This window comes from Nuphar pumila, chromosome 8 (assembly GCF_984573655.1).
Source record: "Nuphar pumila chromosome 8, dmNupPumi1.hap1.1, whole genome shotgun sequence".
In the NCBI taxonomy this organism is placed as follows: domain Eukaryota; kingdom Viridiplantae; phylum Streptophyta; class Magnoliopsida; order Nymphaeales; family Nymphaeaceae; genus Nuphar; species Nuphar pumila.
In genome coordinates, this window is record NC_143256.1 from 660,979 (window position 1) to 733,067 (window position 72,089).

Below are 72,089 nucleotides of genomic sequence, written 5' to 3' on the forward strand. Positions count from 1 at the left end.
ATAAGTCTTAAAAGATAATTATACCCCTACAATGTGCCCCAAGTCCCTTTGTATTTTCGAGACGAATCAAGTGTCAAGTGTGCATCATGTGTCAAGTGTAAATGCACACAAATCCATTCAAGCATTCATTACATGCTAAGAAACATCGTTAAATATAAGACACTTGATTTATAAACATGCTCAATTCAACATATTTTAGTTCAGTGACATGATGTGCCAAGGTGCATGTGAAACTATCAACATCATCCATCATGCTGTCATACATTTTTATGATTCAAATGCACATACTATATTATTTTTGATCAAGTCATCTCCATTTCACGCATGCCTCTATAGTTAATGCGCATCCGTACCATGCTTGTGTGAGAAGTACATATGTCATAGTGTAATTCATAAGACATTGTGAAAATTTATTAAACTTGAGCATCATGCTCATAAGAAAAAATTTGCAACCATAGCAAGTAGTGTGTGTGATACATCATATTCAAACATGCCACAATATAATTTATTTGGATTCGAATTATGCCACTTTGATAAAAGCGTAAGTGCGGACAATTGAGCATCATGTGTGCAGGAAAAAGATGGCAGCTATATGCTGTCCAAAACACTCTCCTACTACCGCAATTGCAGCAACCAAAGTGCTTAGAAAACACAACAAACTATTCATTGTTAAAAATTCAAGGCGTGCCGGGAAAACACAACCCATAAAGTGCTGCCAACAAGCACACTTCTACAGGGAATTGTTTTGCATGAGGTGCTGCCAGCAAGTGTCGATGTTGCAGAAAAATTGCAACAAGACTGTCGTTGTAAAAGAGCCTTCACTATGGACAAAGATGCAACAGTGAAGTGCTGCTTAAAGTATGTCGACCAGCGGGGATTTTGCAGCAAGACAAGGTGCTGCAAAAAAAAAAAACATTTATGCCGAATGTAAACAACACACATGCTGCTGTCAAATGTGTTAACATGCAGGGATTTACAACGAATGAGTATGCTACAGTGAAAGTGTTAGGCATTCAGAAAATTGCAGCATGTTCATGCTGCCAAGAGCGTGGAAATTTTGCAGTCGGAGTCTCAGTAAAAGTTTCAGGATAACAACCCACTTAGGGTACCAACTCGAATGAGGTACGGGGCTGCAAACACGCTGCCGCACCCACATTCGTTACGAACATAACCCATGTAGTACGTTTCCATTAGGGAAGTGTGATTATATATATATATATATAATGAGTTTACAACCGACGAGAGGCACTTGAGTCCGGGTCTCGACTTGGGTCAAGCATAGCATGACAGCAAGTGTCCAGCCATGCTTCCAGTTGAGGCTAACACATGGACTGGGTTTGAGTCCGGGCCGTTTGGTCAGACCCAACCCGAGCCAAGCATGAACAACAAATAGTTAGGCCCGCCCGCACAATAAAATGAATTTGTATTATTATTTGCTCATTATATATATATATATATAATCACTCAGTTTCTTTTTGTTCACACAAGCAGATTTGAAATCTAAGAAAAACCCCTGGGTGCTGGGTCGCTCTAGGGTTGGCATGGGCTCTACCCAACTCGGCCCAACCGAGTGGGTGTGCCTGCCATGTGACAGCAGCCCAAAGGCCATAAGGCACACCCAGGTTTGATCCGAATGGAACCAGACCAGAGATATGTCAGTCTGGATAGACTGACCAAGTCTGAACCATGTGGTTCAGACCTTGGTCTGGGTCTCCCAGGCCGACGCCCAAAACCCTAAAACAAATGGGCAAACCGATTGTGCGTTATATTTTTTTTTTTAAGGTGGGGTGCCAGAAATGGCAACCCTTGCTCTCAAGGCTGCAAGAGTGTGTTCCAGCCACCCCCATCTGGTTTGCTTCATTTGCTTGGGGTCCACACAACCACAAAGAGGTCGTGGGACACCCAGCCGTGGTGTGTGAACATGATAAAGAATAAGGAAATATGATTCCCGTGCATACGTGCAAGAATAAAACAACAAATTGAATATGCATTGCGCGGCAAGTGAAGAATACAGAAAAAGGAAATACCCTTCACCATTTCTAATCTGTCAAACTCCCATATGTTGCGTAGCACACCATGGGAGAGTGGACTTCATGCTAAGAAATGTCGGCTTTTCATAAGTTGGAAGCCATGAAATAAAAATTCTTCTCACCTTGAAGCTGTGTGGAGATTCTCTTGAAAGGTAAAAGCGACGATGACTCCCCTTTGCTTAGAGTGTAGAAGGGAGTCACAAACGTGGTATCCACCCCTACACAAAAGCACGAAAGGAAGGGATGGAGTTGGAGTTCACAGTTTTAGGAGAGAGGGAGAGAGAGAGAGAGCAGACCACAAAAATCACCCCTTTCTCTCCTTTCTAAGATGCATTTAAACCTAGGGTTCCTACAACGAATGATTAGGATTAAAAGTTGAAGATCAAGGGCTTAGAAGGGTTTTCACACCCTTCTAGGCAGTGGCATAGTTGAAATTCTCATGCATTGCCGCTCATTCACGCCCCTCTTTTTGAATCTTTTTAACATGCTGTCAAATATGCCAATGGTCATTGAGCCTTTTGCCTTTTTTGAAAACCCAACAAAAATTACAACTGGGCCATCGCCCAGCTGGTCACTAGGGTTTGTAAATATTTCCAAACTACCCCACATGCCTCCTATGAGTGAAAACATTTTATTTAATTCATTTTATTAAAAATTATACTTAGAGCTTTTGGAAATAATCTTTCTGAACTCCGGTAAAAACCTAAAAATTTTCTTAAACCTCGATTCTTGTCTAAATTTCTTAAAATATATTGAGTTTAGGCATTTAAAACTTTTGGTGATTCAATTCAAATGTTTTTATGCATTTTTAATAAAAACTTAAGAGTTCAACATAATATCATTACGATGTGTGTGTGTGTGTGTATATATATATATATATATACATATATATGTTCATACATATACATAGATCCACATAAATATCTTTTGAAATTTCATCAGGTATTGAATTTTTCTCAGAAAATTTGTGGGTCTTACAATGCCTAGATATACGTAGTCACTGTCTCAGTCAGACTGTTAGGGCATTCATCAAGAAGTCTCTCTGATCTTGTCAGTTCACGGGAGTGCTAGAATGACCACGAGTATACATCTATATAAAAAAAACCCTGAATTAATCAATAAATTATATATAATAACTGTAAAATTTTGCTAATTACTTAAAGATGATCTATTATCTTAAATATGGCTTTTATTTATTTAAATATGCTTGAGAATTATAGTTTATGTGGTATATTGATTCAAAATGAAATTCTAGCTAAATTGGAATTTTATTGAACGTTAAAATAAAATTTGAAATTTTTTCAGGGTTAATTTTATGTAAATTAGGACTTAAATGAAATTTGAATGAAATGTAGGTGAATTTGAATTTTAAATTTTGGTTTGATTTGCATTTAGGCTTAATTTGAAATTTTAAAACCCTATAGAGACGATTTAGGATTTTTTGGAAATCAATTAGTAATTAATTAATTGAGAAGTAAAGGGTGGGACATCACCTAGGTGGGCCACATCCTTGCTGAACATGCTTTTCATAAAGCTAGTCTAAGTCAAAATAAGAAAAGAAAAAAATTTAAAAGAAATTTTGAAAAAAAGAACAGTTGTCAAAACTTACCAAAACACATGGTAGGCCTTGACTTGGCTTGAGCCAAGAGTCAAGGGACTCTAGCCAGACAAGCTAGGGCTGGGAAGGAACCATATGGGGCATCCCCACTCCTGTCCCAAGCTAGAAAGAAAATATAAAGGAACGAAAAAAATGAAAGCAAGAAAAAGAAGAAGAAGAAAAAGCAAACAAGCAAGTATTTTTTGTCTTATTTTTGGAAAGAGTAAGGAAAAAAGGGGGGTCATGACCCACCCTCCTTCCTCCCTATTTTCCAGAACTAAGCAAGGGTTTTAGAAACCCTTGCTCAGCCCGTTGTTGAGAAAGAGAGAGTTTTGAAAAAATAAGAAAGAGTTTAAGGAAAAACAAAAAGAGATTTTGAGAGAAAGAGATAGAGAACCAGGAAACCATCCAACCCTCTGCATCTCCTTCTTCTTCTTGGTGGAGGTTGGTCCAGCAGCCATTGGAGTTGCAGCCAAGCTTGAAGACATTGGTTGGCAAATCCAAGATGAGAGATGAAGGTTTTTATCGATTTGAAAACCCGAACAAGGTAGGTTCACCTATTATATAGGTGTAAATTGATCCCAACACATGGAATATACATAAGACTAATTTTCAAATCTGATCTAAGGTGGATCAGACCTTAGAGTGATTAAAAATTTGGTTTTACATAAATTTTAGAAAATGTTTTTGGTGAAAATACATCACCAAGGTATATTTTGTATAAAATCGGTTTTTGAAAAGGGATTTTAGTGAAATCAGTTTGTGTGGTTGAATATGTAGTTTTGATCCATGAAAAAAACACATATGTAGGTTGTTTAGATCTGTAATTTCATTATTTCAAACCATGTTAGTATGTGAATGGTGATTGATTGATTGTATGATTGGTTTGATTAGGATTTTGTTAAGAAGCATGCCTAAATCGATTTTTTTTACTATTTCCATGAATCATGAATAAGTAGTGTTCAAATTCATGTAGTTTAGCATAGGAAATTTATGATTAATTATTATATAATATTGTTATCATGTTAGTTTAATTAACGAGCATGTTAGATTAATTTTTGTGCTATGCTTAACATTGATTATTGAAGGATTTGTATATTTAAATTTTTGTCATGTTGTTCACATTTTAGATCTGACATATTTTAGAAAAAAATCATAGTGAATACGAGTCCAATAAATACAAATAAGACCATTGTCGTATTCTATACATCTAGGGCTTGAATTTAGAGCCCTTATTTATTTTATTTGAGTAAGTGTTGATGCCAAAACGACCTCTAGAACAGGGCATAAATTTTCTACCCTAACAACATGACTGACTATGAAACTGTCTCATTTTTAATCTGACAAGTTTTAGAAAAAGAACTATATCTCCTAAGATACAAATCAGAAAAAGAAACTAAAAATATTGGGATGTTCTACACATTCGGGGCTTGACTTTAGTCTCTTGAATTGCCCTGATTGAGTATGTTTTTAGGGAATTATCCCTCAGAGCACTATTTTTTAGCTCGGGTTACATGGTTGTTCTGACCAATTATTTTGATAATCATAAAAACCCATTAAAAACTACTTATTTAATTCTGTAAAAAATATGGGTGAGAGTCCTCACACAAAGAAAGCCTTGGTGAAAAGGATTTTACAAAAAGAGTTAATAGTAGATAAATTTCCAAAGTTGGAGGATTTTCTGTAGAATACAAAAACTCATTTAGAAATTTTTTTGAATAGGATTCAGTCTAATTTTTTTTTATTTTATTATAACTGATTTTAATGTTTTGTTTCTTGGGTTGTGTCCCTCAAATGTTAGAACAACCCTAGTTAAATTGTGAGAGTTAAATCAGATCTCTCTAAGTCATGGTGGACTTTCTAAAATTAAGTTAACAATGACCCAAATTACATAATTATCATATGTTAATTCCTAGTCATTTTCTATATGATTACAACTTGATTATTGATGTTTAAACTTGATTATGGGCTGATAAGCATGTTAACTGAATGCATTCCATATTCAATCATGATTGATAACCATGTATATATTATATACATTAGTAAGCACCATGCATCATAAGGCATGAATGGTGAAAAACAAATGGATGCACGTGTTGTTTGTTTAATTGGGGCATGATCAAGATGGAATAGTGTATGCAACCTTTGTATAGGCATGTGAGCATATGATATGATGTGCACTTGATAGTAAAGAACGTGTGGTATGAGCATGAACATGACTCATGAGTGAGCGTGAGTTCGATGGAACCCATGAGTGCCTGTGAAGCACCAAAGAAATAAAAGACTGGACAACCATGCACATAATCACATAATTGCCTCAAGGAGGTTGTGCTAAAAGTCACACAGAGATGGAGTTTGAACTTCAAGCTGTTTGAATGGGTTAAAACAACTTTGTGTTATAGAGTCTATCCGAGTGGATATTGGGCTAGCAAGCCCGTGTGTTTTGAGCACTTGAAATTAATGCATGAGTCTAAGAAGTAAATAACACACATAACTCATTCAAACCTGAGACTACTTTGGAGAGGGTGGTGGTACACACGACCGGTTGACCATTGTTTCTTTGGAGAGCTAGGCATCTTCATTGGTCCCCAGTCTCTAGTCGTAAGGGGGCAGACTACCGTGTAGCCTAGGTAGTATGTTTTGAATCTCTGTAGAGTAGGAATCGATTCCATATGTATTGATCATGCATAATATTTGCATTTTATTAATCATTATTTATGCATAATCTATGTTAAAATCGCTCTAAAAACTCATTTTTATCGTTAGTTTTGAGAAGCTGCGTTGAATTGAATTTTATCAGAAAATCGGGTTTTTTAAAGCTTTCCTTGCAGTTTTAGTGTTTTTATCAGATTTAGTTTTTCTTAATTGTAGTTCAATTAGCTTAGGATTGTATTAGCTAAATTTTAATTAGTTTAGTAAGTTTTGATTTTTAGAAAAACATGTTTTTATAAGAGACCTTGTTTTGGAAATTAGCAAAAATCTTCGAACTCTTTTTGAAAAAACCCGTTTTAACCTAATTAGATCTTTATAAATACATCTTTTCCAGCCATGGAGGTTGTTTTTCTATCAACCTCTTGCCTCCCTGTTCTCTCTCTCCCTTGCTTCTCCTCTCTCTTTTGCCGATTTCTTTCTCTTCTTGTTCTCCTCTTTTTCTTTATCTTCCTCTTTTTCTTCAAGCTTCAAACCCTTTCGTCATCAGCAACCTCTTCCTCTTCATCAGGGCAGCGTGGATGCAGCTGGATCAACCATCTTCTCTTCTCAACCCTTCTATCGAAGGCAATCCGTGACACGCCATTTCTTTATCGCTCTTTTTCATTGTAGTTTTAGTTTTCGCATCGCATAAATCATATTATTGCATTCATCGGATCTTATTCCAGCACCATCATCGCATGTAGGATAGTTTTCACTCTCGTATATGTGTTCCATTTAATTTAGAGTGTTTGTTTTTCCATCATTGAAAAAAAGAAAGAAACATGCATATACAAGATCTTGTATATCGTTGATCAGGTCACCTTCCCATTCAGAATATTTTATGACTGGACTGATTCGCTGAGTGCATCAAACCCATCCTGATCAGGTCTGACCGATTGATTGTATAACCTGTTGAGCAGCATTTTGCACACCGATCTGCATTAATCGTTGATTGATCCTTCACAACTGCTGATCAACTTAGCGTGGGTTGGTTTGTCAACATTGACGCTGTGATATTCATAAAAAAAATTACATCTTTGTGATCATAGCCAAAGTGTCGACAAGCCAGCGTGATCAGCAGGATACGCTGCTGAACCTGGCTATACATGCAAGACACACTTGTTATTCAGTCGATTTATTCTAATCAAATTAAGCAACCGACGATTGCTAGAACCATTTGTGTGCTTTATTTCAGCAAAGTCGTTTAGGCTTTATTTCAGATCATTAAGTCACTTAGGTAGCTTAAAGAGTTAGTATTAGTTATAAAGTTTATTTGGTTCAGCCGTTTGTGTTCCTTTGTTTAGTGTTTTATATTAGGTCATGTTAGATAGTTATAATGTTTAGTAATTTTAGGTAAATTATTTACCACAACATGCATATTGATATGTTTTATTGATTCTTGTTTTTTTTTTTTTATTATTGTTTGACTTAAAAGTCATTTAGCTTGGTAATTGGTCTTTGTTATTGTGATTTAGTTAACGTCTTGTATATAGGTTAGCATAAATTATGCTGTAGGTAGTAATGTTAATTTATTCTATATACTAGGTATTCATGTTGTGAATTGACTTTAGAAATTAAGTTTTGACGTTGTGTGTTTTAGTTAAGTAATGTTGGATGTCGAGTAGCTTAGGTTAGTATAATATATCATTTATTTGCTAGGTTAGACACTATATTAGGTTAGCTATTATTCTTGTTTCATTTTGTCTATACCGTCCAGCTAACTTAGTATAGGTTATTTGTTAATCGATAATCTTGTAGTTAGTCGCTTCTTATTTGTTAATAGATAGTTTGGTTAATTATTGTTATTTGGTTAGTCTAAATTACTTAAATGGTTCTTGATTGTTTAGATTAGATTAGATTAGTTTTTTTGTTTTAAAATTCATATAGCATCTTGCATTATGTGTCATTCGGTTGTAGTTAATTTTCCTTCTCGCATTTAGTTTTAATTGATTTAAGTTAGCCGATTAGCATAGGACATCATTAGCCGATTTTTTTTTAGTTCGTGTTCATGTGATTTACTTATTAATATTAGTGTAATCAATTAGTTATCATGTTCAGCTGATTATATTCTTGATTGCTTTAGTTCTCTTTGTTTCTTGAGTTCTTAAATTAGTTAAGTTTAGTTTGTTACATTTGCTTTGTTGAAGTCTTGTTAGTTAGGTAGTTTTGCTATTTTGTCTTTTAGTGTAGTTTATTATTAGTTAGTCCATAGTTTAGTTCATGTTTATTTAATTCAAATCATGTTTTAGCTGAATTCTTTTTATCATTAGTTAGTAAATTCTTGTTAGTTGTCCCTCGTACTGCTTTGTTTTGTGTCTCGTGTCTTGCAGGGAAGCATTGGAACGTGCGATATAGCCATTTTCGTACCCCGAAAGAGCTCTCTAAGGTCCCCTCAGGCACTCAGAAGTGTCCCTCAGAGAGCCCTCAAGGCAAAACTCTCCCTCTGATTTATCAAACCAAACATATAGGGAAGGGTAAAGGGAATCAAATCAATCAAGAATGGACAAGAAGACTCGAGCACTGAAGACCTTTTCTTTTACTTTTAGATTAGGCTTTTATTTTATTTTTATTTCAATTATTTGGGTTTGTAATAAGGTCGTTAATTATTGTTTAAAGTCCTCCGTAGAGGGCTGCACTCTCTTTCCTTATTAATTCAATTAATTGTTTTTTATTTTTTGGCAATAAAGAGTAGTTAGATTGTGTGTTGAATACAAAGTATTTTCCGTTCCCTGATATTGACCAGGACTCCACCACTCGTGCGAGCCGATTTTTATTAATTTTGGTGTCCGACTTTCACACTTGTTTTCATAAAAAATATTGTTTTAAAAATTATTTTTCAAAACTTACACCATGTATCATTGGGAGATTCTCTTGGTCAGGGACCACTCCAATTAAAACTCTAAAGGCAGTTCACAAATTCTTCTAATCGATGAGGCTAATAAAATACATGGCATAATAGACACCTCATTGGAACCCAAGAGTGTACCTTCGGGGCTAGAAAAGATAAATAAATCATTAAGTATAGAATCACTAGTTTTGAGACAGTCTATGCATAAATTTGTTGGTTTACTTAGGATTTGTGCACTATAGCATAATTATTCTAAAATTAACTTCAAGTTTGATTGATTATGATAATGTATTTATGCATGTCCTGATATGTTGTGTTGCATGCTTTAGTTGATATCTGCAATTGTGCCAATGCCTATTTCTTGCTTTGAGAGATATTTGTGTTTTATGTGATTGTTGCAACCTATTGGGGATGTAGTTTGACACCCTTACTTTATCATTTTACAGGTAACACTTAGGCTAAGGTGATGAAGGGTTGCTTGGCGGTATTAGGTAGATGATCATGTTCTTCTTTCTCAAAAAATCCAGTATAAATTTTAGATTGCTTTATCTTTTTATTATTGAAATATAAACTCTAAATTATTTAAGCATGGAATGATATTAAATTTGAAAGTTATTGCTTAGTGTTAATGTTTATGGAGTTGAGTTATTGTAACCCGCCCAAAGTTGCATTGGATTTCCAAAGATTTTATTTCGCTGTGTTATTGGTGTTTAAAAAAAATCATAAAAATTTTGATATAATTTTGGGGCGTTACATTATACCCTTAGATCAAACCTACCCCCTTAGGGGTGATCTACAATCATATCAAGCATTCAATTTAAATCATCACACATTTATTTAAATATAACTATCCATATAGTTAGAAATACATTTTTTTTTAAATTTCAAGACATTAAGGAAACAAATTTCACAAGATACCTCTTACCAGTGATGTAGAGACTGCTTCTAGAGTACCAACTTGTGATCTTTATGGTGGTGGTTTTGACTAGCTCTGATACCAAATTTGTCTTACCCAAAAATAGATTGGTATCCCCAAATAATCTTATCTCAAGGCTCTGATATTAACTCTGTAACAACCCCAAACTGACCCTCAAAAAATATAATTTTTTTTAAGCAATTGCAGAAAACCTCCCAAAGACCAGGGGCACATTACAAATTTAATATTCTCAATCCATTAAACATTTCAAACATCGAGTCAATTTAAACTATGAATTGAACTTCATTTATTTAATCAAATAAGTTAAAAGAGTTCATAAATTCAAAATCAACTCTATTCCATCTTGTGCACATCAGAACCCGGACCACCAGATCACAAGCCTCTAGTCCTCCAACCAATTAGTCGCTCTCATCACGGAGCCTCAATGCCTGAAAAATATTTTTGAAAATGGGTAAGAACCAAAGTCTTTGTACGAAATCCTCTAACTTTCTAATAATAAGGAAAATAGCATAAAATAAATCAAACACAAGTTTAAGAGAAATCACAGGTAGCATATCACGAGAACAACTTACCATCTAAGCAGTTTAAATAAGTATTCAATAATTTTATGCTAGATCAAACATTCAGGAATGCATGAAATTAATGCTAAATATTTAAGGATGCATGAACCAATGCAACATTCACGAATAACTTTTTAAGTTAATTTATCATAATTATTTTTGCATGCATGTCCCTATCTCATGCACACAAATTTAATTTTTACTTTCTTACCAACCCACGAATACTCAAAACGGGTAAAGTCTTTAGGTTTAAGGCAATTCTTAGTCATAGCTTAACATATAATTTGTATTTTACTTACTGGGTTTCACACTTGTTCTTCGACCAATATCAAAAATCTTCACATTCCATCAGAACATTAAAAATCATCACCTCATGCTGAGACATCAATGGAAATTCACAACCATTGATGCCATTTTTTTGGTATACCAATAACTACAGTTAAGTCAACAATATCACTCTCAGACAAAGTGGTTATAAGTTCTCTACAAACATGGTCGGGAATATGAACCACACATCGGGATCTTGGGGATAATAATTACACACGGTGTTTAGAATCCTCATGGTACTCATGATCGCCATCCAAGGTTCTCACCCTTTTAGAGGGACACCAGGGAAGAAAATTATTACACTGTTTGATTCCTTTTACCATCTTAATTAATTAAGAGTTTTTTACACAAGAATAGTTATGCAAATCCACATGCAATAACAAATTTGAGACTTTGCGCTAACAATTCAATAGTGTAATAAATTTTAGAAACAAATTTTCAGAAATTATTTTGTAATGCATTTACAATTTTAATATCTCATGTGCAACACATGCTCCTGGCCTCCAAAGGCCCATATATGGCTCACACATAACCACTATTCAATTGTATGGCAATTTAACTAACATTGCAAATTTCAATAAACATGATTCACACAAATACATTCAAATTGGAGTTTATAATACCACGTCAATGCGTATCCACAACACATAAGAGAATGCACAATGAACCAAGCATATTAGAGTTTCAAGTAAATAAAAAATTTCAGATTCCAACTTGAATTTCAACCAGATTCCTTTTACATGCATGAACATTAGATTTTTGTGACATGCTAGGGAAATCCATTTTTTTTTTAAAACATGCCCAACTTTCATTAGAATCAGGTTTAGTTAAACATCCACATAAACTAAATGACAACAATCATTCGGTTCAGATATATCTAATTATCCATGGCCAACTGATTTTGTGATTCCAAAAAGGAATTGAACATTCAAAACAACATGAATAATAGAATCAGTTTTGTGCTTGTTCAATGCTCTAAAAATCAGTTTTGTGTGTTTATGCAAACTCAAGATTAGTTCGTAAATGAGTGATTGTATACCTCTGAAATTCAAATCTATGAGCGTAAATGTGCATGTCTGAAAATTAGATCTAGGTGTGTCAATGTACATGTCTAAAAATAAGACCTATTTATATTAACATGTACTTCTAAAAAATCAAATTTATATGTGTCATTATGCACTTATGAAAATCAGATTTATATATGTTAACGTGTACTTCTAAAAAATAGATTTATATGTGCCATTGTGTACTCTTGAAAATCAGATTTTATTAGCTAAATATGACCCAAATCTTTATTTAGTTAAAGAAATCAAATTTCTAGTTTAAACAGAAACTTAGATTTGAATAAAAACTCAAACGTCTATCTTAATTAAATTCTTGCTATAACGACTGTTAAAAACCAGCACATAACAGTAAATCTAAAAACTCAATTACATATTGTACATACATACTTTAGAGCAAAGTATGTACAAGGATTTAAAGTTTGATAATTTAGGTTGCAAACTACCTGGTCATGCACAAAATAATGCATCGGTTTTATGATAACTAGAATCGACATAGCACATTTGATTAAAAATACATACGCCCACATAGCCACATTCTTTTCTATGATTCAAAAATTCAGGAAAATATCGAATGTAGGGACAAACCTAACAACCTTCATGCATGAGCAAACCTAAAGCAAATCTAACAACATATCATGCATGAACAAGATTATCAATTTCATACATGAACAACACTACTAACACACAAGTACAACGCACATCGAGTTGCTGACATGCCCATTAAGCATCAACACAACCACACACAAGTTCTAAACTTATTCATGATCAAAACTGAAAAAAAAGAATAGTCCATATAATGAGATACATCTAAATTTTCCTCAGTCCTAATACTATATTCAGAACTATAAACCATTCGAGGTTCTTGTTCTTAAACTGAAAAAGAAATCAATTCTTTTGAAAATAGTTAGGTCGATTTATAGGTAACAATTTGAACATCAAAAGGAAATTCAGTTTTATGAACAGAAGCAACATGAACCCAGTCCAAAAACACGTAGACAAAAATCGTGTCTATGCTAAAAAAAATTTTACAGCTAGACTAAGAGCATATATATATATATATAGGCTGAAAAGAAAATTGACTCCATGCATGTAGTTCTAGATTTGATAACGTTGATAAATCTGTATAGAAATATACATATTTAATTCCTCTTCAAACCTATACTTAATTCAGTCCACACAAATCTTTCCACAAATTGGAATAGAGAGAAAAACATGTACCTTGTCTTGAAGATTTGCAAAAAAAGAAGTTAAAAGATGAAGAAGTTGATGGTGGTGATCTTGAGGAGGTACATGATACACCTTCTCTATCTTTCACTCTTCTTTCCTCTTACTTTCTCTCTTTTCTTTTTTTCCTCTCTCTCCCTTTTTACAACTCACGATTTTTTAGAGAGGTCTAATCTCTCTATTTTTATAATGAGAGGTTCTCTCTCATAAGGGAGGTGATGCCACCTTCTAGATAGTTAGGGGTAGAGTTCTATCCAAAGTAGAACTCTACTTCTACCTTCTTTTCTCATTTTATTTTATTTTATTTTTATATCTAGTGGAGGAAGTTTCCACATTAGGGGGGACACCCCCTTTTAGATAGGTATTAAGTGGGGTAAAGTTCTACCAAAGGTAGAACTCTACCCTATCATAACCTCTCTTATTATATATATATATATATATATATATATATATATATATATATATATATATATATATTCTTTTTAAAAATTTAAATTCATTTATTTTTAAAGGTATGGATGGATTATGGGTCTGGATTGGGCTTATGATCCAAATTCATATCCATTTAGATTTCAGCCCATATATGGCACTAGTCAATATAGATCCTGGACTAGGTCCAAATCTATATTTACGTCAACATAAATGTAAATAGAGTGGGTCGACTCCGATCCAAATAAAAAAAGACCCAAAATAGAGGCCAGTCAAATTAGAAAAATGAATTTTCTAAACCAACCCATGTCCAAATTCGATAAATTAGATCTCCTACAAGATCTATGTTCCATAATGGATCTAACTATGGTCAGATATCCATTTTACTCTTGAATTTTGCTTCAATTTAACTTGATTTTATCCTAAATTTTGCTCAAATTTAATGGTTAAAAATAAATAAAATTCACATGTGTTACTTATCATTTTAGATATCTTCAATGGGCCTTGGACCAGGTTCAAACCCTCACTGACATCAGCCATAATTAATTATTTTCAACAATTTTGACTTATTAAATATAACTATTTAATAAAATTTATATTTTTGAGCTTAAAAATATAGGCAAAATTATAAGATATTACAGTATTGTGTGCACCTGTGTGATTGCCCCAAAACTGAGCTTATGGTCGAAACTGACCTCCAGGGTACCATGCGTACACCCAAGATATCTAAATTGATAAGTTATATGTACACAAACTTAATAAAATGTTTAGCTTGTTTAAATGTATCAGGGCTTGTTTCTGGCACTCATTGGTTTAAATGCACCATGAGTTCACTGGATGGATAAGATAAATGTATTAAAGAGAAATTAATGTTTTTTACTACCCTTTTCATATAGTTTGTATTCTTGCCTTACAGACAGGTATGTTGTGTACCCTAGAGTGGTATTTGGGTTTATGAAACCTTGGTTTGCCCAAAAGAGGTAGGTACAAATAACCTAAATGAATTAAATTAAAAAAAATGAAATGGATATTCATCCACTCTTAGGCTACCTTAGAGAAGATAGGTGGTACAAACTTTGTTGGGTTGTTGTTGAAACATACAATGTTTAAAATCATGCTGCGAGCGACAATAGCTCAATGGTTCTCCACTCACATAGTTAGGGGATTTAGACTACCAAAATTTGTGCTAGGTGCGTAGGTCCTAAACCTTCTACAGAAATTGGATCATCATGTTTATCCCAGCCTTTAGGGGTTATCTCTCAGTCATTATGATGCCACTTTTGGAATCTGATTCAGATAGTCAATTGAGATATTAAAATATCCAAGAATAATAGACTCCTGGTTTATCTCATTTGTCTCAACGCATTCGAACTACGCATACCCGCAATGGATAAACAAGTAAAATATAATTATTCTCGTACAACTTCACTTTTTTGCACTTAGATATATATCCATGCTTGAATATGGTTTTTAAAATGCTTGTGCTAATTATCAACTGTCTTGAATAAATATGTCTGTTTTTAATTTTCGGTATACTCTTATATGCTTTGTACTTTACTTGCATGCCTTGATTTTCTACTGAGACTTATGAAGTCTGACCCTCGATATTAACATTTTTCAAGTCAGGATGATTGAGCGAAAGTTGTTGCGAGATGCTTCGACTAGCATTGTGAAGAACACAATTTGCTTGTCGATCTGGGATTGACTTCAAATTGTTCAAACATTATTATTTAATTTTGATTAACTCTATGTAATAATTCTTTAAAAACTCAATTGATTGGTATTTATTTTAGTATCTTTGTCGAATTTTGAATACCTTAATTGCACAAGTTTTTTTTCTAATTTACTTTGATTATTTCTGTTGTGCATCTTAAAAAAAATTGCCTAAAAAATTTTTAGGACATTACAATTCTCCTAGTGTCTCGGACCGTGCATTTTGCTATTCTCATGAGCCGAGTGACGTCTCTTTATTGCAAATCATGTGTTCGAGTTTCAGAATGTGGAAAACTTCATCCAAAACTGCTACAGACCTCCAAAGTACCTCTACAACCCTTCCTTAGCCTTATAATAACTTTCATTGATTTTCTAGACCCGAATCTCAAAACTGCATCTTACCAGATAGCCAAAATATTTGAATTTCTTAATCTGATAACCCTTGACCATCAACAACCTTTCCCTCTATAGAACATATTTCAAAACCTTATATGTGTTGCTAGGTGACCCTAAAACATTTGGACTAGGTCCTTTCGCACTAAAACCGTACCTAAAACTTATAGAGTTTAAACCACACCTATCTGATTTAGCTGTTTAACATTGTTTTCATTGTTTTGCCGAATCCGCAACCACGAGAAATCTAAGATCTTTTTTCTACCGTGTCCAGCAGGATTCTACACGCATAAGACATGTAACATAGGTCACATGGATCAAAGAATCTCATATTCAATCATCTTAAATCTTGGACTCAAATTGAAATACCTGTCCGTTGAAAATTCCAAGCTACCTTCCGAGCTTTCCTTCCAACCACAAGTTTCGAAAATTATGAAGCGTCTAACAGCCTCTTCCCACAGTTACAACTCAACTGTGACTAAGGCCCAACTTCTCTTTTTCGTCGTCGTGAGCGGGGGTGCGGCCAAGAGGTTAAAAGTGACAGTTTCGGCGCTTGTGCATGTACCCTTGAAAGCGTGTGGGCTCACCTGTCAAAGGATGTTTTTTTTTGCGTATTGCGGCCGCTAACCAGATGGTACGGCCCCAGCTAATGTAGTTGACTTCCTGTGTAAATAAGAGAAGGCGTAGAGAGAGAGATAGAGAGGCTCATCATCCCACCGAACACCACTAGCCAAGGAACCAGGATCAAGAAATGTTAAGGTCTGTAGCAGCAGCACGCCTGCTTCTTTTAGGCGCAGCACTGATCCAAAATCTTGCCCGAGTGTGCGTGGCTGATGTCGGAACCGCTGCATTCTACAACAGCCCCTATCTTCGTAAGCACCAGCACAAAGCGATCCTCTCTTTTTCTCTCTATATATCCGCGCTTAATTCTTGCAGTTGTCAATCTTGTCTCAAACCAATGATTGCTAAAAACTCTCCTCCTAGCTAAATCCCTTAGGAAATTCACCAAACACTTTGTGGGCATAAACACATAGATATATAGATTGTTTTGCACTTGCTTTGCTTAGTTGTGGGAGAGATGCATTGACGGATTGTTTTTGTGCAGCGACAGCATGTTACGGAACGAGCGTGATGCAGATTCCGGCCAATAACATGTTCGCGGCCGCGAGCGATAGGATCTGGGACAATGGGGCTGCCTGCGGGAGGGATTATACAGTGAGGTGCCTCAGCGGCGCCGCTCCTCCCAATCCGTGCAACCCTGAGCGCACCATCAAGGTCAGGATCGTTGACCGCGCGCCACCCGTCTCGACGCCTTCGAGCCCAGGAACCACCATGGTGCTCACCAGCGACGCCTTCTCCGCCATCGCTGACTCCAACGCTACCACTCAGATCAATATCGAGTTCTTACAGTAATCTCTCTCTCTCTCTCTCTCTGGCATTGCATCCACGAGTCAATGCGCTTGTTACTTAGCCGACTCTTCGGCCCGAAGTATCTATCTTTGAATAAACGGGTCGGATTCAGTTCTAACATTGGTTTCAAAATTCGGATCCAACTGGCCGGCTTAAATAGCTTAAAAGGAATCCAGATTCAACTCGCTTCAATAGCTAAAACCGAGATCAGATTCAACTAGCTTAAAAAGCTAATGGCATCTTATATCTGAATTCAGTTTAGCTTAGATTCGGATTCAGATATAGTACTCTATACAAAATTCAGATCTATTTATTAATCGGATCTGATTTCTGCCACAGAAACTGACTAAAGGGCTTCGGATTTAGTCGGATATCTTAACCTGAATCTGATCAGTTTACATACCTCTTCAGCTGGCCTAGCCCATCCCCTCTTCGTGAAGACTCAAAAGTTCTTAACGATATATTTTGTTCGGTTTCATTGGTCCAAAGATCACCACTTAACCACCGATAAAAAAGCTATCCAAAGCACCGTAGAATCTGTTATGCACAATACCCAAAATCCATAAAAAGAATGGTTTCCACAAAGATGGCCCCCCACAAGAAGATGCCGTTTTATTTTTAACTAAACAGCATCAATGGCTGAAAATAGACGGCTAAGATTTGGCAGGTTTTGGGCATCGTTCATTTTCATGTGATGAGGTGTCTTAGACCTGATCCATTCTCCAACTCCGCAACCACCAAAAATAAAAAGTTTTATTTTTTTAGAGAAGATAAGTAGAAATAATTAATGAGGCGTTGCATCCACGAGTCAACTGAAATAGCTGGATGGTTAGGTCGTATTATCACAATTGAGGCGTTTTGAGTTCGAATCTTCAGTTTGCCCATTAAAATGAAAAAAAAAAGAACAATAAAAAAGAGAATGGGCTGTCTTCTTCCACTGTATTATACTTTTAAAATGGTTTGATGGTTGGGGGTTCCGGGGCAGCGCCCCAGAAATTTTTTTTTTGAGATAAAATAAAAAATGGCTACAATTATTAATAAAATCTATTTCATATAGACAAATCAAACTATTTGCTGCAGTCAGGACTGGGCTTTTAAAATTTTTTTTTTTAACTGTTTCGGGAGGCAGGACTGGGCTGTAGCCTATGCATGTGCATCCTTGATCTAAGTCAAAAAGTGATGAAACATTACGACCCACTTTTCCTGTGGTACTGTGGCAAACTTTATTTGGAAAATAACTGTATTTTACGACAAAATTGATGCCTTACAAAATTTTGAAATATGCCTGATGTTCAAATTCAAAAAAAAATTGCTATAAAATAATATTTTTACTCTTTATACAAGCAAATTGACTTTATATATGCGAACTTTCTCACAAGATATTCAAATACACGAATTTTCTCTCGCATATTTGCGGATGTTCTCCTGCATGTGCCCCCTTATATGATTTTATTAAAAAGTGACTCACATTTTGGGGATATTTGCAACTGTGGTTGCTAATGTTAGGACATGTTAGGCAAAGGGTCTTCTGCCTAATATTTGCAAAAGTACCATTAAAGGTAAAAAAAAAAGAGAGCCTTTAACGACACTCATAAAGCACGCTAAAGCTTTTAGTGATGCTCGTAAAATGTCTCTAAAGCCTTTAGCACACTTTAAAAATGATGCGCTTTAAAAGTGCCACTAAAGCTTTTAGTGATACTTCAAAAGTTTCGTTGAAGCCTTTAACCATGCTTCAAAAGTACCGCTAAAGTCTTTAGGAAGAAAATCGCATATTTAAAAGAAAATTCACATATTTAAGAGAAAATTAATATATTTGAGAGGAAATTAGCATATTCTCGTATTTTGAAAGAACATCACATATTTTGAAGAAAATTCACATATTTTGAAGAAAATTTGCTTGTGCAAAAGTTAAAAAGGTCCTTTTACAATCAGAAATTTGTGAATTTGAACATCGGGTGGATTTCAAAAAATTGTATGGCATTTCAAAAAACATGTCATTTTTGGTGTACACTTCGGCCATTTTCCGAACTATATTTGCACTTTACTACTCTCAATTAGACATCAATGTCATGAATAGTGGTATTAGGATTTTCTTGGAGAGTGAAAGTCTCAAATAAATTTAAAACTTGTTTTAGGAAAATATCAGGATATATACAATTTTAAAAATGTAAAAGTATAAAAGTATTAAAATAGTAAAATATTTAAAAAACAAGAAACCATTAATATTGTACTAAATCACATAATTTCGAAATATCATTAATTTTTTGTGAATGTTTCGACTTTATTTTTTAAGATAGATTAAATATTTAAATTGATAGATCCAACCAAAGTAAAAGAAGGGAAATCTCGTGATAAATTTTTTTTTTCAAAAAAAGAAATATCAAGAAGATCAAGAGTAATATAGGCAAATTTAAAACTTTAAAGTTAAAATATCACACCAAGTTCGCGTTTTGTAAATTACTAAGGTCAATTTCTTGCAATTGTATGCTATTTGTGATTGTAGACACATCCACATCTAAAACACTGCCTAGGCTTTCATGGCAGACCATGGTGTGTGAAAGGAATCTAACCATCCCTATCAGTATCACGCCGTGACAAACACGTTAAGAAGACAATAATATAGTCCCTAGGACTGAGTCATATATATACCGTTTATCCAAAAATGTGAAATTGCAAAACCAAGGGCTGAGGGAAGTAAGCAAGTAGAATCCACTGATCTCTTTAACTCCTATCTATCCAGTCACTAAAAGCAGATGTAACCTTTATGTTTGTATCTTCTAAAAAAAAAAAGTTTACATGTTGTTTAGATCAATGTTGTCAGTATCATTGCCAATTGGGTGATTTGTATCAAATTGGCAAAAAAAAACAATACAAAATAAGTTGAATAAGCTTATTTTTAAATTAAATATTAAAAAAAAATATTTTTTAAATATTTTTCTGACGTGTCAACGATTCAGCTCGATTGGGTTCAGAAGCAGAAACGGGTGATTCCTTTAATAGTTTCAAGGAGTTGAAAGACGTGTTTCCCATTAACGTGAGCCTTAGCATAAATACAAGGGGCATGTATATCCCACCGTTTGTGGGATTGATTACAAGGAAGATGGGTGTGTATCCCACCATTCTATTCGTGGGATTGGATACAGGCAAAGAAAAAATGAGAAAAGAGAAGTAAATCTACAGTTGTATAAATGAGTCAACCGACATCCGTGGATCCCACTATATTCGGTGATCTTGGATAGACTCGTGATACTCCCCCTCAAGTTGGGGCGTGAAAGTTCATAACACTCAACTTAGATATGATGGAATGAAATTGATTTCTGCCCAAAGCCTTGGTGAATACATTCGCTAGTTGCAGGTGGGTAGATATATGCTCAACAATGATTATAGTTGATACTTGCTTGAACCTTTTTTTTTGAGCAAGATGACAGTCTAATTAGATGTATTTTGTTCATTCATGGAACACATGATTGGATGCAATAGGTCACTATATATATATTGCACTGTGTTGATTTAATTGCAGGTAAAAAAAATAAAATAATAAATGATACTTATTGCTAAATATCGCGTGTGCCTAGAAAAGCCATGCACATTGAAAACAATGCAAATCGCAAATCGGGTGTTTACCCGTGGTAGGTATGTGGTGCGAATGCATAACATAATGAATTTATTTTTATTGTATGCAACACTTTCCTTCTCACACACACCACTTAGTTGTGAATATCTAAGACTGTTGTGACTATAGTTTAGAGATCATGCTGAGCATGATTTGAATGTATGAAAATAGAAGTGCTTGAATGTCACACTGTTATATGCACACATGCCACCTAGTTGTGGATATTTAAGACTATTGTGACTGTAGTTTAGAGATTATGCTGAGCATGATTTAAATGTATGTGAATAAAATTGCTTTTCTTGTTGTGGTTCAGAAGATCATGCTCATCATGATTTTAAATAGCATAATATAGAGTGTGTTTGTTACTGATACATGTTTGAATATGCATTGTGTGAAATGAGTGTTGCATGATTGATTATGATTGATATGTCTATCGTGAATGCTTGTATGAAATGATAATTTGATAAAAAATGTATGAATTCTGAATGTATGCTTTAAAATAAATGAATCATGCATGTGAACATGAATACGTGTTAATGTATGTCATGTTTGTGTGCTAATTTTGATGAGACATGTATTATGTGTGAGAAATTGAATCATCTGTGACATATTTCATGCATAAAAATACATGTGAAAGAATCATGCATAAGGCGTATAGTAATTGAATCATACATGAAATCATGTTAAAAATGAATCATGCATGAGTGCATGTGTAGAATAAATCATGACATTATAAGATCATGCATGAAAGTAAATATGATTATGTCATGTACATACATCAGGGCATGTAAGATTGAGTCATGCATATGGCATATACTATTTAGTCATGCAAGAGGGTATGAATTGTTGATATCATGCATGAGGGCATGAGAGAGTTATCCTATGAGATAATGATACTTGGTTGTGACCTATGACTTAATAATAAAGATAATCCTGGAACATGGGTCTATTTGGGGTACTGGTGAAGCCGAGCTCTCTGAGATGGTGGGGTTTGTCCCGATCTCTTGTCCTCTCGAGAGAGAGAAGGGTGGTACAAGCCTCATGGAGGGTTAAACTTGTCCCCGTCCCATGAAGGTTAGGGGACAGGTCTACCAATGAGTCCTAGGTGGTAGTACTAAAACTCTGCAGAGTTAGGTATGCATGCCTAATTTTTTGCCAACGATTTTGGTTTGGCGTAGGCAAAGACCTGGGACCTTGGATTCGTTCTCCCAAACACTGCATTACAGGGTTGAATCACTCGAAAAAGAACCAGTTAAGTCATTGGAGGGCAAATAAAATATATAGAATAATAAATATTCTTATGGTTGTTTCTAGATGTCTATACCCTCTTTTATACCAAATGGGTCTGAATAAACAAGAGAAACAATGAATTAGGTTTTTTAGAATCATTGCTATCATATATATGAACATATAAATCTGATTATGTAGAGACTACTAAGCTTTGCAGGGCCATTGCTTATAAATTTCACATGTGAATGAAAAAGACATGTTTATGATCATATGATTGACCTGTTGGCATAAGTCACGAGCTTGTGTGTGAGACACACATGAAAGATCAAATCAGGGTCTGTTCTATATATAACTGAATGCAAAGGTGCATTAATGTTATGAGAATGGACATGAGAATTAATAATTTAGATAATGCATATCATAGTCATAAGTTGTACATGAGTATGCCCTTTTTGAGGATAAAGAAAGTGAAAGTTTACATTTTCATGGACTGTTATGTTTTATTTCACTTTGAAACATGTTTTGAATTGTGTATTCTCATTCATTTATGTGAATACATGTCATGGATATGAATGAATGTAATGTTTAATGCCATGAATGAGAATGAATGTGAGTTTGAGTTTCATGCATAAAATTTACTTAATTATGAATGCCATGGAATTGATGATGATAAATATGATTGAATGCTATTTGCATGTTTTGATATGGATTCCCTTGACTCTCATTTTTTTAAATGATGGGAATCACACTTTGAATGTATCATTATAAACTTGATATGTATTCTCCAAGTTTAGTTTTGGGTGTCCTATGGGCAAGTAGTTGATATCCTATAACATTACAGATGACTTCGTGGAGGATTGAAGCGAAGTGCGGGTTGCTGCATGGTTGAAGGCTCCACTCTTACCTATTACGATCCTTTATTACGATCCTTGGAGGATCCAAACATTTTTTTATGGTTATAAATCTGTAACACTTTAACTCTTTTATGTCAAGATCTTTATGTTCGAATAATTATAATATTTGTAATGAAAATATTTCTAAATTTTATCTTTTCACTTATGCAATAGTTGTGCTTATGATTTGGAGATTTTAAATCTTTACGTAACTACTTAATTGTCTTAAATCTTAAATTTTTGTCTTTCACATTTTTCTACATGTGAGGATCCTTGAACTAATAACCTCAATCGAGTTGCGTTTATGGATGATTTCATACTGAATCTAATATTGGGAGGCTAATACATACTTGCGCTTATGCTCTGGTGGGCCGTCTAGTATTTAAAATAGTCAGAATGTGGCTATAGATGAACTCATTGACATATTACTTTCAAGAATCATACAAAATTTTGTAACGAATAAAAGAAAGTTTTAATTTTTTCTCAAGATTTTGAGCTTGGGAAAGTTTTAAAAATATTGGATTTTTGAGAGACATTACAGTTAGTATCAGAACAAGGGTAAGAGTGACTTCATGTCGCGAGCAAGACCGCCTTCGCAGGTATGATATATGTTATGTAGATATTGTTGATATGTACATATGAGATATATTGTTATAAATTGGGAAAACATGGTTTGATGTTTGCTGAAAACCCTAAAAATATGTTAGGGCTCACTATTGTTGTGTGTGTGGTTGCTTGCCTATCCAGATGGCATGGGCAGAGCGAGTAAACAACCTCCTGGACACTCTGGCCACCATAGTTGGGAGAGTGTAGAGACAGTCGACAACCATGGATGCCATGGGGGCCAATTTATAGAATCTGGAAGATCATTAACAAAATACAGAGGGAGAGGTCGGATATAAAAAATTTATAGATATGGACCCTCTAGTATTCAAGGGAAAGGTGGACCCTATTGCAGCCGAGAACTGGATAAAGAAAATATAAAGAATTTTTCATGTTCTTTGAGTTTCCGAGGATCAAAAGGTGAATTTTGCCACCTATCAATTGAAGGAGCAAGCTCTGCAGTGGTGGGATACAGTCTACCAAGTTAAGTTCGAGAGCGGAGCAGTCACTTGGGTGCAGTTCACAAACGTGTTTTTTGAAGCCTACTTTTCAAAGCATGAGAAGGCCAAGAAAATACAAGAATTTCTGGAGCTCCAGTAGAGAGCTATGTCCTTGCCATACTACATCTCTAAGTTTTGAGAATTAGAGCATTTCTGCCCTCACGTGTACATCACTAACAAGGAGAGAGCAACAAAGTTTACACAAGGTTTGAAGTTTGCACTTTGACTACTGTGCTTGAGGAGGATTGGCCGTCCAATTCGAAGGTCCATGGTAGGATAGTGGGGCAACAGTTTGGGGGAGGACAATATCATCAGAAGAGAAAGTTTCATGATAATCCAAGATTCACACTACCTACAAAGAAACCATTTGTGAGAGCTAGAGGTAAGCAACAACAAAATCAACAACAGACTCAGAGCCAACCTGTTAGTGACAAGAGGTGTAGTAGGTGCTCTCATATTCATGATGACAAGTTGTGCCCCGCAGCTTCATCCTGACATTACTACGACAAGGGTGAGCATTTCATTTAGAACTGCTTTAAGAAGCAAAACGATGAGAGGAGAGCAGTTGGGCAAGTAACAAAAGGCAAGCAACCTTATCATCAGTGAGACCAGAAGAAAGTAGCTGGCTGTGTTTATGCAGCTTTTAAGAGTGCCCAACAGAACAATGATTTGATCCAAGGTAGTATTCTGGTTGCGGGTCGAGCCGCTCTAGTATTATTTGATATTAGGGCTACACATTCCTTTATTTTTGCTCATTTTGCTAGTCAGTTATAGCTGCCTATAGAATCTTTGAAGCATGTGATAGATGTTAGCAATCTTGTAGGCGATAACTGTATTTGTGCTTATTATTTACTAAATTTGTCAGTTGGGTTGGGTGGGAAAGTTTTGCCTGCCAATCTTGTTGTACTTGACATGACAATGTTTGATGTTATCCTTGGCATGGATTGGATTTATGAGCACTCTGCCATTATCCATTGTCGTTAGGGCACAATGGTCCTATCACGACTTGATTGTCTCAATATTGCTTATCATGTGTTTAGACCTTCTTTGGGACATCATGTTGTTTCATCTCTAAAAGCTCAAAAGTATGTGAGCAAAGGAGATATTGCTTTTCTTATGAGTTTGACTTTTGTGGAGCCTAAGGTCTCATCTTTGGAGGAGTTAGAGGTAGTGCGTGACTACCCGAATATTTTTAAAGATGAATTACCAGGACTTTCTCCACTTTGTGTTGTAGAGTTTGGCATCAAGCTTTTGTCGAGGACTGCTCCAGTCTCTAAAGCCCCGTATCATATGGTGCTAACTAAGTTGGAGGAGCTGAAGAAGCAACTCTAAGAGCTTTTAGAGCATGGATTCATTCAATCAAGCGTATCACCATGGAGAGCGCCTGTTCTCTTCGTAAAGAAGAAGGATGGATCTATGAGGTTATGTATCGATTATCGAATGCTTAGCCTGGTCACTATTAAGAATAAATATTCATTACCTCATATCGAAGACCTCTTCGATCAGTTGTAGAGGGCTAAGGTAAAGTTTCACTTTAGATCTCCGTATGTATAATTTTATAAGTGATGTTTGCTTGTGTGACTTTATTGTGATCTATGTTTTTTTTGTGATCTTTTAAGGTCTTCTTGAAGATTGATTTGAGATCTGGGTATCATTAGCTGTGAATTAAGGCAGAGGAATTATCCAAGACTATGTTTTGCACTCATTATGGCTATTATGAGTTTGTAGTGATGCGATTTGGACTCACGAATGATCCAGCTGTATTTATTGATACGATGAATTGTATTTTTCAATCATTCTTGTACTCTTTTGTGATTATGTTTATCAATGATATCTTGATCTATTCAGAGAATGAGTTTCAGCATCAAGAGCATCTGCGTGTTGTTTTGGAGATTCTTAGGGAGCACCAACTCTATGCTAAATTCTCCAAATACAAGTTTTATCTCAGGCAAGTTTCTTTCTTTGGCCATGTGATTTTAGCAGATGGCGTGACCATGGATCCTACCAAAGTTGAGACAGTGTTAGATTGACAACAACCATAAAATATTTATGATATTAGGAGTTTTCTCGGTTCAACCAGTTATTATCGATGATTTATTTAGGACTTCTCTTGTATTGCTTTGCCTATGACGAAGCTTTTGATGAAAGAAGTCAAGTTTCAGTGGTCAGATAAATGCAAAGAGAGCTTCCAGATGCATAAGCAGAAGCTCACATCAGCCTCAGTGTTATCTTTGCCATCAGGCAACAATGGTTTTATGGTCTATTTGGACACTTCAGGCACAAGCTTAGGTTGTGTTCTAATATAGAATGGTAAGGTTATAGCTTATGCATCGCATCAGTTGAAGGTTCACGAGTGCAATTACCCAACACACAGTCTTGAGTTGGCAATTGTAGTCTTCACATTGAAGATATGGTGATATTATTTGTATGGTGAGCAGTTCAAAGTATTCATAGATCATAAAAGCTTGAAGTATTTATTTTCTCAGAAAGAGTTGAATATGCGATAACGTAGATGGTTGAAAATCATTAAGGATTACAACTTTTCTCTGTCATACTATCTGGGTAAGGCAAATATGGTAGTCAATGCGCTTAGCAAAAAGACTAGCAGTGTTCTATCCAGTTGCCTTAGTGGAGGATGAAAATTGGTAAAGGATTTCATTGCATTGAGGCCCTTTGCTATGGGCCAAGGCATAATCAAGCTAGCTAGCCTAGTCGTGCAACCCGATATTTTCAACAGGATCATTTGTTATCATTGCAAAATTTTACTTTTGCAAATCAAACTGACCTTTGAAAAAGATTTTGAAAATAACTTGCCTCTGTTTTAAAATTCGGGAAAATTCTGAGGAATGAGACTCGCCTGTCGATATGAGGTTCAACCATTTCTAGTGCCATAACCAGAGGTAATCAAACCAAGGATCAATCATGTGCTTTGCTTTGCTTTGCTTAACTTGTCTAAATCGATGTTCTATTCCTAAATGCACAAAGAATCAGGCATGTGCTATGACTTAAATTTTTTTTGACTGAAAACATGATGTTTGCTTGGAAAACTTGGAAAATGGGATACTTTAAAAATCATGAATTGCATTGGAAAAGTATTTTTGAAAAAAAAAAATCAATTTCTGAAGAAAATGATATCTTTTTGAGAAAATCGAATTCTGAAGAAACTTTGGAGATTTTTGAGAAAATCGATTTTTCTAAGTTTTGAACTCTTGAATTGATCAAAAGGATGGGTGTGTAACCCTGTAAAAAACTATTCATGATGCAATCTAACCTAGATGATGCATGAATGCAATTTAAGAAAATATTTTTTGAAGAATTTATAGAAAATTATTGATAAAAAGAATTTATGTGCCTTATAGAATTTAGATGAAATATATTTGTCACATATCCCTGACTATGGCCACAAATATGTATTGAATATAGTTCATTTGATTCTAAAAAAGAAAAATATTTGAAAAAACTTTAAAAAATGCAATGATTTTTGAAGATAGCCTAAGAGTGTAAGTTGTTTGTGGCTTAAAAGAATATGATAAATATGAGTTTTGTTCGTATTTTGACTATGGCCACAAATACTAAACCCACCGAGTTTATCAACTCCTTAGAAGTTAGTGCACGTGTCATTCATTTAGACCATTGTAAATTTGAAATATGCATGAATCATCATTCATCATACATTAACATTATTACAAAATAAACTACATGCAATGCAGCCCTATTCTGAGCAGAAAATTAAATTCTTATTCCAAATTGTTTACAATTTACATCAATAATAAATTAAAATAAAAAAAGAAAATAAAAAAAATACAGTCTTGAATGTTTCTGCAAAACTAGAAAACTTGTTAGTGAAGATATGTCGACTTTTTGAGATTTATCCAGCAATATCTGGAAATTACTGGATTTATCTGGATATAAGCTCTTTTCCATGTTTTATTGAGATAAACATAATAAAATATTATACAAAAATGAAAAAATATTAAAAATAAAAAACTTTGAAATTCAGACTTTTGGAGAAAATGACCCAAATGCCCCTGAAAACAAGACTATGGCCTTGAAATCAAGGTTTTCAAAAACGTTTTTTGTAAAACTTTTAATTCAGGGATCAAACAGATTCAAATCAACACCAAATCGGGTGCAGAGAACCTTAGAATTATTATGAACATGATAAAACCTTAAAAATATAAATTTTTTTATAAAAAATATGAAATATCATAAAAATATCAATTTTTGCTCGTGTTTCAATTGAATCAGGACTCTGCGTGCATCCTGTTTTCACAATTTAACCAAATAATGCATCAAATGAATTCTAAAATTCACAAAAATCAACATGAACACTTATGATAACCCTAAAATTAAAGTATAATTGAAAAAATATAGTTTTGGTATTATTTTGATATGAAAAATAAATAAAAAAACTTAAAAATATGCAATTTTGCTCGTAGGCACATACCTGTCACAGTGTCAGACCTGAATTAGGCATCAAACAGTAATGAAAAACTAAAAAATTTTACATGGAGAAACTAGACATTTGAAAGAAATATTCCTTTTTACAGATCAGAAAAAGCATATCTGGTTAGGGAGATATTGTTCTGGAAATATACGCGTGATTCTGGCGAATACGTAACGGCTCCAGAAAAGATAGTTCTGATTTAGGCTCAATTAAAAGTATCAAATAGTGTTAAAAAGTTACAAAAATCATATTGATAAAACTAGACATGCTGATGAGTCTGTTACTTTTTATGGATCATCAATCAGATCTACGGTTAGGAAAATACGATCTACGTAAGTTAAACTAGGGTTTAAATGATACATAATGGTTGTTGTGAAACAGATTCTGATTTATGATAGAGGAAAAATAGAAAACGACCATATAACAATCTAAAAATTTCACAGAATATACTAAACATCATAACAAACACACTTCGACTTACGAATTGTCGACTGGATATCTGATGAGGGAGATATCACCTCTACAAGTCGTTCCCGAATCCATATACATGGTTCAAGAATTAAGGTTCGATTTCTGATTTTTTTAGCAGGGTTATAGAACTCAAAATAATTCAAATTATTTATGGGGAGTCACTGACACATGCATGGTTTAACCTTAAAAAATTCAGAATTTAATAATAGAAAAATGCACATGAAATAACGTTGTTCCCGCATGCCCGGATTAGAGATTTACAGGTTATCGATAAAGCATGAATAACCCTAATCTAAACATGAAAAATAATAAAGAAAAACTTATAAATAACCTAACAAATTTGAATTTGATGCTTGAATAAGTAAAACAAGCATAAGCATGATGAAATGATAAAAAAAAATTTGGGAAAATACGGTTGGGATTTGATTTAGCCTCTAAAAGAGGGATTCAACCATTGAACGGTCGAATCTCGATCTTTTTCGAGCATTTAGCATAATGAACATTATACCAATGATTTCAATGGATAAAAAATGTGTAGATAATCATGGGTGATCTGTAGATTGCTTTTTTGAATCGTTTACATGGTTATTTGAACAAAAAAATGCATGCATAAGGGGGGGGGGTATGGTGAAAATGCATAAAACAAAAAAAAATGAAAGAAAAAGAAAAACTTACCTTGGAGAAGCTGCAAAGGAAGAGCTTGAGGGTGAGAGGTTGCTGGAGGAGAGAGAGGGAGCAAGAAAAGGAGAGAGAGCTAATGAGGGGGTCGACCCCTATGGTCCTCTTTAAATAGGAAACTTTTAGGTTTAGTTAGAGAGAGTTCTAAATTAATTAGAACTTCTCTTAATTAATTAAGATTAACCATATGGGGGGTGATTTCTTCTAATTGGGTTTGACTTTTCAAACTTTCCTAATTAGTCTTAATTGAGTCCTAATTGACCTAAACAAATCCAAATGTGGTGTCAGCTACTATAGGCCCACATTTGATTTTAAAACTTTAAATAAAAACTAAAAACAAGGTTTTAAAAATATTAAAATGAAAGTGCAGTTTTAAAATCGATTTTGACTCTAACCTAACTAGGACACTAGCTAATTCTAAGCTAACCAAAATGCTTTCAAATATGGCACCACCTATTGTGGGCCCCACTTGTTTTCAGAAAACGATTTTTTAAATAAAGGTTTTCAATAGAAATTTTTCAAAATGATGAATGAGTTTGAAATTGAAAGTTTTGAATCAACTGGAGTTCTAAATGAGTTGAAACTCTCTTAAATGTGGCGCCAATTGTGCGAGCCCCACCTAGGGTTTTGAAAAAGTTAAAGTGAGGACTGAAAAGGGTTTCAAAAAGGGTTTTTAACACAGATAAAAATAAAGGCAAAAGATAAAATCGAAAAATTTTAGAGTCCTAAACTGACTAAAACTCTAAAATAGAGTCCTAAAATTTCGAGACTCTTACATTTTGGTTTTTTGAAAGACAAATGATGAGGTTTTGAAAGATCTTCTCAGAGATTAGTAAAAATGAACACAATACGAAACCAGGGTCAGAGTTCTAATCAACTGGGACTCTAAGATAGAGTCCCAGAATTTTTAAACTCTTAGAATTGGATTTGTTTTTGAAAAATAAGTGAAATAAAAGTAAAAAGAGGAAACCAGAGTAGAGTTCTGGACCGACTGATGACTCATTATCATCCATTTTCACTGCTAAAACCTTTTATAAGTTCTGTTGCAAACCAAAAAAAAAAATCCATGTATTTTTTAACTTAGTATTGTTTTGAAAATCTGGGGTGTTACATATATAGTTAGTTTATTTCTTTCTTAGCTAATAGTTAGTTTTTAATTAATTAGCATAATTGATTATTTTTATTTGATAATTATAGTTCATAATTTAGATAATTAGTTGATTAATCTTATTTGTCCCTTTTTAAGTTAATCCCTCTTTATTTCGTAGTTTAGTTAAAATAATTTTTATTGTCTCTCAATGTTAGGTCTCTTTATTTATTTAGTTAACTCTAATTTGCTTATTTAATATTTCTATGCTTGTTGTTTAGAAGAGGGAAGGTCCCTTTTTATTTTCTTTTTATATTACAGGTCAATTTAAGGATGCATACATTGCAATGCCTCATATGATTACCAATCATACACACTTGTATTTTTTTAATTATAAGCAATTACATATAAACATTTAAATATGCATGAAGAATTAAGGATACATGCACTTACCATTGCAGAATGGGTGAACATGTATGCTCAAGTGGCTTAATTATCTTTAATTAGATTTTTTTTTAAATGATCCATGCCATGACTAACTAAATACACAATCAATTTAAGTTCTTACTTTTTAGCCCTATGGGTACGAACACGAGCAGACACTTGGATCATGACTATGGCATAGGTAGTGTATTCATACAATTGTGGCTTTGACCTAGTTGGGCATATTTCACTAGTCTCGTGTGAGGGACGATTGTATTAGGATAGCGCTCCCAAAACCATCATCCTGATATATTAAATTTTCAGTCATGAGTTTCTTACCTTCCACCCTGCAATTCAGTGTGGAGGCTTTCCCCATCTTTTTGGTTGGGGAGGAGTAACCTTTCGTGCTAAAAAATAGTATCTACGAAGTCAGATGTACCACTTACCCTCTTCTTGTAAGCATCAGACTTTAGTGTCACATGGTTAACCTGTTTAATTCACTAAGTCCATGCATTTCACACTATGAATCTACTTTAAAGATTTGACTCCTTTTGGGCTCATGGATGCACATACTTCAAATGCAAATTTAACAGCCATGTATCATTGCAATTTTTTATATTTTTAACTTTAGCATTCATTCATCAATAGACAATGATCATACACAAATAGATGCATCTATATGCAATCACATTTCGTGCATAATTCGTTCAATTCTATAGCAATTGGCAATGAAAGCCCTTTTGTGCAATAAGCACCTTGTTCAAACGGTGCCCCTATTTGGGCACTCAGCATTTGCATAAAATCAATACTATAATCATAATTGTAGTACCATCCATTTTAGCATAAAATCATATTCGAATACTGGCAAGGTGTCACATTCATTGCTCTCCCTATCCTTGGTTGGTTCAAGACCCGTTAGACTCTCAAATTGTCTTACTGTTACAATTGTCAAGTATCCCTATCTTATCTAACCCAATACAAAAAAAGTCTTAGGGTGGATAATCTCATTGGCATAAATTATCTTTTTAGGAATGTGTCAATCTTTTGAGAAGAGAAAAAAATCTCTCACCTTATATGATCAATCATTCATAGTTGTCATAGGCCACCTACTCTGCTACAAATGCATGAGTCTCACTGCATATCATAAAAGTTTATTGCATGCATCATAATGCACTAAAGAGTCTAGCTATAGGGATCCTGAGTCTGAGAAGTACATAGAAAGATCTAACTTTTTTCCTCGGTGCCACCTTACTGAAGTATGCTTGACTCCTCTTATTGGGGCATGAAATCTTATGTCTAAATTGATCATCCAAGGAAGGGTACCTCTGCTCTAAGGCCTTAATGGGGCAACTCTACCCTGTCCACGAACCCACAAGAGGTGTAGGACTCTTGGTATTTGTTCCCACGTGGTCTCTACAAAAGTTTTGAAAAAAGATCATTACAAAGGCATACAAAATCAAAACGAGCCTAAAAGGCATGAAAGGGAGATACATTCTTCATGTGCTACCCCTGCTTAAAGCCCAATATTTTTTCTCTCTACTACAAATAAAGTGGTTCCTTAACTGGGCCGACCTCATTCAGCAAGACCCATAACATTCTTCATATCCTAGTTCTTCTCCTTTTTTACACTGGCACTTACGTCATTTGATGAGACCACCAAATGGTCTTGACAATCCACTTATCCTTGCATTGGCACCGACCTCGCTCAAAAAGACTACCAAATAGTCTTGGCAATCCAATTGTCCTCAGAGTGATCCGACCTCGCACAATGAGACCCATAAGAGTCTCGACAGTCTAACTCCTCCCTTTTGATGTTGGCACTGACCTCACTTTATGGGACCACTCAAATGGTCTCAACAATCCAGTTGTCAAGAAATTGGCCCGGCATCGCTTAGTGAGACCACAAACGGTATTGACAACCCAGTTATCTCAACACTGGTCTACCTCATTCGACAAGGCCCAAAAAGGTTTCGACAACCCAGTAGTATAAAAAATTAACCAATCTCTATAGGTGTCTACTTCTTTGTCATAAATCGAACCACATTAGATTAATGCCAAAGAGATGTATATGTAGACACCTCACATTTGACCAGGTCATTTTAAAGTTTTGCTAGCTTAAGCTTTTAGACTCTAAACTGGTATTCTCCCAAATTTTGTCCAAAATATCAATTATACTAGAGGATCTTATCTTTCCAACAAGCTAAAAATTAGGTCAATACGATATCAAAGTAGATAGTTATGACGAAAACAATGTATTTTATTAAATGAAAATTATGTTTTTCAAGTAAGGACTACATTGAGTGCATTTTTTACTATCAAAACCATTTGATTTGATTTTTTACTTAAAAGATAAATTAAAGCTTAGATTTTCAATGCACCAAATGGTGCCTCAATCTGACATCTGGAAAGAAAGTTATGGCCAAAACAAGTTACATTGTCATAATAGATCTGAAGTATGACCCGATTTAAGGGTGAAGATCTAAAATTCTATTATCCAATCCATAGGAAACCTCTAGAAACTCCATCTATGTATGTCATTTGGATAGAAACCAATCAAAAGTGTATTCTTTTCCTCTTAGAGCCCAAAAAATAGAATATTCTTAAATTCTATCCTACCTAAAGTCCTATCCTAAGCAGAACTCTTATTGGATAAGTCTTATCTTCTATAAGGATAAGAACAAATCTTTTTGGGTTAGATTCAAACCTAAAAATTCTTAGATCCATATCTCATGCAGAATTCTATGAATAGGGGCTCACTCCTATAGTCGAGTCATCTAAAAATCACATACCTGAGTATTGGTCTTGGAAAAAACCCCTACTCAAATCTCTACCTGTACTATGTCCTGAAGCCATGTCCTGAAGCCATTGAAGAACCCTCGTACCTATGCAGAAGTGTTGTAAGACCAAAAGAAGCTTAAAAGAAAAGGTATTTTCCATATCCCTAATCTGCTTATTTTAATTTTATTTAATCTTTTGATTGGTGCTTATACACATTGATTTTTATTTGCGTACTTGAATCCACAACAGTGTGATTCAAGCTACGGACATAACAAAACTTGTTTGGACTTTCCCTTTCCTTCAGGCAAAGGGTGGTTAAGACTCGTATACGGCATCCCCACATATTTTAAAACACATTTTGTGATTTTCGATAAATCAAATCTTTCTCAACATTACAATTTTTTTATCAACACTTGCACACACTATTTTTTTTTTGCCTTGGGTGGATCCATTACCCTAGGCTTGCTGCACAGGTGTTCAAAGGAGACTTTTGAATGTCATGTTGTTAAATGCAATGTTGTCAATATCAGTATCGGCCCTGAATCATTTAGCCAACAATTCATGTGAATCAATCAATAATGATTCGCAAGTGAATCATTCTTAATGAGCTAAAAAATAATTAAATATATTTCTTGTCAATCAGAACATGACACATGTTAAAACCATTAATATAATATTAAAATAACATAAAATAATTAATTTTAAGCATTTTTTATATTTATAAAAAATAATTGATTCAGGTTAGTATTATATCGATTTTCTATCAATACGATATGTATCGGTCGATACGCATTGATACTGACAACATTGGTTAAATGTGATAAATTCATGAAATAAAGTGTCTACAAAATGATCTAGAAAAGGCGCAAATAAACAATATTCCTTGTGTCTGCAATTATAAGCTTGATGTATACATATGCAGAAGACCACATTTGCTTTATTCTCATAATATTGAGTAGATACCAAAGCAATCTAGGCTATGTTCATTGGGTTGCAATAAAGAAGGTCATGCGATATCCATAAGGCACTAAGGACTATATGCATAAACGATTTGATCATTTAGAAATGATTGGATATTTGAACTTGGATTATGTTGAAAGCAAGGAAGATAGAAAATCAACATCTAGGTTCATTTTCCCACTTGCTGGTGGTGTTATTTCTTGGGAAAGTATAAAGCAAACTATTGTTACATCATCCTAGCATTATAGAAGTTGAGTTCATTGCTTGTGAAGCTACTACACAAGCTCTTTGGTTGAGAAATTTTATTGATGGACTTAAGATAGTTGATTCCATATCTCGACCACTAAAGATTTATTGTGATAATTTTGTAGTAGTTTTTTTCTCCAATAATAACAAGTATATTAGAGCTGCTATGCGTATCGACATTAAGTATCTTGTGGTTAGGAAGAAGGTTCAAGATCATTAAGTGTCAATAGAGCACATAGGTACAAAATTCATGATCGACATACCCTATGACAAAGGGATTGGTGCCTAAAGTATTTAAGGATCATGTATTTGATATGGAACTTGTTGGTACCTTGTGATCACATGTACGATTAGCATATTCAACTTATGATTTCATTTCAATTTGATTATGATGATGTTCTAATGATTCTATGATACATGGAAGGTTGTATTCTCTATAAGGGTATTTGCCACCATGATCCATAACATTGGGACATTGTGACCAATAGCTTAAAATCCTGGTTTAAAGGAGCGAGTGTTACGACAACGAAGCCGAATATGACATTTCCAGAACTAGATTTTGATGATGAACAAGTGAATCAACTGCATTTCAGCTAAGGCAATGAAGAAAGATGACAAGAATTGAAGAATTCAATGAAGAATATTTGAAGACAAATATGCAAATGTAAATTTCATTAAATATCTTAGATTCTTGTAAGAGCCTTACTTAGAGTGCATATTTCAATTGTGTTTCACCTGAAAAGTCTTTAGAAAAACTTTTCTAAAAGAACTTTTCATGAAAATCATTTTAGAAATCTCTTTACTTAATTTTTCATGTTTATTAGTCGACCAACAGACTCACCAGTCGACCAAATTTTTCGTGCCAATTTTTCAAAGCAAAAACGTCAACTTTCTGAATTAGTCGACTAATCGACCCTTAGTCGAACAGACAAAATGTTTGATTTATGAAAATTTTAGCAGCAGTCGACTAAAGGTTTTTTTAGTCGACTGGACAGAATGTTTGTTTTCAGAAAAATTTAACAGGAGTCGACTAAAAGGGTTTTCAGTCTACTGATGATTTTCATCAGTCGACTGACTTTTCTTTAGTCGACTAAGTTTCAAACTTCAGATTTTAAAATGATTCTGTTAAATACAGTAGTCTGACGATAACTGTCAGTCTGCTAATATTTGATTTCAGTCGACTAACTACTATTTCAGTCGACTAATATAGTCATTTTCTGTAACTTTTAAAAGGTGTGTCTTTTTATTTTTCAAACTAATTGACCATTCAAAAGTGACTGTTTTGACACCCCTTCATACCCTCAACGTATGAAATCTTTCAACTATAAATATGAGTGCATTCCACACTAAAAAATATCGAATCCAATTGAATTACATTGAATTACAAATATCGAATTCTTTGCTTTTCACTCCTATTCATTCAAGTATCCGTTTTCTCGCTCACTTGATATTTTCACTCCAGTTTTTTACTCAAATTCCTTTGAGAGATAGTGAATTCATGAGTTGAGTATTTCAACAACCTCAGAAGTCAATTGCATTTCATCTGCATTTATAAGAAAGACTCGTAGGTTCATTGTAAGTGTGCTGACTTATATTTTTTCTGTAAAAGGAAATGACTCCTTAGTTTAAAGAAGTTGTTGACTTTCAGTAGGCTTGTTACTGAAAGTGAGACCAAATTTGGTTTGTATGTTTTTGTGGTTACACAAGGTTGATAGTGAAAATCTCAAGCGGGTTTTGCTTGGGGACTGGATGTAGGTCTGGAAGACCGAACCAGGATAAATTCTTGTGTTCTTTATGTGAATGCTTTGCGAATCTCAAAATCCTTTAAAATTTCAAAGACGTTATTTAAAAGCACTATTCAACCCCCCTCTAGTGCTTGTTGCCACGATCCTACAACACTTTCATTTGGTATCAGAGCAAAGTTTGCTATATCATGATTTTACCATCATCTAGCATGACAACAACATCGCCTTCTCAACACAAAGAAGGATGCTCCTTAGTTCGTCCTCCTCTCTTTGATGAAACAAAGTATGGCTATTGGAAAGTAAGAATGACAATATTCTTATAATTTATAAATCCTGAAATTTGGAGAGTTGTTTCAGAAAAGTACCAAGCACCATCAACTGATTTCAGCTAATGGACTGATGAAGCAAAGAAGACTGCTTCACTCAACGCCAAAGCTATGAATGCGCTATATTGTGCCGTTGACAAGGTAAAGTTCAATCACATCTCTCAATGTTCTACAACAAATGAAATTTGGCATACTCTTCTCGTTACTCATGAAGGTACGTCAAAGGTAAATGAATCTAAGATTGCTTCTTTAGTTCATAAATTTGAAGTGTTTAAAATGAAGCAAAATAAGTCTATATCGAACATGGTAACAAGAATGACCGATATTACTAACACTCTAAAATCCCTTAGAAAAGAATATTCGCAAGTGGATTTAGTTAGAAAATTCCTAAGGTGTTTAACTCATGAATGAAAGAGAAAAACCACAACAATAGAGGAAGCAAATGATTTAAACACCCTTTCTCTTAAATATTTGGTTGGCAACTTAATGACATATGAAGTCCAACTTTATGATAGACAAAAAAAAGAACCCAAGAAGAAATCTCTTGCTTTCAAGGTCATTTCTGACTCTAAAGATTCAGAAGAAGATGAAGATATTGCCCTTATCACAAGGCAATTCAAAAGATTCATCAAAAAAGGAAGATTTCAAAGGAAGGTAAAGAAAATTGATTCTTCTAATCCTAATGAAGTCAAGTGCTTTAACTGCAAAAAGGCATGACATATCAAGAAAGATTGTCCTCTTCTCAAAATCAAACACAAGGACTAATTCAAAAAGAAAAAGGCATTTCAAGCAAGTTGGGATGAAAGTGACTCTTCTTCCAATGAATAATCAAATGAAGAAGTTGCTAACATGTGTTTTGTAGCATAAGAAGACTCGATAAGTCAATTTGAGTATGATGATTTATTAGAAGCATTTAATGATTTATATGCTAAATTTAAGAGTCTAAGTTCTAAAAACAAAGAGTTAAAAACTGAAAATTCAACTATTGACTCAAAACAAAGTGTTACTTAAAGAGATAAAAGATCTCAAGAAGGAAAACTTCTGTCAAGCATCTGAGATAAAAGAAATTGGAATTAGAACCAAAATCTTACAAGAAGAAATATCAAGTCTGAAAGTAAAATCAAATGACCATCTTTCTATAGTGACCAAGTTCACTAATGGATAAGAAAATCTAGAAAGACTTATTGGTTCTCAGAGATACTCAGTTAATAAAACCGGATTGGGATACAGTTTCTTTAATACTCAAAATAGACCAAATTATGTAGTAAAGAATCAAAGTCAAAATTCTCAATCATTGGTTCAAAGAACTCAATTTTCTAGTCATAATAGAAATGCATCTAATCATGGTACTTATAAAGCTTATAAACCTAGACATGATTATTCTAGACATGCTAAATCTTTTTATAAAAAGAATATTTATTCTCAAAGGAAACCAAAATCCAAATGGATATAGGTTTCTAAGGCTAACGCTCATAGACCCGAAAATAAAAAAGGGTCAAATGCTTTGTCTTCCAATTTTTTTGTACGTACAAAAAATAAGAAACAAATGGATCTTGGACAACGGTTGTTCGAAACATATGACTGGAAGGCAGAAGTTATTTTCCACCCTCAAAAATAAGGATGGAGAAATTGTCACCTTTGGTGACAATAACAAGGGAAAAGTAATCGGTATTGGTAACATTGGTAATCCAAAATTTCTCTTGATAGAAAATATTCTTTTAGTAGATGGTTTGATGCATAATTTATTATCCATTAGTCAATTATGTGATAAATGTTTTCGTGTTTCTTTTGAACATGATTTATGCTTAATTTTTAATTTTTATTCTAAAAAGATCATTTTTAAAGGTAAAAGAAGGAATAATGTATATGAACTTTATCTAGATGAGTTACCCACTTTTAATGAAAAATGTCTTATTGTTTAAAGTGAAACTCAATGGTTATGGCACAAGAGACTTGGACATGTTAACTTTAAATTAATTTCTAAGTTATCCAAGAATGATCTTGTTAGAGGTCTACCTAAAATACCATATAAGAAAGATCACTTATGTGATGCTTGCCAAATGAGTAAACAAATCAAGAGTTCTTTCAAAGCAAAAGATATAATTTCAACAAAGCGTTCTCTTGAACTTTTACATTTAGATCTATTTGGACCATCTAGAATTCAAAGTTTGAATGATAGTAAATATGCTTTTGTTATAGTAGATGATTATTCTCGATTTACTTGGATAATTTTTCTAAAAAGCAAAAATGATGTTTTTTCTGAAATTTTTAAACTTTTTAGAAGAATTACAAATAAAAAATCTACATCTATTATTACCATTCGTAGTGATCATGGTGGTGAATTTGAAAATAAATCTTTTCTAAAGTTTTGTGATTTACTTGGTATATCTCACAACTTTGCTTTTCCTAGAGCGGCTCCATAAAATGAAGTTGTTGAAAGAAAGAATAGAACTTTGCAAGAATGTGCTAGAACCATGCTTCAAGATAAAAATTTACCAAAATCTTTTTGAGCTGAAGCAGTAAATACAATATGTTATGTTTTAAATTGTGTTCTTATTCAAACATACTTACATAAAACATGTTTTGAATTGTATTATGATCGTATACCAAAGATCTCATATTTCAAAATTTTTGGTAGTAAATGCTTCTTGTTAAATACTAAAGATAATCTTGATAAGTTTGATTCAAAATCAGATGAAGCAATATTTCTTGGATATTCTTCTAGAAGTAAAGCTTATTGTGTTTTTAATAAAAGAACATCTTGCATTGAAGAATCTTTACATGTTGCATTTGATGAGAATTGTGAGCAGGTTATACCTCTAAGCGAAGGAGAAGAAGTCATACTTCAAGGAGAACCTTTGATAGAGAACACTTCTCAAGAAAATATTTCTCTTCCATTGGTTTGGAAAGAAGTTTCCAATCATTCACATGAGCATATTATTGGAGAAATAAAGAGTGGTGTCCAAACTAGAAGGCAATTGGAAAAATATATTGCAAATATCGCTTTCATATAAAAAATAGAACCAAAGAATATCAATGAGGCTTGTGATGATAAATTTTGGCTTTTGGCCATGTCTGAAGAACTTAACCAATTTACTAGGAATGATGTATGTGATCTAGTTGATAGGCCAAAGGATCATCCAGTAATTGAAAAAGATGGGTCTTCCAAAATAAGCTGGACGAAAATGGTGAAGTCATTTGAAATAAGGCAAGGATAGTAGCACAAGGCTATAATCAAGAAGAAGGCATAGATTTTGATAAAAGTGATGCACTAGTGGCTTGATTAGAGTCAATTCGAATGATGCTTGCTTTTGCTAGTTACATGAATTTTAAGTTATATCAAATTGATGTTAAAAGTGCATTCTTAAATGGATACATCAATGAAGAAGTTTATGTAGAGCAACCTCCAGGCTTTGAAAATGAGAAATATCCAGAAAAAGTTTACAAATTAAAAAGAGCTTTGTACGGACTCAATCAAGCACCAAGAGCGTGGTATGAAAGACTACAAAATTTTTTAGAATAGTCTGGTTTTTTCATTGGTCGGGTAGACTCTACTTTATTTATTAAAAATCTAGATTCAGATATTCTTATTATGCAAATTTATGTTGATGACATAATATTTGGTTCTACTAATGACTCTCTTTGTAAAGAATTTGCTAAAGCTATGCAAGAAGAGTTTGAAATAAGCTTAATTGGCGAATTGAACTATTTTCTTGGACTTCAAATAAAGCAAATTGAAGAAGGAATCTTCATCAACCAAGCCAAGTAAACAAAAAAACTTCTTAAAAGATTTGGCATGGACTTATCGAAATCAAGAAAAAATCCTATGAGCACAACTACCTCTCTTGAGAAAGATGAAAATGGCAAAACTATAGATACTAAGCTCTACAGAGGTATGATTGGATCTCTATTATACTTAACTGCTAGGTGACCTGATATAATGCTTAGTGTTTGTATGTGTGCTAGCTTTCAAGCTAATTCGAAAGAATCACACTTAATTGTTGTAAAATAAATTCTTCGATACTTGAAAGGTACTTTAGACTTTGGTTTGTTTTACCCGAAATCATCTTCCTTCGATTTAGTTTCATATAGTGATGCAGATTTGTTGGAAGCAAATCTGATCGCAAGAGTACTAGTGAAACTTGTCACTTCTTAGGACATTCCTTAGTTTCTTGGTTTAGTAAAAAGCAAAATTCAGTGTCACTCTTGACAACTGAAGTGAAATATATAGCGGCTAGTTTAGCATGTTCACAAGTGTTATGGATGAAACAAACCATAAGAGATTTTGGTTTGAATTACTCCACAACAACAATTTATTGTGATAACACTAGTGTTATAAATCTTTCAAAAAAATTCTGTTTAGCACTCAAGAACTAAGCATATTGAAGTGAGACATCATTTCTTACGAGATCATATGTTTAAAGGAGATATCTCTTTGAATTTTATACCCATAAATGCATAACATGTCGATATCTTTACTAAACCACTTAAAAATGAAGAGTTTATGTGAATTAGGAGAGAGCTAGGCATTTGCTTATTATTAGATTTATAAATTTATTTTAGAATGTTTTTTTTTAAATCTTCAAAATCAAACTTTTTAGTCGACCGATGAAAATCGATTAGTCGACTGATGGTTGTTTTTAAATTTTTAAAAAGGAAGGGACCCAATACCCCTTGGTCTTTGTTTAAAAGGGCAATTGTTATTTTTTTAAAATCACGCCCGTGTGTTTTCCTCTATTCAGAAGTTGAACACACTCCTTTCTCTCTGTCGTTCCTTTCCCTCTTCCACAAACCCTAAGAGACTAAAATCTCTTGTTGGTCGAACTCCTCCTCCTCGTCGGAACCTTATTGACCGTGACAAAGTGCTTCTACAGCAGCTCATATCTGTGACGCTTCAGTATACCTTTGCAGCACCGGTTATCCTCCACGACGTCGGACAACATCATCTTCTCACCAGACGTCATTCTTGAAGCGTTGGAGAGCCGACATCCACAATGTCTCTGCTTGTTCCTCCCTTCGGCACTGCTTCTAATATTTTGAACTTGAATTTGCATTTTGCTTATGCTATGACTGCACTTACTCTTTTTTTATTATGACAAAGGGGGAGAAAAAGACAAACATGGAAATTGCATGAGAAAGCATTGAAAATTGCATAAGAACTTGATACCAATTTTATGAAAAAAATAGAAATACATGAAATAATGATGGAAATGCAAAACAATCAATATGTGATATATATATATATATGCTTTGATTGTGCTAACTTCATATGTTTTGCAGCATATTGATAGGGGGAGTAAAATCCCCATCTATGCATCTAAATGCTCCATCTTTGACTAGTTTGTCATCATAAAAAAGGGGGAGATTGTTATGACAAAGAAGTCGTATATGACATTTCCAGAACTAAATTTTCATGATGAACAAGTGAATCAACTGCATTTCAGCTAAGGCAATGAAGAAAGATGATAAGAATTGAAGAATTCAATGAAGAATCTTTGAAGACAAATATGTAAATGTAAATTTCATTAAATGTCTTAGATTCTTCTAAGAGTCTTACTTAGAGTGCATATTTCAATTGCATTTCACCTGAAAAGTCTTTAAAAAAACTTTTCTAAAAGAACTCTTCATGAAAATCATTTTAGAAATCTCTTTACTTAATTTTTCATGTTTATTAGTCGACCAACAGACTCACCAGTCGGCCAACTTTTTCGCGCCAATTTTTCAAAGCAAAAATGTCAACTTTCTGAATTAGTCGACTAATCGACTCTTAGTCGACCAGATAGAATGTTTAATTTCTGGAAAATTTAGCAGCATTTGACTGAAGGTTTTCTTAATCGACCGGACAAAATGTTTGTTTTCAGAAAAATTTAGCAGGAGTCGACTGAAAGGTTTTTCAGTCTACTGATGATTTTCATCAGTCGACTAACTTTTCTTTAGTCGGCTAAGTTTCAAACTTTAGATTTTAAAATGGTTCTGTTAAACACAGTAGTCGACTGACGATAACTGTCAGTCTGCTAATATTTGATTTCAGTCGACTAACTATTATTCCAGTCGATTAATATAGCTATTTTTCTGTAACTTTTAAAAGGTGTGTCTTTTCATTTTTCAAATGAATTGACCATTCAAAAGTGTCTGTTTTGACACCCCTTCATACTCTCAACGTATGAAATCTTTCAACTATAAATATGAGTGCATTACACACTCAAAAACATCGAATCCAATCGAATTACATTGAGTTACAAAGATCGAATTCTTTGCTTTTCACTCCTATTCATTCAAGTATTCGTTTTCTCACTCACTTGATATTTTCACTCCAGTTTTTCACTCAAATTCCTTTGAGAGATAGTGAATTCACGAGTTGAGTATTTCAACAACCTCAGAAGCCAATTGCATTTCATCTGCATTTATAAGAAAGGCTCGTAGGTTGATTGCAAGTGTGCTTATATTTTTCTATAAAAGGAAAGGACTCTTTGGTTTAAAGGAGTTGTTGGCTTTCAGTAGGTTTGTTACTGAAAGTGGGACTGGATTTGGTCTGTATGTTCTTGTGGTTACACAAGGTTGATAGTGAAAATCTTAAGCGGATTTTGCTTAGGGACTGGATGTAAGTCTGAAAGACCGAACCAGGATAAATTCTTGTGTTCTTTGTGTGAGTGCATATTTCAATTGCATTTCACCTGAAAAGTCTTTAAAAAAACTTTTCTAAAAGAACTCTTCATGAAAATCATTTTAGAGATCTCTTTACTTAATTTTTCATGTTTATTAGTCGACCAACAGACTCACCAGTCGGCCAACTTTTTCGCGCCAATTTTTCAAAGCAAAAATGTCAACTTTCTGAATTAGTCGACTAATCGACTCTTAGTCGACCAGATAGAATGTTTAATTTCTGGAAAATTTAGCAGCATTTGACTGAAGGTTTTCTTAATCGATCGGACAAAATGTTTGTTTTCAGAAAAATTTAGCAGGAGTCAACTGAAAGGTTTTTCAGTCTACTGATGATTTTCATCAGTCGACTAACTTTTCTTTAGTCGGCTAAGTTTCAAACTTTAGATTTTAAAACGGTTCTGTTAAACACAGTAGTCGACTGACGATAACTGTCAGTCTGCTAATATTTGATTTCAGTCGACTAACTATTATTCCAGTCGATTAATATAGCTATTTTTCTGTAACTTTTAAAAGGTGTGTCTTTTCATTTTTCAAATGAATTGACCATTCAAAAGTGTCTGTTTTGACACCCCTTCATACTCTCAACGTATGAAATCTTTCAACTATAAATATGAGTGCATTACACACTCAAAAACATCGAATCCAATCGAATTACATTGAGTTACAAAGATCGAATTCTTTGCTTTTCACTCCTATTCATTCAAGTATTCGTTTTCTCACTCACTTGATATTTTCACTCCAGTTTTTCACTCAAATTCCTTTGAGAGATAGTGAATTCGCAAGTTGAGTATTTCAACAACCTCAGAAGCCAATTGCATTTCATCTGCATTTATAAGAAAGGCTCGTAGGTTGATTGCAAGTGTGCTTATATTTTTCTATAAAAGGAAAGGACTCTTTGGTTTAAAGGAGTTGTTGGCTTTCAGTAGGTTTGTTACTGAAAGTGGGACTGAATTTGGTCTGTATGTTTTTGTGGTTACACAAGGTTGATAGTGAAAATCTTAAGCGGATTTTGCTTAGGGACTGGATGTAAGTCTGAAAGACCGAACCAGGATAAATTCTTGTGTTCTTTGTGTGATTGCTTTGCGAATCTGAAAATCCTTCAAAATTAGAAAGACATTATTTAAAAACACTATTCACCCCCCCTCTAGTGCTCGTTGCCTCAATACTACAACACTTTCAGAAAGGCTTATCAATATGGGCCAAGTGGGAGACTATTGGGCCTATGATGTAGCTTGGCCCATATTATATAAATCCTAAAGGTTACATTCATTGGCATGGGTTGTGTCGTTTGGCATCTTGCCAAGAGGTAGTAATGCCAAGAGTTACATCTTCTTAATAAAAGGGTGTTGGAGCTGAACAGTTACAACTCTTAGAGTGTTAGTGTCTTTACATGGTGGTTAAGTGCCTCTTCACACTGAAGAGGTGTATCCTTTCACATCCAAGGAGTGTTTTCTATGATTAGAAGAGACACCTTTGGAATTATAAATAGGAGGGTCCTCATACTCACTGAGCAATTTAAATCACAAGTGTGAGGATCTATCTTTTAAACACATAAAGAGCCTAGTAGTATTGGAAGATTCCTTTATTAAAATTTTAGTGTTGGTATAAGAAGAAGAGACGAATCATAGTGTTATCATGGCTGGAGGTATGCTTTAATTCCAACAATTACTACATAAAAACATAATATGAAGATTCTATGGCTATATTTTGATGTATTTGTGATTGTTCAGGGAGCTGACCTGAAGTACCATTTTGATTAACCGTAGGAGAAATATGGTATTTTTTGCATTATAGTCCTTACAAGAAAGTTTGGAAATAGTTCAATTAGTCCAAAGTAGGATCCAGGTGGCATTGGGTTAGATTTAGCCACGTTTCTTTTCCTTTTGAAACATGTTAAAGGAGATCGAAAAGTTCAAAGCATGATCCTGTTATCTAACAAAGCTTTGATTGATACAAACTTTTGTTGCTGTTTGCAGAGGAAATAGACAAGATCAAGTGGGTTAATCAGTTACAAGATTCATGGCATTTATCTTGAAGACTGGCATAGAGACCACAATCAGAAACCCTAGGCTCACAATATTATGGAAAAGACATGCATTAAGGTGTTGCTGGTAATTGTTGAAAGCAGAAAGAAACCACCCACTAAATCCAGGCAATGGATGCCAGAGCTGTTGGATAAAGAGGCTGCTTAGAGAATAGCTATCTGGTCTCTTTGTGTTTTCTGTTTCTATATTTTTAGTCTACACATCAAATTTTTCTTATTTGAGAATGGGAAACGTCAACACCTATTATGGATATCATGGATGTCAAATGTCTCACCTTCTCTCAAGCAAAATAACCACTAAAAGAAATTTGGAGAAAAGCCATTTTGTGAAAAGATAATAAAATTAAACAGAAACAAAGGCATGCCACTGTTGCTCCTTATTTTCAAAGGTTTATTCTTCTTGTACATGGATAACAGAAGAATTAATCAAATATGCTACTAGTCTCTCTTCTTTTTTGAAGAAATTGAGAGGATTAGTAGTGTAATACAGCTGTCACATGGAAAAGTCATAAAGCTCAATTAAGCTTTACAATAACAGTATGATATCGGAATCTTATCTTTTCTCAATGCACATTTTACAGCGTAACGGATGAAATGGCAGTAACACGAGACGAGCAGTAACATCTGCAGGTAACATTACACCCACTTTAGATCTTTTAACCCTTTTTCTTGTAAGATAGAGTAATGAAGTATATGATAAACTTTTGCTTCACAATCTAAACTACCAAAAATATAGACTTTTTATCATTTGATCCCTTGAATTTGGAATAATTGCTCCACCCATTTTTCATCTCGCAACACCAAAATCCTCCTTGTGGAGGAGACGGCAGCGTGTTTATCATTTCTCTGCACTTCAACTCATTCATGGTTTACCTCTTCCTCTGGATGCACCTGCACAAGGAATTGGAGCATGACTTAATCCATTAAGAGAAATATTGAAGTTAATCTATTGTTGCATATCAAGAAGAGAAGAAAGCTAGTTGATTGTGGCAAGGGAGATACATGGGGACTAGGTAACTTGCCTGAAAATGCTTCAAATCAAGGTCTTCATTAAAACTTCTGACCTTGATCTCTCCTCTACTGGTAGTAATTTCATCCAAGATCTCCGCATCACAAGCTCCCATGCAACTTTCCTCACTATCCTGGGGAGTTTCTAGTTCCTAAGCAGTGAACATGACCATGAAAATTATAGTTAAGCCCTTCAATCAACTCCAAGGCTATGAAGAGAAAATATGAATGCTAACCACAACAAAATATTACTCATATACATTGTAGGCCGATGACCTTTGAAGATCTTAAAATATCTACATGTACGTTACAATCACATGATCAAAAGCTCGTTTCCTACTAAAAAATGCATGTAGATCACACCTGTAGGGTCTGATCAATAAAAAGAAACTTAGAAGGATTTAGCTAACGTGCGTATGGGAGAAAGAACTTACCCTGATTGAGATACTCCGATCAAAATGTGATGCTCCCGCAATTTCATCGTACTCAGCTGCGTCGAGTTCCATCAAGTGATGTCTGTAAAATAACTTGGGCAGGATGTGAATCCTAATGGCTATGAGGAGGAAGAAAGCAATGGGGAAGAGTACCCCTGCTACAGGTATCCATGTGATCCCATAGCATGTCAGTAGGCACACCAGCTGGAACAGAGTAAAATAGACAATGTTCTTAAATGGCACTGATTCTATAAAGGAAGCATGCTCCTTCTCCAAGACCCTGTCCAATATAAACATAACATAATATGAGAGAGAGAGAGAGAGAGAGAGAGAGAGAGAGAGAGAGAGAGTTGGTATACTTGTATCTGCGTCTTGGAGTGATGAAGAGTAAGAGCAACCTTTCCCAGAACTGGTTGCCTGGTAGACTATCGATAGCCATGTAAGCGAAATAGCCCCACAGAACAGAGGTTGGTATCATTTTGATGGTAGACATGATGCCAAGGCAGGCAGCCACAAGCATGGACTGGCCCAGGTTGCTCAGCCTCTGATCATTAACACGAACTGGAAGATATGCGTCGATATGTTTTTCGGGATCGAAACCGCCGTTCTTGGCCCCACCACCTTCATTGCTTCCTAACACAGCTTCCTTCAATTCTTTGAGCTCTTTCAGGACTACCACATTCTGTTTCCCAATTTGCAGGAGCAACCAGGTCAGGTCATATGGCCATACCAATACTAAAATAGTGCATTGACGATCAATTGAATTCCTTGAGACCTAACATTTAACTACATGATTTATCTGTACAGAGCAGCTAATTGGCTACATAAATGTGTCTAACAATGCTGTGACATTGCGATGTGTGTATGTGCGCGCGGGCGTGACAACGAACTCGTCAAGGTGTTGGATTGCATCTTTCACACTATGAACACAAGAACTTCCTTTAAATGCAAAAACATGAACCATTGGTTATTGGCTAATGATATGCAGGTGGTGATAAACAATAAAAAGGAATTTCTTGAGGGGCTGTGTAACATAGAAGGGCAGTAGGAGGAATACATACTGTAGAGCCCTTGTCCATTTGAATAAATACTTCTTGCATTTTGCCATATATCTCACTATTGCTGGCTTGCATTTTTATGCCCTCTTTGGCGCTCTCTACCATCTTCTTCCGCATTAACTATCAAAGAGAAAAAAAATCTATAATTTATTACCCAGAATATGAAGGCTATTGCATTGAAAACACAATTAGAAACAAATCCAAAACAAGGAGGCAGTCTGAGGTTCGATTCATGGAAGAAAAATGAAAAAAAGGAAAAAAAAAGAAAAGAAAGGAGAGGTACTGTGAGGTTCCATCCATGATCTTTTGTCCAGTGGTTTTTCTAGATGGATCCCGGGATTTTAAAAAACAAAAAATTGTAAAACATAATACAAAAGATAAGAAATAATATAGGTTTTTTAGTAGCATTTTTTTTTTCAAAAAATTGAAAGAAAAGTTTTTAAAATATATAAACAAAAAACAAGATGAATCATAATTTAAGAAAAAAGAGAAGCACTAACGAAGAACAAGAAAAATCATATGTAGGATTTTTTTTTCAAAATTATATTATCATATGATGTTATTGTGGCATTAACATGATATTTAGATTGTGGTGATATTTTGAAATACTATGACATTTTTTTATGTTTTTATTAACTGCTGCGAAAAAACAATATTGCAACATACACAAACATGCACAAACACAAGCCTATGACATGGGGGGATGCCTTTTGGCTTCATATCCCTGGTGACACTGGCGGACATGGTATGACACAATATGACATGTAAAGGCATTTTTTTTATATTAAAGTATCAAAAATATTTTTATTGCATCTAGAGAAATCTGCGTCCACATATCCTAATTTTCAAAAATTTTATGAACTCACATCTCCAACTTGTGCAACGTGTCAGTCCATATTTTTGTAACATAGACACAGGCCAACAACTACTCTTGAGAACATATACATTGCCAACAGACCTGTCTCTTCAGAACGGCTAGGCTCTTTGTGTGCATGGGGGATTGTGGTATGACACCGTTTGAGGGAGGAAGACCCACCAGTCCACATATCAAAACCTGCCAATTTCAAATTCAAACTGTTTCAGACATCACCTTCGTAAAAAGATGAGCTAAAAATTCAGGGAAATGAAGGCACCCATTCTATCAGCATTACTGGAATAGAAGAAAAAAAAAAAGAGAAAGAAAGAAAGTTACCATGAAGCCAAGCAATAAGATATCATAGTGGTAAGCAGGTGGGTTTTTAAGATTGAACTCTTTTTGCTGTGTCATCTGAGCAGATACACTGTGGTCAAAGAAGTAGAGTCCTGCAATCATTATTGCCGGCACCAATGCAAAGAAAATATATAAAGGGGGCACCAAACCCATATCCTGCACATTCAGTGCAATACACCCGAGTCAGTATATGATATGTGCTGATTAAAGGGTGAGCAAGCTTTAAGGTGCATTTGGATATTGAGGTGAAAATTTTCGAGATTGGGAATTTTTACTAGGCCTTTGCTGTTCTTTGGCAATCTTGTGAATGCTTAGTCACTTCATTGATAATTCACTCCTATTTAGTAAACAATAAATCAGATGAAACCTTTTTTTTCTGATAAAACGAGGAGAAGCTACTATTATGGTTCAGATGTCCGGTTACAGGCTGAGAGGTGCTACATTGACCATGGCCATGTTTTGATATCCACGGTATAAAACCCCATGAATACCCTTCCTCTGTCCAGCAAAATAGTTTCCCTCAGGTTTCGACCTTGAGGCAAGGGATACACACATCCCAGGCATTGAATTCGTGATGTGTAATTAAACATTTTCATTTCATGATTCAGGGGATGTATAGAATTGGATACCTTAATAACGGTCCAGTTAGTCAGTGTCTTACTGTCCCAAGTAACAGGACTGGAGAGTCTCCTAGGAATCCCATGTGGAACTTTGCTTGGCACACTGTATGACATCGCAGTCCACATCAAAACCATCAGAGGAACCCCATAATCAGCAATCAAGCCTCTCAACCATCCTACAAAAAGAAAAAAAAATCAGGATAAATAATATGCATGAACAAAACCTTCAGTCTCTGTTGCATATAACTGATTCCTTGGTTATATTCAATTCCTGCTGCACATCTCACTCGGAACCGTTCAGTTACATTGGACACCATGAGAATGGGGCCTACACACGGTCATATACAAATATGACCTGATCTCATCCGATTAGTTGAATATGGCATTGGACACATCTGATCCGAATCTGAACCATTTACTTCCCTATCTGCTCTCTGGAGAATCAGTTGGGGATTATGGTTTGCTGTAAAGCTACAAAGCACAAAGGAAGAATGCAAACTGACCTGTGCCATATTTCCATGACCTAGCCCTTCTGCTCTTCAAAGCAGTATAGAATAGACCAAATGAGAATATGATCCCGATCAACCCATTTGCGTACGCCCAATGGAATTGGTAGAGTTCTGAACTTTGGTCTTCACCTTTTGGTATTTCAAATTCACTCACTAGGCCCTGTCATTATTTTACCATATCAAACATCAAGTTTGGCATTCACAAAGCTATGTACGCTAATAAAAGAATCCACAGTACCTTGATGGCTTCTTGAATAAAGAGAACAGCAATCAACATTCCAAAGAGTTCCCCTGCAATCCTAGTGAACCTACTGATGATACAGCAAGCATTGAATATGGCAAGGAGAAAGAGCAAGAGAGCAGTCCACACGCAGACCCTGTGAGTTTTTTTAATGTACACGTACCAATCAGTGACTGCAATCAATGTATCATCAAACATAAATCTGAGAAATTTGCCAAGAAACAAAATGTTGAGTACCATCCAGCCCATGCTAAGAACAAGCCCTCGCCGAGATCATGTCTTTGCTTCGCGAAATTGTACAAGTATATGTACATGATCACAGTGGGCTCTGCAACACCCAGCACCATCAATGGCTGCCCCCCTAGTATGGAGTGCATTATGCCACAAAGGGCAGTGGATGCTAATGCCTGCACTGCACTCAACCTTCCATCTGAAACATCACAGTTACAAATTTGCCTATCATAAAACAGAGGAGGTCATCTTACTCTTGTCTACTTGGCCAGCTTGAGCAAGCCTACTTATTTAGTTGGATCTAATCGGGTGCAGATGAAAATCCAATTCATTCACGTTTTTTATATGCAGAGAACTTGCTTTTTAATCTTTTTTCTAGTGGATTCAGTATTACTACATTTATTTCAGATATGAATTTAACCACACCTCATCTGATCTGATTCGGATTCATAATTCGATTCCAATCTACTATTTGCATTTCAAATGTGGATCCGAATCTAGCATGATCCACTCCTATCCATTGCACCCCTATCATTCCATGCGTGACCGTTACTCGGCTGGGGGCCCACAGAAAATTCTGTTGCCCCACCCGAAGGGGCAGGCTCTTTAATCGGTGAGCACCCAATCTGCATGGTTGCACCAGCATGGCAGCCAGCACAGGATGGGGCCCACACGTTGTCATGCATGTGAATGTCCACGCTCGGCTGGTTGTGGGAATGCGTCGTAGTCTTTAAATTTTCTTTTATTTTTTTTCCCTTTTTTTTATTTATTATTAGCAAGCTGGGGTTAGACAGACCCCGTCTCTATTTGGAGGTGATAGTTGCTAAATCCAGAACACAACTAACCACTTTTCTAAATGCATAAAATCCCTTCGATTGACCGTTTCCAAACAGAATAGGATATAGAGTATCTTCAAGGTACTTGGGGAATTCAAATTCAAGACAAGATATTACCTAAATTTGAAATACGATGAATTGGATCCATATTTGAGTTTTTTTTTGAAAAAGTATTCTGTTTCAAAGGACAGGGCTTCTTTCGACTTTGAAAAAAAAAATAGAGTTTCTTTCTTTTTGGATTTTCAAAGTTGTACTGAAAAAGACGTGTTTTAATCGGAGAGAAAGCTAAACCGTGAGGCCAAAAACAAACAAAAATAGGAAACCAAAATCAGAAAAAGAGAAGAAAACAAGCATAAAGTGCAATGACCACTCACCCTGTCTTAGTAATCACGCCGTAGTGCCAGCCAAATTTGAACCCATGTCGTTTTGTTTCGACAAAAAAAAAAAAAAACTACACAAAATTTTCCCTTTCTGTTTCGAAAAATTCTACACCCATCTTTTTTCTAACTTGCATCAAACAAAAATGAAAACCGAGCGCCTTTTCAAAAGAAAATAAAACGAAAGGCAACCCATGTAATTTCAATAAATACGATGGAAAGTGGAGAAGAGTAAGAAACAGACCTGTTTCACGGCTGAGTTGCTCCCCAAACGCAATCACAGGAAGAGCAGATGCGAAGAATATGTACGCCGTTGGTGCCAATATCCTTATAATAATAATAAAAAAACAAAATTAAACACATTCAAATCACCCCACCTGCCTTAAGCCAAGGAATCATCAACATAACATTATACATGGCAAACCAATATATATATATATATATATATATATATATGTGTGGCAGGGAGGCCGTCCAACCACATGAAAGTCCAAAATATACAACCACGGCTCCCCTTATCCAACGAGTGTTTCATCGATCAATCCTTATATATTTGTTCTTTATAATCTATTTAGTAAGAAATATGATTTATGCAAAGACTTTACGATATTTAAACATGTTTGTCCAAAAGTGAAAATTTCCGGCTCACAATGCATTTAATACTTTACAATACAAAGTATTGTGGGCCGTTGATTTTTAGGGCTTTCAAGAACACATCTGAATATTTAAAATTTATAATCTGAAACATGTCTCTTACTAAAATGAATGATAAAAATCTAATATATAGAGTTCGTTCAATGAAGATCTCGAACATCAGAGGAGAAACACATCATCTACAGGTTGTAGATTTTGGACATCCCTTGGGTTGGATACGGTCTCCCTTCCTCTCTCTCTCTCTCTCTCTCTCTCTCTCTCTCTCTCTCTCTCTCTCTCTATATATATATATATATATATATATATATATATATATATATATATATATATATATAGAGAGAGAGAGAGAGAGAGGGCCTATTATGGTTGGGTATACACGTTCCTGTTTGAATGGATCGATCCATGAGACATGAAAATAGCTTATGACATATGCCAAACATGATCCAGAGGAAAGCTTTTGATTTTGGAAATTAGATCTGTGTAAAAAAACCAAGAGAGTCCCGCCATAAGTTATGGTGGTTCGGTACCGCAATGAGGACACTAATCCGTTGTATATAAAATACGACTGCATGTGCATGCAGGTATATATGACCTATTGGCAGAAAACAGAAGACCACGAAAGAGAAGAGAGAAAATGAAAAACCTGTATCCGGAACGAAAGCCGGCGACCCAATCTTGTTTATAACAGGGGAGCCTTCCCTTCACATCGTCGGCGACACCTTTAAAGGGAGAGCTCCACAGACCCATCGCTAATCACAAGCAACTACACACCAAAATTTTGCAATCAACACTACAGGCAACCAACAAGGAGAAGAAGATGAACCGCATTCTCTTGAACGTCTCTAGAATACATCTTTATGCACCTGTAAGCCAAGAAAAGTAAAGGGAAAAGAAAAACATCATTTTCTTACATATCTATATCCACATTCGTATCTTCCGATACCACAGAGAGAGAGAGAGAGAGAGAGACCTAAGAAGCATGAAACGGTTTTCTTTCCGGCGATCAGAGGGCAAAGAAGGTGACCAGAACGTGAGGGAGTCTCCGGTCGCTGCCAGGTGAAGCAGCGGCAGAGGGACACCACCACCACCCTCTTCTCTCCCTCCCTCCCTCCCTCAACACAACTCTCTCTCTCTCTCTCCTTTTCGTTGTGATTTATTAGCCCTGGATTCCACCACGCCTCTCTTTTCTCTCTCTTCTTGCCTTAATTGCAATTAATTAAAATCAACGGAGGTTCGAGAATCAAACAAGAAAGCAGGGAGAAGATTCGCAAAATGGATCTCTAGCCTTGCCTTGAAACCGTGTGGGCCTCACCCTCTTTTTGTATTTTCCCTTTTTGTCCTTTTCATTTTTGGTTTCTTGTTGGGTTTTCTTTGCTCTCCCTCCTCTCGCTTTTGCTTGGCATTCGGGCAGAGAGAGAGAGACGGGCTGGACCCCGTTTTTTGCGGGAGCACGTAGCAGGTTTTCGTTGGTTTTTGCGATAATTCTTCTTACCATGACCCGGATGCGGTTACCGAAATGCTGTGGACCCCAGCATCGCTATCAATGCTCTCGATTCTGGGGCCACTCTTTTCCATCCGGATGCAAATATACCCGGACCGGACCGGACCATATTTGGTTTCACAAACTGACCAAAAAGGGACTCACTACATGGGTCGTCCGGATCCAGATATGTTCGCGGCAAATTTTCAATGGAAATCCATGCAGCATAAGTGACCACATGTTTTTTGTTGCACAGCTGGCTGCATGAAGTCACGGGCCTTGACTTTTAATTGCTCTTCAATGTCATCACGCCAACATTCGTGGTTCAGTTCTCAACCTGCTAGACAGGGTAGTAGGGTTGTCCTTTTTTATTTTTATTATTATTATAACCAGGTTAGGAAACTTACGGGTACACCCGTGCGAGTATTGGCATGAAAAGTGTCAATCCGAATAACATTTTTGGTGGACCCAAACACAACGAGAGCAATATGCGGACCTAGTTTGGGTTATGATTTTTTGTCAAGTACCTAGCCAAAGCTGAGTGTTTTGTATGCATTTTTTAGTAAAAAAATAAATTTCTTAAATTACATGGATCAAGGTATGAGATTTTATTTTTTATGATCTGGACCCCAGCTGGTCAATTTCTTGTTTGGAAAAGGTTTGGTTGGAATACACTCTGATGGGTGGATCAGATACCCAACCCGTTGACAGCCCTACTTTCAGAGCATCAGAACATTGATTGATGAGGCATGTGCGTCCAACATGAATATAGGGTTATTTCTTTTCATTGGAAAAACAATCGGTGAAAATGATTACTTTTTTTTTTTAAACATGGTGAACGAACGGCCATACACATGGCCTACTACCATCATCTTCCGGTAAGAAAGGGTTACCGAAACTGCTACACGCCTCGTAGCCTGCTTTTGGTGATAGTTGGGATAGGAGTTTTGTGCATTCGGGAGAGAAAGTGTGTCCCTCTCCTCCTTGTATTTTGCGCTAAATCATCGATTTAGTAGCTACTAACTTTTCAAATGCATAAACTCCCTCCGGTTGCCTGTTTCCAAACATAGCCTTTGTTTCATCTAGTTTCATATAAAAATAAGTCACTTTCTCACAGGCATATAAAGAAACCCCTCAACAATGTGAGTTCTTGATCCAGATAATGGATCCAGTGTAGCCGTAAGGTCTCAAGAGTCACAAAAGTTGGTGGGCCCGTAACTCACGAGAAACCCAAAAAATGTATGCATTTAATTATATTAAAATATATATTAAATATGGGCAGAAAAATGGCTACCTAATGGAGGTGTTTATAACCCCCTGCCTTGCGTAGAAAGGATGGATCCTAGAAGGTCGAATCCCTCTTGATGGAGGCTGTTTCCCAAACACCAATTCCCTTCTCTCTTTTTTTCTTTGTTTTTCTCTTCTCTCACTCCGCACACCCTGGTCTTAGATATTGATGATGACGAAGAACCTATTTATATGGATTCCTCAGATGATGACATTGAAGACTTAGATATTGATGATGACGAGACACAAGAAGAGCCTAAGCCCTAATTCATATCATAGAGCTATGACCATTTATATGTTTTTTGGGTCTTTGAGTTGTAATTATAAATGCTAACACTCTCATTTTGAAGAGTTTTGGACAAATATATTAACATTTGGTTGTTAATGTTAACTTGCATTTTCTAATTATGACATGATGTTGTTAGCGCTAATATGCATTTTGTTGTTAATGTTATTTTTTTATTGAATGAATGCTCATATTTTATTTTTTAGATACTTACATAGAATTAATCTCATATTTTTTCTGTATTTATTTGAGATTTTTTATTTTTTATTAGTTGCTTCATCAATAAAGCATTTCTTATTTATTTATAATTTTAGATAATTTTTATAGTTTTTTTAAGTTTTAATAAAAAAAATTTGAGGCTTACGCCTCGCCTCAGATTTTGGTGGAGCACCTCGCTACGCCTCAACGCTTTTCACAACACTGGTTTGTCGAGTTAATGAAAAATACGAAAACTACTTTAGAAGAAAATTACTGAAACTTTATGTGTGTTGACCAATATGACTCTTCCAGTAATGCAGTCATCTTTGCATATCCATACAACAACAACTACGCCTTCATCCCAAAACAATTCGGGTCGGCGATATGAACCAAAAAAGAAAATCATTCTGGGTCTTCCACATGAATCCTTCTCCTCCAATCATTTCAATCCAATGCCATGTCATCGGTGAGGTTCAAAGCATTCATATCCTTTCCTATCATCTCCATCCAAGTCTTCCTAAGCCTACCCCGACCTCTTTTAACTAATATATTTTTCCATTTCTCCATCCTTCAAACTGAAGCATCATTAAGCCTTCACCAAATATGTCCAAACCACCGTAAACAATTCTCTCTCATCTTATTTTCAATGGGTGCAATGCCTACCTTCTTACGTATCTCCTCCTTCTAAATCTTATCTTTTATTGTATTTCCACACATCCATCTAAGCATACGCATCTCAGCTACACTCATTTTTTGAATATGATGTCTCTTGGCAGCCCAACATTTCGTACCATATATATAGTAAAGCAGGCCTAATAGTCATCCTATAAAACTTTTCCTTCAACTGTAATGGCATTCTACGATCACACAACACTCCAGTTGCACTTTTCCATTTCATCCACTCAACCTTTATCCTATGATTTACATCTCCATCAATTTCTTTATACTTTTGAATGATAGATCCCAAATATTTGAAACAATCACCCACCGGTATTTCTTGCTCACCAAGCTTTACTACACTCCCATAACTACTTCGTTGCTTACTAAACTGACATTCCATATATTATGTCTTACTCTTACTCAACTTAAAACCTCTTGCTTCCAATGTATGTCTCCATAATTCTAACTTAGCATTAACCCCAGCTCTAGACTCATTAATCAAAACAATATCATCAGCAAACAACATACACCATGGCACATTTTCTTGAATTGATTTCGTAAGCTCATCCATCACTATAGCAAATAGGAAAGGGCTTAAAGCAGATCTTTGATGTAACCCAACCATTATAGGAAAATTGGTTGTCACCCCTCCACAAGTGCGAACATTGGTTACTACTCCTTCATACATATCTTTAATGGAGATGTGACAAAAAAACAACAATGCATATTTTGTCGGATGGTCGGGCATCGCCGATTGATTGGGTCTAGCAGAGCCACCAGTGAAAGGTGGCGACTGCAGGGGATGTAAAAAAAATAGGAAAACACGAAGAAAATACATAAAAAGATAGTTGTGCATGAGGGTCAAACTGGCATCAGATGGACAAGCTTTGTTGGATGGTCGAGCCTCGCCGATCGATCGGGTCTGACAGAGCGATCAGAGAGGTGGGGGTGGCTGCATAGTAGGTTAAAGAAAAAAAAGGAAGGAAAACTAAAAAAAAAGGGGAGAGGGGAACAACAGCCAAGAGGAGGGGAGGAGTACCTCGGTCGAACCACCTTAAGCAACGCTGGAGGGAGACGAATGCATGCAGAAACCGCTACGTCGTTGGACGGATGAGTCCGACATCTTTTGACTGTCGTTGTGAGGTGGTTGGGCAGAGAAAAACTTTTCTCTCCCTACCATTGATCGACGAAGGCAGCTCGCTGCCGGTATCTACTGATCAACAATGTACGATGCCCCGCCGAAGCTATTGCCAGAAGAGGCGAAGCGTCGGAGGACAAGAATGAAAAAAAATGATGGGGTTAAGGTTTAAGAAGGGTCGAGACACCCTTCTTCCTTTATATATATATATATATATATATATATATATATATATATATATATATATATATATTATTTTTTTATTAATCATTTTATGAAACTGCTCCTCCTCTTTTCTGTTTATTTCTATTCTGTATCCTTTGAAGAGGTTTACCAAAGTGCCCTGTTCTTTTCTGTTAATTCTGCATGTACCCTCTGATTTTCAAAACAGGGGCTCTGTTTTTAGAAAATTTATAAACATGTCTGCTCTCTGGAAAATACACGAGATAGGGTTTTAATTACTATTTCTTCATTAACAGGATCCAAACCTTTTGAAATTACAGAAAAGAGCCTAATTTTTTTTTAACTAAAAAGTTTTTAGAATTTTTTGTTTTAATATTCTGGTTTATTGTTTTTGCCCATAATGGTCCTCTAACTTTTCAAATTTTATAGAAAAGTGGTTTTGACTTGTTGAAAACCAACCAATGTTTTATTTTGACAAAAGTAGTTTGGATCTATTTATGATCCAGATTGAAGCTCTACTTAAGAAGGGTGTAACACTTTAAGATTTTTAACCACTTCTAAAACATATAAAAATAAAAAAAATCTTTTATTAAATAATCATCAACGAAAATATTTTTAACTTTGGTTTAAAATCTCAAGCGGGTTACATCCCACACAAAAACTATTATACTGAATTTAAATGTGGATAATATGACTTATTTAAAATACTTCAATTCCAAAAAAATAGAGTATTACAAAACCAATACAATAGTAACATATATCTAAATTCAATGCTCGAAAAAAGAAAATGATTAGCTCATCAATGTCATAATAGCATTTCGTATTCACAGCTAAACTTATAATCACCTGTATGCCCATAAAATGGGTCAGACTCATGAAAGTCTGGTATATATATATATATATATATATATATATATATATATATATATATATATATATATATATATATATATATATATATATATATATATATATATATATATATATATATCAGAACACATGGTGAGTGTACAAAGCTAATACATATAGCACATTTAATGATATAAAGCAATCAATTAACATAATTATAAAGTGACTAAGTTGGTGTGATGTGTCATTCATTAATATGTCATCACATTCATCCCAATCAAATTTCTATGATATAAATAAGTTAAACATAATGCCTTCATCTGCAAGTTGTCTAAGTAGGCGTGATGTGTCATTCATTAATGTTTTTGATATGTTTAATCATAATCTCCTGCTAGAGTCCATAGTTGATATGAGTTCAACATATAATCATGCTACAACAATTGAAATAAAGTCAAATCCAATTTCTTAAAAAGCTCACAATCAATCATAATAATTTCACTTAACAAAGATATATCATATCTTGAAAACAAGTTTTTTGTCATATTCTCTGGTCTTGAAAACGTATGTCCTCACAGGTGCATCCTTGTTGAACTACCTGTTGCTGGACCGGTACATCCTTACAGAATTGCCCTAGCAGGACTCCCTGGTATTGTACCTGTACACCCTAACACTCTTTTGGACTACCTGGTGTTGGACCTGTACTTTCTCACAGTTCTACCCCAACCAAACCATTTGGTCTTGGACATGTATAACCTTACAAGATCTTTTACTTGGAAATCGTTCCTCAATAGGTTTGAATTTATCAAGTTCATTATATTATCATACATGCATAAACACAAAGGATTGTTCATCGAGTTAATAGCTAACAATTCAGGCACATGAATGTTATTTATGTGGATTTCAAAGACAAGATTGCATATGAATGTTAGAGTTTGTTTTGAATCACACATATTAATATGCATAGACCTATTTTTAAAAAACTAAACGAGTGAAAATATAAAGAAATAAGAGCTTAAAAGAAAAAGTGCATATGTCATACATTTAGCTTGTTTGATGTCTTGGTTGTTCCCTAATAGCTGGGCTGAGATACGAGTTGAAGTGTTTGCTTTATGTGTTGAAAAGGATAACTAAGGAGATCACTTCCATATCTAGTCGGCATCTGTTACCTATTTGGTTCGAGCAAGTAGAGCCTGAGGGGTGTTTGCCCTAAATCCATCTGGTTTGGGAGCCATCTGCTTGAAAGCCCGTTACATGGACTTAGTAGAGAGCCTAAGAGATGTAGACATTGTACATGACAGGAAGAGGACTATACGTAACTATAAAAGTCTAAGGTCTAGTGACTCGGGCAATTAAGTCTGAGGGATACTCTGTATCTGGTGCCCTAAGGTTGTCTGGCCTTAAAGTCACTGACTCAAAGCTCGCTACACGAGTAACGAAAGCCTAAAAATTGAAATAGTGCTTAGCGAAAAAAACAAAAAAAAAAGAAGGAAATAAGATCTTAATAAAAATTCATTGCTTAGAAAGAATTGCGAAACATTATGTAGAAAATATACAAGTGATGATAAATGGGCAATAACATGATTGTACTTGACTTTTTGAGGAAAAAGCATGGATAGTTGCAAACTTTAGAAAAGATGAAAGAAAAAGTTTTTCTACTGTGGAGGCATGTTAAACTCTAAATATGTTGTGAGAATATAATTACATGAAATATTTGTTTAAACTAATCTCTTAATTACCTAATGCTTTTTGAAAAAAAATTTACATATGTATGACAGAGATGTTTGTGGGTAACATCACTGCAAACTCTCACGAGACTTTACTCATCCACTGGGGTAACCCAGAGGTTTAAAGGACTTGTTGCATATGCTAAATGCCACCGTGATTCCTATGAAAGTGAGTTAGGATTTGTATATTATTTATTTTAAATTGATACATTATTTATTTCTAGTTTCTTATCATAGTATTTTAGATTTAGTTTGCTCAGAGACTAATAAACAAATAAGCATGGGGCATTTGATAATGCATGAAATGCATATCATTTTATCATAAATTTGTGCATTTATATATGTTTTTATAGCTTAAGTACCTGCATTTATGATGTTTTAGGTAAGAAGGAGATTTGGTTCAAATTTCGTCAGAATCTGAATTAAAACGAGGAAATTAGAGCTTCTTTAAGATAATTGGATATGTACCGATGCAAATTGGATCCAGAATTGATCCAAAATCATGCATAATGGACCTTAGATCTAATCCAAACTCCATTTGAACCCAGCTCCATAGATCCAAAAGTAAAATTTTTGAAAATATCCTCCACATGTGGTGCATAGGGTGTCTTTTAAATTTTTTAGAAAGTTTTAGGTAGTTTTTAGAAATAATTACATTTAAGCCTTGTTTTGAATTTTTTTTATAAATTTCTCTTTAAATAACGTCCAGCATAAGTTAGGCATCTTTGCCTAGGGTTTCACACTACCCTCTCTAGCCCCTTTCTTCCCTTTATCTTTCTATATTTCTTCTTCTTCCCCCTCTTATTCTATTTTCCTTTTGCGATTTCCTATTCTTCTCCTTTCCATCGTATTTTTGTTTTCTTTTTTTTGTTTGGATTTCATATTTGTTGCAGGTACCCACAGCTGAAAGTTTACAATTCAAATTTGGTGTGAACCACCATCTACCATCACGTTCGGCGGCTGAGAAATCTCCCCCTGCAACTTACCAATCTCTTTTCTTCCTCCACGGATTCTCCCTCATCGGCCACTCGATTTCAAAGCATGCTACAACAAAAATGCAACTCCAACAACAAAAAGATATATGTGGCATGATATTTGAGGTAATAGTCTGCTCTTTTCTACCCCCAGAATCGTCGGGCAGCCCTTGAGGTGCACCTTCCTCCCCCTCTCTACTTTTTGGTTTTTATTTTTATATAGTTTTTTAAAGAAATAAAGTCTTGGTCATTTTCCCCTTGAGTTTAGGTTTAGGTTTTTGATATTTTATATTATTTGTCATGTAGAATCCGATTCTAAGGTCTGATCATTTTCTTGGTGGTGTTTTAGTCGAGTCTTGAGTCGTCTGGGCCGAAAACCTAGCCGAACAGACTTGTCGGCTAGAGTTGGATTTGTAGATCTTATTTATATTAGTTAGTTGATTCATTTATTTTTTGTATTTTTGTTTATTAGATTAGTTTTAATTAGTCTTAGATTTGATTAGGTTTTTTTTGAGATTGAGATTCACATTTTTCATTAAATAAAATTAGGCATTAAATAGTTTTAGCGATTTTCTTTATATCTCATGCATAGTTTAATTTCAGTAGTTGTATCTAGTTTTCTTTTCATTCCTATTGCGTTAAATTAGTTTAATTAAGGTTCACGTTAGTTTGGTTCAAGATTAATTAGATTTTGATTTCGGCAATTAGGTTAGAATTAAATTAATTAGAAAATTTTAATGCTAGCCGATTAGTGTTCTTGAGTTCTTTTCTTATTTCTTTTTAATGCCGAATAATTAGGTTTAATATTTCTGTTTGATTAAATTAAATAGGTTAGTTTATTGATTGATTAATTCATGTTTTTAATTATTTCTTTCTCAACATATTAGTTAGTTTTATTAATTTTAATTGTCATTAATCAGTATTCATGTTGTTTATTTTTAGTTAATAGAGTAGAATAGATTAATTTCATTAATTTCATTTATTAGTTCATTATCTTTTGTTTCAAATCCCAGATTACGTTTCCAGTATTTAGATTAGAAATTAGTTGTTTTATTCATTAATTAGTGTTATATATTTAGAAATTTTCATTTTAGCCAAGTTTAGGAAATCATTAATGATTATTTTAATTAGTGTTTTTATTCATGTTAATTTTTGTTTTCCTGTTGGTTAGATTAGTATTAATTATGTTTAATGTCATTAAATTTTAGATTAGTTAAATATGTTTAGAATTAATTAGAGTAGTTGATTAACCGAATTACTCTCTTTTGTCTTTATTTAGTTTGTTTTCTTTAAAATGGCATAATTTATATTTTTTCTAGATAAAGTTAATTGTGTTTTACTGTAGCTAATTTCCATTTTAATTCAGTAAATTAGCTTTAGTTTATTTTTGTTAGTTTTAGTTTAGATTTAATTTCAATCTTGCATTTAAATTAGATTAGATTTGTAATTAGGTAGTTGCCAATTTCTTTATTATTTTAATTAATTAGATTAGATATTGTAGATTAGTTTTTTTTATTATTGTTCTAGATTATTTGTTATTTAGTTTAAATTTACTTTCTTTAAAGTTTAGTTAGTTATTAGATTAGTTAGATATGAATTTAGTTATTCCTGTTATTCAATTAGATTCATATTAGTTTTAAATCTCGAATTGTGTAATTTTTGGTTAACTGTTTTCATGATAGTTTAGTCTAGTTAGTTAATTGTTGTTAATTACTTGTTAGATTGGTTATTTTGTTTCTCAATCATTTATTTTAGTTAATTAAATTCAATAATTATTCTTTTTAGAATTAGTTATTAATTTATTCTTAGTCGATAGATAGTTTAGATGTAATTCTAGAATAATCGATAATTCTCTTTTTTTTATTCAATAATTATAGTTATTGCTTAGTTTAGGTAATTAGTTAATTGCATTTATCTTTATTGTCTTTTAGTTCAGTTATTTATATTGTTAGTTAGATTCAATTAATTCTTTTAGTTGCTATTTATTCATTATATTAACTATTTAGTTTAGGATAGAATAGTTTGTTATTTTTATTTTACAGGTTTGTCTAGTCGATCCACGAACAAGGAAGAGGGTGGGCTGAGGTGGTCAAATATTTTTCTAAAGCTCCTTGGATTTTGTTTGAGAGACCTTGGGCTTAGTTAAAATAGTTATTTTTATTGTTTTGTTCTTTTTATTTATTTTTAGTTAGCATTGTAATTAAAGAATAGTGTAGTTTTTCTTTTAGATATTAATAAAGTAAAGTTTTTAAGGGAATTATGTTGCCTAAGTCCCATTCCCTGAGGAAACGATCTGACTTGCTACTCTACAATGAGTGCAAAAACTGGTTTTAAAATTATTATTTGGTGCGCAGTTCTTGGTTTAAAAATATTGTTTTCAAAATTGACACCACCAAGGCTCCTGCTTTCCGCAATATATATGCATTTGCTTATGCATTTGAGATTGCTATCATGTCGAATGGGGCCAAGGCTCTTGCTTTCTATAAGTATTTAGTTTGGTTTCCCCCGTTGGGCATTACATATGGTTTTACATTATCGACGTGCTATATTGTGCACAGATTCCTGCTTTTACTATATATAGTCGTGCATAAGTAAGCATACAAATAGAGATCTACTCTCTATCACCAAATGCAATTCCAAATACCCATCCTTGTTCAAGACAATGTTTGGCGAAGAAACCCCTATTGGAAAGGTTTTGCTATTTATGCAAAATCGCTTTTTTGTAAACATCTAAGTTGCTTGCATATGACTCAACTAAGGCCTAAGTTTCCAATAAACCATGGTAGATACAAAGTATGCACAACGATGTGCATCTATCTCCGAATAAGCGTAGCGCTTTCTCCGTCAAAGAGAGAAAGTGTTGTCGAATTTTCTAAAATGATGCTCACCGAGCTTAAAAGAGTATAGCGTTTTCTCCATCAAAGAGAGACGGTGCTGCCAAATTTTTTGAAAATATGCTCACTGAGCTTAAAAAGAGCATAGCACTTTCTCCGTCAATGAGAGAAGGTGCTGTCAATTTTTTTAAAAAGATGTTCACCGAGCTTAAAAAGAGTGTAACGCTTTCTCCATCAAACAGCAGAGGTGTTACCAAAATTTTGATAAGTCACCTTTTGTAGTAAAAAGGAACATCACGCTATCAAATAGAGGAAGTGATGCCAAAATTTTTGGCAAAATACTTGCCAGCGCTAGTATGAATGACATGATGATGCCCCCATTGTCGGAGCCCTGCCTGGATGGATCGTTCTACTTCTGCTTGCAAGAGCATCGTACTCGTAAGGACTGATATGTCAGAGTAGCCATTGCACCTTGACTAATCCAGTGCTCGTTATAGCTACATACGCGGAGCAGTCGATCCATAGTGATCATTGTCTATGCATGCCCATATGAAACACTGTTATACAATAAGACTCGTAAGGGCCGTTATGTCAGAGTGTTATGTCAGAGTTGGTGGTCCACTCGAAAGGGGTGAAGCGCTCGTGAAGGCCGTAGATGTCGAGAGTGGAGTCCTGAATGCATATAAATAAAATAATACTATAGTCTCTGGACCACACGGGCGACTCGTGCTACAAAATACTGAGTGGGGTTGGGGTATATATTTTTCTTGGTGCAGAATGCACTAGATTGCGTATTTGGCATTTGACATCCTAATATGAAAGATTATGTCATCGAACTCCTTCAGGACTTACGCTCACTGTGGCATGACAGTGATGGTAGAACCGCGAATGACCTATATTATGTTATGAACCAAAGAGTTCAAGGGACCTCCTGTCACTCAAAGGGTTTAGTGGTCGGGTTATCCTTAAGATCTAGGGATTGAACCCTGCAACTACAGTAGAAGGATGCATCTGAACCGGCCTAGTGGAGGTCTCTCAGCATGAGCTTTTACTGTCGCCCCACCATAAACAGGGTCATCAGGTCTCTGGGGTATATAAAATGCATAGCATAATAAACCCCCAGAACATCACGTTGATGTCAAAGTTATTCTTCTCCTACATACCAAGAGGTGAATGGTTAATATCGAAACAATGCATTAGTTATAGGTTCAACAATGAATGAATGAATGTGCGTTGTTGTTGTGAGTCATTCATAACTTTGTGAAAGGTATTGATGTCGGTACACTAGTGGACCAATAGGGCAAATAACCCATATTGTGTCCACACGACTAAGCTAAGCTCGAGGAGCTCTTATTTAGATTTTTGGGATACCGATATGCCAAGTTGTGGAGACTTGAGCTATGATGTTTCAACTATGAACCTGAAGAGGCTTTCGTATTTTATACTAAGTTGTAGAGACTTGAGCTACATTGTTTTCAACTGTGGCCTTAAGAGGCTTCTTGTATTTTTAAGCTTTATACTTGTTTTAAATTAGAATGCTTTCCTACCAGACCATCGATGGTTCTGACCCCATTTTATGGGAGATACAGCTACTGAACCTGCGATATGATATGTGGAGTAGGGCGGTATCAAGTTCTAGGGTTTCTCCAGACAGTGTTGAACCTTTCATTTATAAAACCAGTTTCTTTGAATATTGTTTTTTCAAGCAGTGCTGTTTGTAATAAATAACTCATTTTGATAAATGAAATACTTTAATTGTCACTGAGTGTTTGACCACATACTTGTAACTTTTCCAACATCTTCTAAAACTGATGATTCATTATCGTCTATTTTTTATACTAAAAACCTTTTTCTAAATTCCATTGCAAAGAAAAAAAAAAGAATCCATGAATTTTTTATGAAGTTTTGTTTTTGGAAATTTGGGGCATTATAGATATACACTCAAAACATTCAGGGAGCCATATCGCACTCATTTGGCAAAATGAGAGAATTTCGCAGAGACAATCTGCTTTGTCTCGTCGAGACAGAGAGAATGGCGTACTCACCTTTTTTGCGAAAAATATCAGCGAAACTCAAAAAATGTGTGGGCTCCACATAAATATCTCATAGAAATATCTTGCGGGCCTCACATAAATATCTCATAGAAATATCTTGTGGGTCTCACATAAATATCTCATAAAAATATCTAGCCCGCAAATTTTTTGAGAAAAAATTCAATACATGATGAGATTTTTTAGAAAATAAAAATGGTATACCTATGTGGATCTATGCACACACACACACACACACATATATATATATATATATGATTTTATTAGTTTATGTGAATGACATTATTCTAGCTGGCAATGACATGTCTCGACTTCAAGCCTTCATTGCTCGCTTAAATGCTCAGATTGAGATAAAGATAAAGGACCTTGGTTCTCTTCATTATCTTTTGGGTATTCAAGTTTCTCCAGTTAGTTTTGACCTTATTTTATCTCAAACAAAAATATGTTTTGGATCTTTTGTCTTGTTTTCATATGGATGGATGTATGCCTGTTAACATGCTTGTTGCCTCTAGGGGAAAACTATCTCTTTATGATGGTGATCCTCTTCCTTATAATCCTCTAGAATATCGTACTTAGTGAGCTCTTTTCAATATTTGACATTGATTGGATGTGACATTACTTATGCGGTGAATCAAGTCTGTCAGTTTATGCATCAGCCTTCAACGGTTCGTATGACTCCTACCAAGCAGATACTTCACTATGTTAAAGGTTTGTTAGCCTATAGCATTCGGGTCCAACCGGTAGCCCAACGGTCTCTAGTTGCCTTTTCAGATGTTGATTGGGCGGGTTGCCCTGATAATCGTTGATCTACGTCTGGCTATTGTATCTTTTTTAGCTCTAATCTTATCTCTTGGTCTGTCAAAAAACAGTGCTATACTGCTTGCTCTAGTGCAGAGGCAGAGTACAAATCTTTAGCCAGTGTTGTAGCTGAATTAATGTGGATCCGATACTTGATTGGTGATCTTGGTATTTACCTGGGTGATCCAACTTGCATCTATTGTGATGACATTAGTGCATTGTACATGGCTTCTAATTCTATTTTTAATGCTCGCACCCGTCATTGAAATTGATTATCACTTTATTCGTGAGCATGTTGTTCAAGGGGATTTCAAGGTTCAGTATGTTAGGATCAGCTCGCTGATATCTTTACAAAAAGACTGCCAAGGCATGATTTCTGCTTCTTTCTGTGTCAAGCTCATGGCCACATTGTCCATTTGCTTGCAGGGAAGTGTGAATTATACTAATGATCCAACTGCCCAAATGGATCCGGGTTTGGTAAAGCAATACACGTCCAGTTCAGTTGGACATGAACATGAGGTAGCTGCATACGATTGCCAAAAGCAAACTCTATCCAAATGCAAGCATGATCAAGAAGGAAGACCAAATCAAGAAGGAAACCTAAGAAGCTGCTATAATAGAGTCCTACAAGAAAAAGAAAACCCAATTTTATGAAAGTCCTTCAGGAAGAATTCCATTAAATAGCTGTAATTGGTGACTTTGCAGCCATTGAGAAATAAAATAAAAAGTGAGAAGTTGCAGCCGTGGACGTAGGTTCACAAGAACCGAACCGTGTTAAGTTTTGTGTGTTCTCATTATTTTCATGGTTACTTTCATTACTTTCTGTGTGGTTTATTCTTATTTCAGAAAGATGGCTTAATCTTCCATATTCAAGTGTTTACAATATATAGGTTGTTTTCCCACTTGAGGTAAGTCCTTATGATCACATGCTAAGTCCTCACAATTAGATGGTCTCTAGCTTTGCTCGTTTTCTCACCTTTGATCTTCTCTGTCTTTATTGATTTTCCTTCTTCCTTGATCCGATCTGCAGGATTGTGTAGAGCTGTCCAAGATGCTGGCTGAGACATCATGCTTATTCTTAGATTTCCTTGCTGATATTAATTTCTACCTGACAAAAACCATTTAAATCTCCTCGGATATGTTGAACCGGATCATCTCCTTTGATATGTTGAACCGGATCAGATCTAACACTGATAATCTAAGACCCTGACACCAAGTAAGCCCATTCTGCCTGCTCAAATATACTAATTTATTGTTTAATAAATGTCATTTACATATGCTGAAAGAAAATTTTCAATCTCATCAAACATTTCGTTTTAATTCTCATATACACCAAGTGTTTGGAGGTTTTAGTTTTCAAAAGATTTGTTACTATTGATCAGAGGTCTTTTCTTTTTTCTTTTTAACTAAACCAAGGAAAAAAAAAAAACTTCCATCGATCACCAGCTATACATTGGCCGACCTGTTGTTGTTAAAACCCTTGAGGTCCCTGTTGTCGAGTACACCTAGCTTCGACCTTGCGGCAAGAAAAACCCGGTGACTTTCACAAATTGCCTTACCAGATCAGCGGAGCCCTTATAGGCTAAGCTGCCGTTACTTTATCATTGGTTCGGTACTAATTCATGTTCTAAAGATATTATTTTACCCTTTATAACAAATGAACTGCACCCACTGACTGTTCAATCAGATGATCAAAAAAGCCTTACAGATGTTATTTACATATTTTTTTATTGACAAAACTGGTTTTCGGTCATGTAATCGACCATGTGCAGGTAAAAAATATTTTCGAAAGCATAAAATATTATCAGTCCACAATGGACCAAATTTTATGTTTGAAATACCATGATTTTACTTTGCAAACATGATCCTCACCTCTAGCGTCCGATTGATGAGTGAAAGAGATGTTACCGATCGACCTGGTGAAAAATCAAGTGCACGAGTGAACCACTACCACGTGATATGCTTTGATTCAATGTCCAAGAATAATTGGAATGAGGAAATCAAAGTAATTCATGAATTGCACCGATTACCAACTTTTTCCATTGTAAGGCCAAATATTAAGGTCAACATGAATTGCAAAGACTATCCATAGTAAAATTGGAAGCACATTTCATTTTCAGCAATTATTTTTCCCAAAGAAATTACCAACAATCATTCAATGCTGTTTCACTCGGCCCTTTTTCTCCCCATGAACCATCGTATGGTCAATCTCTTCCACACCAGGTGGCATCAACAACGCTTCCTCCCTCCCATTGGCATCACTAACAGCCTCTTCCTTCATTCCTTGTGGATCCAAACCTTCCACTTTGGACTCCTGAAGTACCTTACTAATGGCAGAACCAATGTCACCAACCTCACTAGATTCTTTGGTCTCATCTGCACTCACTGCCAGTCTATCAAAGTTCATATGGCCATTGCCAGCAGCCTTGCCTAGTTCCTGAATCTGCAGTTCTTCCTGCACCATTTCATGTTCGTCCTCGACGACGACGCCGAACTCACTCTGTGCCTGCCTATCCAATTCTTCATGCTCTTTGCCATCCACAACTTGGTCATCCAAGTCCTCACGTTCATTGAGGGATGATGCTGTCTCTGTTGTGTTCCTGTAGCCTTTCATCAGTACTAAGTCTGGCCCTGCTGCTGTCCCAACCGCATGCTTTGCCTGATGGACCAGAGTCATATCTGTAAATGGAGAAGATGCTCGGTTTAATTAATTTCATTTTTTTACTTTAATGTGCGAGTTTTTTCATTGAAAATCAAGTTAGGGTGTGGGAACTACAGTGTGTAATTGGATAGCTGATCTGAATCTAATATTTTGTTCAGATTAGGATGCGTAAGACCTGAATGTGAGTTTGGATTGGATTTGTATTGGATTAATGGGATTTTTTTTAGTCATACAGAATTCATAGTGACGTCTTAGGTTGGATCTACTTCAGATCCGGATCAAAATTCTAGTTGATTACATTTTTTTCCATGTAAAGTACGTCATTTTCATCTCTTTCTACCAATCCAGTATTGGCAAATGTATTTGGGATCCAAATTCAGTCGTACTCTGTGGGGTATACTTTGGATCTGAACTTGGATCACGGTCGACTGTTTGCATTTTGGATTCAGATTAGGATCTGGCATAATCCGGCCTATACCCGATTCCTTTACCGCCTTGTACCTCTATTTTCCCGTCAGCCTATTCGTCTAGGGACCCACCCTAAGATCAAAGTCAAATCAATTAACATACTACGATTTCAGCCAACTAAAAGTGAATCCGGTTAACGTCGAGCTCAGAGATAGACGCTCCTAACTCATGCATGGATTCGATCAAGTGATCAGAACTTGGCATCCACTGGTGCTGAGCCTAAGCAAACCAAAAGGTCAGCTGGGTTCAGACCTGGAGAGAGAGAGAGAGGGGTTACCCTGTGGTGAAGAGAACACCCAAAGAACGAAGGCAGAGAGGAGGAGGACGAAGGGGATGAGATGCACGGCCTGGTCGGATCTGAGACGGCCATGGTTAGCCTCCTTCTTAGAGAGGTCGCATATGGGAAGAACACCCCCGTCGTGGTGGTCATCATCATCATGGGCAGTGGCGGTGATGTAGGGCTTAGGGGGAGAACCCTTCAAGGCCGAGGATGGCGATATGGTTATGATGAACTCGTCCGACGCCCTCGACGTACTCCCTGATCTGTGCATCTTCTTCTTCCTCCTCAAGCCGATTCCTTGATTCTCTCCCGATCAAAACAGAAGTGGCTAAGAAAGGAGAACGAACAAGAAGTATTGAGGATCTCACAGAGAATGATTCTTAAGGTGGGTTAGAGGAGGGAGTGGTGTTCGTGCAGTTGTTGAGGGAGAGAGAGAGAGAGAGAGAAGAAATATTGATTCTTGGAAGATCTTGGAAGAAGGGTTTCTTGAGAGAGAGAGAGAGAGAGAGAGAGAGAGAGAGAGAGAGAGAGAGTTTGAATCGGAAGGGATATTGGAGATCGCCTTAAAGAATGCCGAATTTTGCTCACGCAAGCAGAGTTGGCAAAATTGAAATTCAAGCAATTTTTACCATCCTATATATTCCCTCCCTTGTACAAGGCAGAGCCAACATGCCCTTCTTTGGTTTTCGCATAATGGGCCATATACTTTTTAAAAACATTAGAACACATTGGCGGCTTCATATTTGTGATGGTTGACCTGCTGCACCTGGCGACAAGGAGACTTGAAAACCAAGGTCCCTTGGTTCGGTTAACATTACTCTAACCATTTGCCACTGTATCTAAATCCAGCTCCAAATTTCTTATATGTATATCTATTATGTAATTTTGAATGTGTGAAAGAACGTTATCAAAGTAATGGTTTTGAGCTTATGTTTTGTGTCAGAGTGAAAGCTCCTCTCTTTTCTATCGGGGTAAACAAGTCGAATGAACTGAATATGAGGTGTTCAAGCTTGCCTCGTGACTCCTGTGGTAAGTTAAGCCAAAATTCAAACTTGTTCATTTTGTCAAAACAATATAGTTTTCAAGTTGGAATTAATAGGCTTTGAACT

The 72,089-nt window shown here is 35.1% G+C and overlaps 2 protein-coding genes across 3 annotated transcripts; one reads left to right on the forward strand and one right to left on the reverse strand.

Annotated features, from left to right (window-relative positions):
• The first annotated feature begins 16,510 nt into the window (after positions 1-16,510).
• LOC149829419 (EG45-like domain containing protein) lies at positions 16,511-46,087 on the forward strand. Of its 2 annotated transcripts, none has more exons than XM_090015526.1 (3): positions 16,511-16,685; positions 16,919-17,222; positions 45,863-46,087. In XM_090015526.1, exons 1-3 carry the CDS (start codon positions 16,565-16,567, stop codon positions 45,888-45,890), a joined length of 453 nt encoding a protein of 150 aa, XP_089871652.1. In that variant the 5' UTR covers positions 16,511-16,564; the 3' UTR covers positions 45,891-46,087. The 2 variants fall into 2 exon arrangements, with proteins under 2 accessions (XP_089871652.1, XP_089871653.1); XM_090015527.1 differs by lacking the exon at positions 45,863-46,087 and adding an exon at positions 22,908-23,033.
• A 165-nt stretch (positions 46,088-46,252) lies between these two features.
• On the reverse strand, positions 46,253-54,248 carry LOC149829420 (boron transporter 4-like). Its single transcript, XM_090015929.1, has 14 exons — positions 54,079-54,248; positions 53,752-53,971; positions 52,699-52,781; positions 51,248-51,440; positions 51,008-51,146; positions 50,764-50,929; positions 50,270-50,436; positions 49,623-49,796; positions 49,389-49,484; positions 48,434-48,550; positions 47,732-48,054; positions 47,373-47,652; positions 46,953-47,090; positions 46,253-46,821 (listed from the first exon to the last, which is right to left on the reverse strand). Exons 2-14 carry the CDS (start codon positions 53,853-53,855, stop codon positions 46,789-46,791), a joined length of 2,013 nt encoding a protein of 670 aa, XP_089872055.1. The 5' UTR covers positions 53,856-53,971; positions 54,079-54,248; the 3' UTR covers positions 46,253-46,788.
• Positions 54,249-72,089: the final 17,841 nt, after the last annotated feature.

Bases quoted from the DNA above. Each gene is read 5' to 3' on its own strand.
- LOC149829420 (XM_090015929.1), bottom strand. From the start codon at position 53,855: ATGGGTCTGTGGAGCTCTCCCTTTAAAGGTGTCGCCGACGATGTGAAG. The intron at 49,797-50,269 runs GTATCCAATTCT...CTGAATGTGCAG, and splicing joins CTAACTGGACCGTTATTAAG to GATATGGGTTTGGTGCCCCC. The intron at 49,485-49,622 runs GTAACTTTCTTT...TGAAATTGGCAG, and splicing joins TCTTATTGCTTGGCTTCATG to GTTTTGATATGTGGACTGGT.
- LOC149829419 (XM_090015526.1), top strand. From the start codon at position 16,565: ATGTTAAGGTCTGTAGCAGCAGCACGCCTGCTTCTTTTAGGCGCAGCA. The intron at 16,686-16,918 runs GTAAGCACCAGC...GTTTTTGTGCAG, and splicing joins CTACAACAGCCCCTATCTTC to CGACAGCATGTTACGGAACG. The intron at 17,223-45,862 runs GTAATCTCTCTC...TGCTGTTTGCAG, and splicing joins ATCAATATCGAGTTCTTACA to AGGAAATAGACAAGATCAAG.